Source organism: Nilaparvata lugens, chromosome 2 (genome assembly GCF_014356525.2).
Source record: "Nilaparvata lugens isolate BPH chromosome 2, ASM1435652v1, whole genome shotgun sequence".
Lineage (NCBI taxonomy): Eukaryota > Metazoa > Arthropoda > Insecta > Hemiptera > Delphacidae > Nilaparvata > Nilaparvata lugens.
The window spans coordinates 93,923,062-93,992,745 of NC_052505.1; the positions used below are offsets into that span (position 1 = coordinate 93,923,062).

At 35.1% G+C, this 69,684-nt stretch overlaps 3 protein-coding genes across 3 annotated transcripts; 1 reads left to right on the top strand and 2 right to left on the bottom strand.

Moving 5' to 3' along the window:
• Nucleotides 1-1,342: 1,342 nt before the first annotated feature.
• On the bottom strand, nucleotides 1,343-10,721 carry LOC111046790 (60S ribosomal protein L13). The gene is made up of 5 exons (XM_039422137.1): nucleotides 10,565-10,721; nucleotides 8,812-9,064; nucleotides 6,042-6,236; nucleotides 3,264-3,395; nucleotides 1,343-1,499 (listed from the first exon to the last, which is right to left on the bottom strand). The coding sequence occupies exons 2-5, from the start codon at nucleotides 9,055-9,057 to the stop codon at nucleotides 1,383-1,385; spliced, it is 690 nt and encodes a 229-aa protein (XP_039278071.1). The 5' UTR covers nucleotides 9,058-9,064; nucleotides 10,565-10,721; the 3' UTR covers nucleotides 1,343-1,382.
• A 1,288-nt stretch (nucleotides 10,722-12,009) lies between these two features.
• Nucleotides 12,010-23,282, bottom strand: LOC111046785 (peptidyl-alpha-hydroxyglycine alpha-amidating lyase 2). Its single transcript, XM_039422138.1, has 7 exons — nucleotides 23,076-23,282; nucleotides 21,577-21,722; nucleotides 20,175-20,373; nucleotides 17,430-17,631; nucleotides 15,702-15,887; nucleotides 14,321-14,433; nucleotides 12,010-12,715 (listed from the first exon to the last, which is right to left on the bottom strand). The coding sequence occupies exons 1-7, from the start codon at nucleotides 23,265-23,267 to the stop codon at nucleotides 12,575-12,577; spliced, it is 1,179 nt and encodes a 392-aa protein (XP_039278072.1). The 5' UTR covers nucleotides 23,268-23,282; the 3' UTR covers nucleotides 12,010-12,574.
• Nucleotides 23,283-28,613: 5,331 nt separating this feature from the next.
• On the top strand, nucleotides 28,614-58,880 carry LOC111046778 (TBC1 domain family member 31). The gene is made up of 10 exons (XM_039422139.1): nucleotides 28,614-28,839; nucleotides 37,818-37,910; nucleotides 38,914-39,066; nucleotides 46,466-46,578; nucleotides 49,546-49,724; nucleotides 51,599-51,747; nucleotides 52,637-52,795; nucleotides 54,866-54,964; nucleotides 56,540-56,784; nucleotides 58,660-58,880. Exons 2-8 carry the CDS (start codon nucleotides 37,819-37,821, stop codon nucleotides 54,912-54,914), a joined length of 894 nt encoding a protein of 297 aa, XP_039278073.1. The 5' UTR covers nucleotides 28,614-28,839; nucleotide 37,818; the 3' UTR covers nucleotides 54,915-54,964; nucleotides 56,540-56,784; nucleotides 58,660-58,880.
• Nucleotides 58,881-69,684: the final 10,804 nt, after the last annotated feature.

The following is a 69,684-nucleotide window of genomic DNA, read 5'->3' on the forward strand; positions in this document are numbered from 1 at the left end:
TTTGCGTTGCCATGTTGCAAATCTGGAGTGCAGAAAAATTTTTCCCGCACTAGAGCGAAAAGTGATTCTTTGCGTTCTGTAATCAGTGCAGCAATGGCCACTTTTCAACGTAACTGTAGGAAATAAAATTTCTTCTCTTCAAAATCTATAACGTGGATCCACTCAAGAATACGTGAAAACTTTGTCTCTCTTCGATTTCCCATTGACTACCTAATACACCATTAAATCAATAGGTTTTCAGATTTTATAATAATGTATTAGAAAACGGGCCTGAATTCATTTATGTCGCAAAAGCTCTAAAAAAGGGTACTAGTTTCTGGGACCCTATCAAATCTAATACACCATTGAATCAATAGGTTTTCAGATTTAATAATAGTGTTTTAGAAAACGGGCCTAAATTCAATTGATATATTAAAAGATCCTAAAAAGGATTCCTAGTTTCTGGGACCCTTATCAAATCGAATACACCATTAAATCAATCGGGTTTCAGATTTAATGTTCTAAAAACTGCGCCTGAATGTAATTGATGTCTTAAAGCTGATAGTTGAGTATATGTATAAGAGCATAGAGAAAAGATAGCATAAGAAGATATCCCATGATGAGGGCGTTTATGTTGCAATTTCCACTGTTAACTCAAGCCAATAGTCCTAGTTACACTAGTAGTTTTTGGTGACTATGTGACACTGGTAGTCTCTTATTCTGTGCGGTTCTTACACTCTCACCCCAACAAAACAGTAAAACAGACAATAGTCGACATAATCTGCTCAAGTTCACAGAAATCGGCTTGAAATTTCGAACATAAACGGCCTTATGCTGTGGGATATCTTAAGTGTCCTATAGTGAGGTCCACGTTACAATGACAGTGTTTGATTAGCAATGATAATGCTATCTTTGTCTTTCATTCAACAAAGCGGAGAGCCCAATCTTTCTCGCTTTGCTCTGTTGCCATGCAAGATCTTCTTTCAACAATGTAGAATCAATAATTAATTAACAAAATATTTCATCTTAATTATGCAAATTCATCATGAAATTATTAACAAATATAATTTATTGCTTAATAAAATATAATTAATTCTTTTAGACGAGAATGAACAGTTAATATTACATCAATAAACGTATCTGCTACCGTCTATAGAAGGCATTGACAAGACAGAGGTTCGGCAACGATTTTCTCCACTGCTATTATAACGTGGACCACACTACAGAAGCCGGGCCTGAATTCAATGATTTATAAAACTGATTAGTTTAGTATCTCTGTATAAGATAATACTTATTAAAATCTGATAAGGTTGAGTATATCTGTATAAGAGGAAATGTATGAAATAAGTAGTGATAGGCAGTATTAACTTATCAGAATTTATTAAAAATCGAACCTATACAATCTACTTCTTAGCCTTGGCAGCCTTGGCTGCTTTGACCTTAGTGACGTCTTCTGGGTTCTCAGCGGCTTCCTTCGCCTTCTTCGCTCTCACTCCAACCAATCTCTGGTCGGCACGGGCCTATAAACACAAATCATCATCATTAATCAAAATACAAACAATATTATTACAATCGATAATCAAAATACGGGTTTCATTAAAAAATATGTCTTTAAAGAAGAAAACTCAAATTTCATCATGTGGTGTGAGAACTTCGGGGTAGGTCATACATAATCTGACCTATTATCAATATAAGACAAGCCAATATAACAATTTTTTTTCTTTATCCAACGCTACAGCCCTAGGTAAGCCCTAGTCTCCTTCACAACACGCCTCCATTCTTCTCTGTTCATGGCACTTTCTTTCCATCCTCTCACCCCCATATTTCTCAGGTCATCCATCACTTGGTCCAACCACCTGTTACTTGGCCTACCTTTTTTTCATCTACTGTGCAACTTGCTATTAAATACTATTTTGGGCATTCTAGCTTCACTCATCCTCATCACATGCCCCAACCACCTTATTCTTTGGACCTTAACATATATTATACACATATGGTTCGAGTATAACTCGCAGTATGTACCTATGTGACATAAGTATACCTAGTATACTATACCATAGTATACAGTATATATGGTATACTAGCATAGTATACCATGAGTATACCTATTGTGTATGCCTATTCATACACACAGAATGTCGAGATTTTGAAATAAATTTAGATATTCAGATGGAAAGGAACTCTTGGATACTATAAAATGTTTCATCAATAATTAGAAACTTGATTCTTGAATATTTCAAACTTTCCTGATTTTTCAAGGTATTTGGTAGGTTATTTTATAAATATAAATAAACAAGCTTCATTTTGTCATAAGTGCCATGCCCCATACAAAGAGTTGCACACGAACAATACATAAACCACAATTACAACACAATTGATTTGATTTCAATTACTCTTCGACTTTTGGAGATAACACTGACATTGAAATGAAATAGTTTGATATAAAATCCTTAAAAATAATAGGAACACAGATTTAAAGCTATTAAAAATCATTGATTGTATATGGGGGAGTAATTTTACATGTTAAGCTGCGTACAGATTTACGCGCCGCAAACATGAGCAATTCACTTTTAATCAGCTGCTGCCAAGCTTTTTATACCTGTATATTACCGTTTCTGTAAAAATACAGATATAATCAGCTGATTAAAAGTGAATTGCTCATGTTCGCGGCGCGTATATCTGTACGCACCTTTACAGAGACATGAATAACTTTACTAGTAAAACAATATAAATAGACTCTAGATAAAGGTAAAAACCAAATTTCGAAGCCATTCGTAGCTGTGTGAGACATCTTATATATTTAATAGTGTCCTCATTCGAAGCTGGTCGCACAGAACAAAATTGGGATTTAAAACCTCGTAAGATGGGAAAGAAACCGAATTAAATGCTTCCTGTTTGTCTGCTTCGTACAATGCTAACCATGCTTACTTACTATATCCCCTACCCTAATACCCTACAAATATAGCCAGGCTTTTTCTCAAATAATCTGCTGTTATTGCTTTCTAGGTGATAATCGGGTCTATGTTCGTGTATTGTAATCATGAATATTATTTTTTTTTTATATTGCTCATTTTCACATACAAGATAGTTTCTTGTCATACTAAGTATGACTTGCATTGATGTACGAAGCAGATTAGCGTTTGGTGGGGATGATCGGCTGTTCAGCTCTGTAAAAGTCGCCCCCTTACCACTTATCTCTATCATATATGAGATCGAAAGTTGAGAAACAATGACCCTCGTATATGATTGTAGATGTTTGCTGATAAAATGAATTTCTGTGTTACCTTTCGCAAAGCTGTGTAGGCCGAGAACTTCTTCTCTGCTTCAGTGATAGCCCTGGCCTTCGATCTGATCACTGGCTTCTTGATTGGCATGAGTGGAGTCTTCAGTTGAACAGCCATCTTTCTCTGTTCCTCCTAGGGTAGAAAATAATTACAAATTAATACAACGACCAGAAAAAAAATCAATAGGACGCAAGTCACACACATATAACAACCAAGAGAATGATAAGTTTTCTTGACAGTAAATTATGTGGTCCAGTGTTTTCTGCTTCAAAAAGAAAGAAACATAGCTTTCAATCACAAAAACATTGGAACAGAAGTTAATTTTCGACAGACACCAACTCGGCAGCTCAAAACATACTACCAAGTAACAATCTGTCGATGAAAGAAAGCATTATTGCAATTAATTTTCGAAAATAAATAAGAAACAAATAAACAAACTGAGAGATATAACAATTATTATTGAGTAATAAGGCTCTTATTGTAGCCCACCAAGAATTATGTGTACGAATAACAATAGCTAAGCTAATCCTGAGTAGATTATAGATTACAGCATATTCAAAAGATTTATAATTATTCACTCAAACTTCGGTTTTGCAGGCAACGCCTGTGTCATTTTGATTGGTAAAATTACCTGATTATTAATTTGCTTCACTTTGTATCAAGGAATTTGCCTTATTTTTATTATTATCCTTATTTAAAGAGTTTGACAAATTTACGACAGAACTTGAATTGTGGCCTAGGCCCGACTTGACATTATTTAAACACTGGTGTGCCTTTTAAATGCTTGCTACCATCTGACTCCCCTTTTTATTATTATTATTATAGTGAAATAAAAATTTGATTTGATGACTTTGAAAGATGATTCTCATTCAATGTTGTATTTGACTGAAAACTGCATCCTCCAGTCTAATTATAGCCATGTTTGATAAAAATCTCATTACAGAGTACAGAGAATGTAAAAGATACTAACAATGACTTTGTCATTTCTAACATGGAAAATTAACATTAGATTCGAACAGAAATCACCAGACTGTCAAGAAAGTGGATATCAATTATTATTGGCCTTAGATTTGTCTTCATTTCTTGATTTGTCAACATAAATTTTCTCCATTAAATTTTATCAACATACTTAATTAATGTTTCCTGTCTCACAAAGTCCTGATAATTTATATCAACCCAAATGTAAAACAGAAGTTACTTTCTGACAGACACCATCTCGACAGCTAAATACCACTGAAAAGAAACAATCTGTCAACAGAAACTATAAAAATATGTGAAATGTTGTCATTAAAACATTTATGGCTTATATCATTCAATATTCTGAATCACTGTTTTCTGTTTCACAAAGTCCTGATAATGTATATCAATCCAAATGTAAAACAGAAGTTACTTTCTGACAGACACCATCTCGACAGCTGAATACCACTGACAAGAAACAATCTGTCAACAGAAAAAGGAAAGCGGAAGATAAAACAAACAAGTTTTGAAAAATGAATTTTGATTGTTGATCAATTATTTCAAACTGTAAATTTGTAAGGCACTACTCACACTATCGCAAGTACCAGTCTTTCAGACTTTTCAACTGTTTTAATAATAACATAGGATGAAAAATTTTACAACTTTTTTCAACGTGTTCTTGTTCATATTTACGCTATTCCACTGCAAATCCTAAGCTCACTTTTTGAGCGCATAGGATACTCAAGTCGCATTTATAAATTTATTTTTATAATGGAGTCGTACGATTTGAGTCGCGGTAGAGTAAGTAGATCCAAAGTTTTGAAAGATTGGTGAGCCAAAGATTGTGAACACATTGAATGTGAATATGTACAAGTGCACAACGAATCAAGCCTGGTTTTCACTAGTAAGTTAGTGGACGAGTAACTGGCATACTAACTTTACCGAGCTAACTCTACTCTCCTTACTTGGTCGAGTAATTGTTTCCACTACAATTGAGAATAGTAGGTAAAGAGTGTTGTCTAGTGAACAGAACTAACCTTAAAATGTCAATACTTTTAAATAAATCAACACTCAACACTTTTTAATAAATTAATACTTTTTAATAAATAACAATACTTCTTAAACTTGATAGCCTACGGCACGACTCTACTAGCTTGAGACTGTTTTCGTTAGCATAGTGGTGGTAAAGTAGAGTGAGAAGCGGTGGTGGAGGAAGTGGTAGAGGACTATCCCACGGTGCTATCCCACTCTGCTCTACCAGAAACTAGTATTCTACCATGAACGTTTTCATTGGGAGAGTTTACAAGATAGTTAGTACTTTCCCAGGGAACTCTACCACTAACTATTCTAATGAAAACCAGGCTTTATGCACGAGCCAAAAAAAAACAAAATCTGGAAAGTTCCATTGAAACACGTTGTGATCAGCATGTAGCTGCTCACACTGAACGCAACCTGGTGAGTGTTACTATTGCTCTTTCCAGATTTTATTTCACATCTGCACGTTTGGTCATGCAAAACCAAGCGTGCACTTGCACATGTACGCATCCACTGTGATCACACTAAGTTATTACATTACATTCTACAATAATAAATTAATGATTGGGAGAGAATCAACAAGATAAACCTACAACTGTTTCTCTCCCTAATTTTGATAAAAATAGTCCAAATGAGGTTATGAAAAAACTTTTTTCTACAACTGCGCGTAAAAAAAGAATTTACATACTCAATTCTCCTCGTAAAACAGCTTATTTCTGAGGAGAATCTACTTTTTAAAATTGATTGTAAATTTTCAAGAATTTGAAAGATTGCTGCTGCACTTACGGTTGCTTCGCCCTTCTTGGGGGCCTTGTCCTTCTTCAGCTTCTTGTTGGGGTGTGTGGGGAAGAGGATAAGCTTGGACTGGTACTCCTTGAGCCTCTGCACGTTCTGCTGTAGGGACTCCACCGACTTGTTTCGTCTCCTCACATCCACGGCGATGCCAATTGAACGAGCGAATCCTCTGCTCAGTCCGGCTCCCTATACATATACACACATGCATACTTTACAACTGAATTTAGAACACAGTAATGAAAGTAGACACAAGAGTCTATAGTGAAGTCCACGTTAAAATGGCAGTGTTTGATTAGCAATAGTATTGCTATCCTTGTCTATCATTCAACAAAGCGCATAGCGCTATCTCTTTCTCGCTTTGCTCTGTTGCCAGATCGTCTTTTAGCAATGAAGAATTAATCATAAAGTAACAAAATATATCATCTTAATTATGAAAATGCATTACGAATTTATTGATAAATATAATTTCTTGCTAAATACAATATAACTGATTATTTTAAACGAGAATGGACAGTTGATATTACATCAATAAACCTGTATCACCTATCGTCTATAGAAGGCTTTGACAAGAAAGAGGTTCGGCAACGTTGTTCTCCTAACTTTCTCCGCTGCTAATCATTATAACGTGGACCTCACTATAGTTTTTATTCAATCCATTATCCTAAGGCCCGGTTGCACAAAAGTCATTTAAATTTTAACTGTGATTAATATCACGAAACCAACCAGAGAAGGCTTTATTAAAAAGACATCGTGGAATTAATCAGGATTAAATTTCAACTGGCTTTTGTGCAACCGGCACTAAATACTTTTCAGGTTTGCATTAATTTTCCAATGCTTTTTATTGGTCAGCTGGTCGCAATTCATTAGGCCTAATACATGCCGGCACATAAAAACAAACAGTGAGGTTTTTACATGCCGCCGGTAATCACAAGCCAAAGTAGTGGCAAGTTCACAATTAGACAGGGAATGTGAGCGAACGTAGAACAGGCACGTTCGTGCTGCATGTATTGTGCCTTTAGTGAGGTCCAGGTTATAATGGCAGTGGATGAAGATAGAAGAATAGCGATACCGATTCTCTACATTGATTAATTATATTTCTATACCGTCAAAAACATAATTGATATCGTTGGGGACCTAGAAAGGGATAGTACCACCGGCTTTGTCGGAAGATAGACAAGGAAAGCAAAACCAAAGTTGATAAAATACATACGTCATTATAACGTGGACCTCACTATATATTCTCACGACTCACACCAAACCTTAAGGTTCATGTGAGCGTAGTTTCAATTTCAATAATTGTAAACTTATACTTTTTCTACTATGTATACTGTTTATATGTAGCCTACATAGTATGCTGTATTTTGTTGGAAACAAATTCAATTCAATTCATTCTTCAGTGAGGTCCACGTTATAATGGCAGTGGAGAAAGATAGGAGAACAACGTTGCCGATCCTTGAAGAAGAACTTTCGAACAAACCTGGTTTGTTTTTTTTGAGCGTTTACAAGCGGAGCGTCAAAGCGTCGTGCGAGTGCCCTACTAATGAACATTTCGACTCAGTATTTTTTGTGCAGACATTTCCTCATCACTCCCTATATAGTTTTTCATAAATTTAAACTACTTATGCACTTATGGAACATACTGGATAATATTTTCAATTTACTTCAATTTCTAATTGAAAATTAATTTTTTTACCCTTTTTTACTGCAATTAAAAGTAGCAAGAAAGAAGCACAGCTGACTCAATCACTGTTACCTCCAGTTCTTATTGAGCTCTATGTGAACATGCCTCATACAACGTGCCAGCTCTACATTACCCAACTCTTTATTCAGTGTAAAAACACTCTTCTCCTGAACTCCCGTCTATCTTGAATAGTTTATTTTACTTGAATGAAACAATGCAAAATTTGGCACCAATCTCCAGTTGACAAACATATATGGAATACATTGTGCTATTACATATATGCTACTAATTCTCAAACACTGGATCCGCTAGTGACAATGCACTTACTCAGAACATTTCTGATAAAATACAGAGTGTATCTCGAAACGGGTAACAGCCGAAGGCCATAAACTCTACAAAAAAATTGCAACAAAAAATGTTTAGTCAAATTTTCTTATATGGACCTCGGTTTTTGAGATAAATAGATTCTTCAATATTTTTGAAAAACGCAAATAACTAAAAATCAGTCAAAATCTAATTCTTAATTCTAAGGATATGACTGTATAGAGTAAGAAATTTTAAACTAAGTTGTTCCCTTGTTTTCAAACTTTTTATGAGCGTTCGAAGTGTTTGAAATTTGGCTTTGAACTATGAAAGTAAGAGTTTTTTCCAACTTTGAGCTCTCATAAAACGTCAAAGGAACAAATAATATTGATATTATTCATTTTTTTATTCCTCTTTCCAACCATATCATCAGTATTAGATTTTGATGCATTGTTTTTTTAGTTTTTGACAATAAATTATTCAAAAATAAATTTTTCAATTACGTCTTAGAGACTACAATTTTAAAATATTTATAAGATAAGACAGATTGAAAGAAACTATTGAATAAATATAGATATTTCTTGAAAAGTAAGGTCGATATAAGAAAATTTTACTGAACAAAATTTTTTGTAGCAAATTTCATGTAGAATCTAAGGCCAAGGTCGGCTGTTACACCTTTAATGGGACACTAAATATTTTTTTTTTAATTGACGGAAGAGAGCGCTATAGGGCAGCTAACATTGGTTTTTTTTTCAATTACAATCTAAATTAGTTTACCTTGACTTCGTCCAAGGTGAATCCTCTTCCCATGCGGACCTTGGTGTGGTACCTGATGCTGGGACAGCGCACAATCGGCCTCAGTGGACCTTTGACCGGGCGAGGAGCGATCGCCTTTGCTTTCTTGATGCGGTTTTGTCTCCTCCTGAACTTTCTCGCCGGCTGGTTGAACCACGTTTTTACATACCGCTGCCAATCCTTGTGGAAATGGGCATTTGGTATCATATTATTGCCCTTCGGCGCCATTTTTCAGCTGCAACATATTTTTTTTTCAGTGACCTATAAAGAGCTAAACAAAACTCTAGGCTATATAAGTTTTCCACAATAATAACTGAAAAGAAACTACAGTGGAGTCCAAGTTAAAATGGCAGGGGAGAAAAAAGGCTACGTAAAAAGCGTTGCCAATTCTCTGCCTGCCACTGTCTTTTAAAAACATATCATATCGACATCATAAAGGTAGAGATACAACCTGATATAAATCCAGTTTTATAATAAAAATCAGTTTAAGTTTGGAGCAAACTGACAACTTTCCTCGATGTAGGCTAAGTGTAAGTCCAGTGCCAAAATACCTCTCATCAAATTTTTGGTTGGGATCGTTTTAGTATGTTACTTTGAGCACAAAATCACAAAAATTAAACGGCGGTCACTATTGTTTTTAAATTAAACTAAGGTCAAAGTAGCACAATTTTACATGCATTTAGCCTGTAGCAGCCATTTTGATTACCAAAATCATAAAATTATAATACTTATAATCAAAGTTTTTCCTAACATAAGCTTTCCAAACCAAAACTTTTCTGACCTAAGCTTTCCTAACATTAACTACGTATGGCTCCTACCTATAGGTTAAATGCATGTAAAATTGTGCTACTTTGAACTTAGTTTATTTTAAAAACAATAGTGACAGTCATTTAATTTTTGTGATTTTGTGCTCAAAATAACATATGAATCGATCCCAACCAAAAATTTGATGACAGGTATTTTGGCACTGGACGTACACTTCAGCCCTCTCCTTTCCTAGGATCGTGATGAGGACACCGGAAGTAAGCTCTCTAAACCCTTTCTCATTTTTAATAGTTTGCATGATTAGCAATAACGTTCACTGATACAAAAATCCAGTACATGTTAATGTACATTTTCCAATTCAACGCTATTATAATAATTCAATTATCTATTTACATTATGAGGGCACCAATCACAATTGTATTTTTATGTAGCTTTTACTTGTAGCCCAGTGTTTTAAGAAAATCTAAGATATCGTTTTACATTATAGCCTACTTGATAGGTACTAGGCTAAAACAAATACTGTCAGTCAAAAATCATGACCAGAAAATAGCTTGTAATTCAAGATTTTAATTCAGCTAGTTATGAAAGATTGATAATTTGAAAATAAGATAATAAAAATTATGAAACATTATTATAGGAATTAAGCATGGTAGTTAGGTTATGCTGAAATCAAACCTAACCAACAAACGAAACTTTTCAAATTGAAATAACACAATTTTCTATTCTAAAACAAAGCTTATTAAATTCAGCAAGATGATTTAAATAACAAAATTAGATGATTGAATATTAATTATCTATAAATACATTGATTTTGTGACATAGAAATAAGAAATGTTAATTCCAGCCAAGCTTTGTTGGTAATAGGTTATCAAACAGTCGTCAAATTATCACTTAAATATCAATTGACACGCAAAACAATATTTTGCAGTATTAAAAATTATTATAAATATTATTTTTTATGCAAATTTACCTTTTAGATGCACAGATTCCAATTATAAATTCAGATAAAAATTAACAAACTCCACGTTGAAATCGGTCCAACAAATGGCACCGGAACGAAGACCAAGCAGACCTACCAACTCAACTATCAGTCTTTCATTCAGAAAATTATGTAGTAATCATTTTATTGAATTTATTTTGATAAAATTTAATAAAAACTGAATCAATGACATTTAAGTATATAATAACAACAATAAATTCTAAAGTTTTACGGTTTTATTGTGATGGATAAGTAATAAATTGCTGAACTGCCAGAAAGGCATGGCTTAAAAGGCGGAAAATTCAAAAAACAACTGGATTTTAAACTGCGTCAAAAGTCGCATGACTCTGATATGCAAAAGGAAGATTTTAATTGAAGAATTATTTTGGATGCTACTATAAGTGAGAAACTTTATTTTTATACTGCATTCTATAGGAATGATTTTACAATAATTAAACTTGACTTGATTTACTTCTTCATATTTACTTCTTCGAATATTGGCATATATTTTTTATGTGCCGGTATTTATTATATTTTGCATATTATTGTTTGTCTTTTATTTTGTTTCATCCATTTATTTGTCAATGTTGTACAAATATCATATCGTACCCGTACTGGCAAAACTCACCAAGTCAAAAACTACAGTTTTGAGTTATAAGCACATAACACTTGGTGAGTTTTGCCTGACTACCAAACAGCAAATATTGCTCACCATTTCCTAAAATTAAGGTAATAAATTAATAATGTTATCACTATCCATTAATAATTAGTTTGTTGGGAAGCAAAACTCACGAAATATGTTTAGTGAATTATTATGCTTGATGAAGCTCTGTATTCATGAGAATGAAAACTCATTAAAAATGGTTAGTGAAAATTGCTAGGCGATTCCTTGAAAACTAAAGGACTTTGGTGAGTTTTGCCAGACAAGAAAAATGTGTCTAGCAACTTAGTGAGATCTAATAAAGTGGAAAAATAGAAATAGTAATAAAAGATATGACTTGGTGAGTTCTGCCTACTCAAAGAACTACATTTTTTAAGGCTATTGAAATACATTACTGAAAATGAGCATTTTTGTAGTTAGTGAGTTTTGCCAGAACGGGGACGATATCTTATTATATGTATTTTTATATGAAAAAACAGGCTTAGCCTCTACTATTTAATTCCTGAATATATTGATTCAAGGAATCTAAAAAGAGGTTGTTTTTCTCTAGCACATTTAAACACAGATATTTCTAATCCCAAATTAATGAAAAGAATTATTTTATTATCAGACTTCAACCTCTTGTTAGTAGAAGGTTCCAAAAGTTAAGCTTTTTACATCATTTAATGAGGAAAAGGCCTATACGGTATTCATATATTTAGCTAAATGCCAAGGTGGAGAACCTGTCAGCGTTAATCGCCAATACGATTAAAAGAATATTATTAATAAATTTATAGTTTTCTGAATTGTTTATTTCGAATTTTAGAGTAAGAACTTACCAGAGTCAATTTTTAACAATTATTTTCGCAAAAAGCTAAAAAAGGGTACTATCATTATAGAAAATACACAGCCAACCATATTTTCCAGTTTTCTCTTAAAAGGAAGCAATAAAATAACAACAGTTTCACATTGAAAATATCTTTACATTTTTATTACAGTGATTAATATTATTGTAATTTGGCTTAAATTTTGAAAACAATAACAGTAACAATAATGGAAGAGTTCTATCTAATCTAAAACATGCATATACTTTTTTATTATATTACCGATAAGTGACTCTCTAGTAAGATATATGGTTCAATATAATGATTGCAATTACAATGAACAATCAATTTCATTTGAAAATCATATTATTGATGAAATTTTCCGAATAACGTGGAATGTGAAAATGGATTATTTTATGAGAATGGTAGAACTTTCAATGTTATAAGATATGTATGATACGGTACCGACGTCTGACTAGAAATGAATACTTTTATAATTTTAACTGCTTCTCATCCTTTATTATACGATTAATCTCTTCATTTCACTTCTTCTTCGGCATCTTCTGGTGTGTCTGTACTTTTCAGCAGGAATTTCCAGATTCTATTGGGACCAATTTCTGACACATACAGATATTTACCGTCTGGAGATATTGCTATACTGTGAGGACTGGTGAATGTCTGGAAAAAAATATTGATATTGATTTAAAAAAAAAAATTTAACATATTAGAATTATTATTCAACAGGATACTTCATTAAACGCAACACTCACAAATATGAGTACGGTACAGTATAATATATTTTTGGTCTTTAATAATAGCTCTGAATAATAATGCAATACTATTATGCAATATTGTATAGGGTAGGGTTGGGCAGAGAGGTATGAATGATTTGAAATTACATTTACACACTCATTTTTAAACAAAACTCAAAATTTATTTTTTAATGTTGCCATAATTTACCTTGGATGTTGCCATTATAAAAATTAAAGAGGTAAAAATTAAAACATTGGTTATGCACGAAAAATAACATGTGTTAAATGCTGTCCGTTTTTGTCCATACACTCCTGTAGACGTTGTGAGAAGTTGTCCATACTCCTCTGAAGCATTGCACATCGAATTTCTTGTGTTATTGTTTCACTCATCAGTGCTTCAAGTGTTCGTGGTTTGTTCAAATATACACGTGCTTTTAGGTAGCCCCACAAAAATAGTCACAAGGTGACAGGTCCGGTGACCGAGGAGGCCACTCAGCAACATCTCCATGCAACAAAATGAGGCATCCAGGGAAGGTCTGCCTTAGAAATTCCATAGCTGCTCTCGATGTATGGCATGTTGCCCCATCTTGTTGAAACCATACCGTATTAGTGTTGATACGTCGTCTTATCAATTGTGGCAGAAAAAATTCACGCAGCATCGTTCGGAAACGATCCTTATTGACAGTGACGGTTCGACCGTTTTCTCGTAAAAAGTAAGCGCCAATAATTAGTTTGATGGGGCAATATATCTAAAAGCACGTGTAAACATAAACAAACCACGAACCCTTGAAGCCCTGAGTGAAACAATAACACAAGAAATTCGAGCGGTACCACGTGCATGCAGAGAAGTATAGACAACTTCTCACGTCTACAGGTGTGTATGGACAAAAACGGACAGCCTTTAACAGATGTTAGATTCCGTATAATGTTTTAATTTTTACCTCTTTAATTTTAATAATGGCAACGTACACACTCAAAAAATAAATGTTGAGTTTCGTTTAAAAATGAGTGTGTAACTGTTATTTCAAATAATCCATACCTCCCTGCACAACTCTGTATAATATTATAATATTTATTGTATATAAAGTATTGTACGCCGCACCAAAGAATGTGAGTGTTTTTCACTTGAAAAGTATATAAAATTTTTTTTATACAATAGTAATAATTTTTGTAAGAACAAGATGGATAACCAACAAGGTATAATATTGTATTGTATATTTACGAGTACAATATTGTTTCTGCATTTCGGATTGCAAAAATATTGTACTGAATAATATGAATCATTTTTTGAGTTCTTTTTAATGATATGAAAACGTATAGCTACACTCTTTCAGCATCACATTAACTATATTTGCTATCATTATTCTATTCAAATATAAACTAAGTTCAGTTATTTACAAATAAATTAAATTGAATCAATAATTTGCCAGTCTAGCATATTGATTATTCTCTAGAATATTACAAGAATGAAAATCAATAATTATAAAGAGCGCAATGTTTTAATTTTGAAAGGACGAGAATATATACTCACATTGGTCTTGGGTCCCCAATGATCGATAACATTTTCAGCCATTGGATCTAAAGTGAATCCTTTCACTGGGAGAAGTTGGGATGTCGGACCATTCACAGCATAAACAAAGTCACCTACAATTAAAACATAAAATATACGTACAACGAAACGGTTGAATTAACATTATGTTGTAAGAAATTTGGATATGATTGATAAATTATCAACAAATGAGGGCTTTATAATATGAAGAGTCGGCCAAATATTGGAAAATAACTTTGTTGTAGCCTGGACACTGTGTTTCTACGTAAATATTTAAAAACGTTCGCTTTTTGATGAGAAAAATAAGGAATGCATTTCACTCCTGAAGAAAAGCTTTGATGAAGCTCCTCATCCAATAAGCTCTGAAAGTAAGTGTTTCTTTTAATATTCAGGTATATAGTGTCTAGACTACAACAAAGTTAATGTTTTCATTGAAAAGTGTGAATTATAATAGAATAATAATAAATTGGGAAGTCTGGAACGATTATAAATTTGTAGCTTCCCTAAATTAATAAATTAGTGGAATATAATTTATTACAGGAAGTGAGAAAACCCGCTAGTTCAAAGTCGAGAGCAAAGTCTGTATCGAAATCAACCACAAACTATTGGATAGGTCCAAAATATCAACAGGAAAGTTTGTGTAACAGTATTAGACTTATTGGACTCTCAAAAAATTGACGATAAGTAGCCTAGATCTAGCATATCGATCACAATAGCTCGCTGTGCTATCTTTTGTCTTACAAAAATATAAGGATGTTAGGTATTTTGCTCAATGTTGTACAGCAAATCGAGTTTACGCAAAGGTTCTATACCTATATGTAGGCACATTTCCACAAAATTGTAATTTATTTTTCAATCGTTACACTGTAAATCATTGGGTATAATATAGTATTAATATCTCATTAATTGTATTTTTCAATTATCAAGCACTGTAACATAAAGAACCGGTTTCCGAGCACGGGAATCAAATAAGTTCTTGACTTTAAATAGCTGGAGTCAGAAAATTTGCTTTCTGAAACGGGGTGTAGTCGCATTTTTTTTTTTTTTAATAATATTTATTTTCTCATTTCTATAATTGGAAACGTTTTTCCTTGACGGAATGAAACATTCCTAAATAATTCAAAATAACTGAAACTCTATACTATTTTCTTTTTTAATTTGTTTTCAATTTCCTAGTTTTTCAAAATTGAATTCAAATGTGGACTGCGACTACGCCCGATTTTGGAAAGCCAATTTTCTGACTCAGCTGTTCAAAGTCTAGAACTCAGCTAGATCCAGGAGCTCGGAAACCGGTCCTTAAAATGTTGAAAATATTGGAAATAAACACACTTTTGGCTTTGACTATGATTTAGTTTTGACATACCTCGTGAGGCAATGGCGAAGACCCGGCCCATGTCCGGTTGCTGTATGGTGAACGCAGCTGTTCGCGCCGTGTGGTAGAGGTTGGCCCCAATGCAAGCCACGCGCATGTCATCTCTGTCGGCAATACACAGCAGGTCACGCTGCTCCAACAGGGTCACGCTGTGTGGTACTTGCAGTGACAAGAACTCTGCCAACATATCAATAAACATCAGCTTTTTAAACCTCTGCAGGGATGTATTCTTCTCATTAATACTGAATTATTTATATTCGGCATTTTTTCTTCTCATTGTTACTAAATTATATTATCACTAATTACTGATCAGCTCTGTGGGAGGATTGCATCAGGCATTTTTGCAGTCCTACATACAAATAAGAAGATAAAACGATAGCAAACTGACAATGGCAGTCTACCACTCACTACATCTGCCACGCATCCGCTATGCCATTATCGTGTGGGGTGGGTCCTGCCAGAATTTGAAGAGAGTGTTCAAGCTCCAATTAAAGGTATTATACCTATAGAGTCATGTAGAGATCACTTCATAGAACTAGGCATACTAACTGTACCTTCTATTTCTATAAGGTTATTATGCATGTTGAAAGAAAGAATGATATGAAATGCTGATACACATAGATACAATACAAGAAATGGAGGGGACTATTCTGCGCTGTATCACAGAACAGCTCTTTTTTAAAAAAGCCGATCTATATGGGTCTTAAATTTATTAGAAAGCTCCCTAATAAGTTGAAAAATAGTGATGATGCCCATGTTTTTGAGAAGGAGTTGAATAGCTTATTGATGGTTGGAGTGTTCTATACCACGGCAGAGTTTGTGTGTAGAGTGAATTCCTTTATTGTGTTTTCTTCTCCTTTTTTGTGTTAACGGATGCGTTAAAAATTTTGACAATTCCTATACTCTGATAAGAGTACGGTATCTAGGTAGCTATTGAAAACAAAAAAATATGATCTGCAAATAATTATATTAAACCAATTTGGTATGTACAGTACTGTATTATGAACCTTTTTTTCAAGAATAAATTATTTTGATTTTGATCACAATACAACCACAGTAGAACCTAGATTATTTGGTTCTCTATTAAGTTATTCGTAATCATCTATAATTCGTACTGAAAGTTCGGTCCCTTGAAAAAAACCTCCATAATTTATACTAAAGCAATGTATTTCGGTCCCCTCTTTATACTTTATATATAGGTCTATTATCAATTAAACTTTGAACATTCTCAATGACGGTGTATTGTTGGATGACTTATACGAAATATGTATAGTGAAGTCCACGTTATAATGGCAGTGGAGAAAGATAGGTCTGTCTAAGATTGATCTATCAAATAGATCAAATAGGTATACTGTCTTCAAATCAGTTTGGATTTTGTCTAGGTTTCTCTATAAAAATGATGCTCTCTTCTCTTTTGTTGATGAGGTACTGTCCTCTGTAGATAAGAAACTTAGAGTATATGGTTTGATTGCTGATCTCTCGAAAGCTTTTGACCTTGTAAATGTAGAAATAATGATAAAAAAACTGCAGCTCTATGGATTTGAGGGCGCTGTCCTTGGATGGTTCATTTTATATTTTGACGAAGACGCTGCGGTAATATGTTCACTAATTGAAAATGAATGGTGGAATGAAGTTGTGGTAGGCCCACCTAGACGCTGCGGGAATATGCGCACTAATATTGAAAATGAATGTTGGAATGAAGTGTTGTGGTAGGCCCACCTTGACGCTGCGGGAATATGCGCACAAGTCGTCCGTCACTGTCGAACTTCATGATTCTGGAATTGCAGTATCCGTCGGCCACAAACATTTGTCCATTATTGGCGACTGCCACCGAGGTCGGCTTGCAGAAGTTCAGGTGACCGGAGCCAGGCTCCATACGCTTGCCCAGGGTCAGGCTGGGTCTGGAGGCTTGCGGAGCAAACTGAAACCAAATCAAATCAATTCACACATTGTTGTACACGCTGATATTGTATGACTTTAATTGGTGGGGAGTTACTGACGGAAGTTCCACCTCCCCTGAATGTAAGATTTGAGCCGTCAATGAGCCTCACGACTGTCATACTTCAGCCGGGACCAACAAAGTAACGAGCCCATCCGATAACACGGCAGTGAACTGATCAAAAACTTTTGGCTCTGAGCGGGTTTGAACCACGATCTCTATCGCAAGCACTCTATCCACCAGATAACGGATCACTCCCATATTGTATCAAATAGTGTGTATCGTCAAAATACAAAGGTCTGCGATTTCTATCCTTGATTGTAAATGACAGGTGTTCAAATAGCTTGACCCTCATATAACTCGACTTATAAAAAGCCTTACCCTATGTGGGACAACACACTAATTCCCTTTCCCTCGTGTTATATTGGTGTACCTGTGAGTTTGTTGTGATAGCTGTGATAATTATATATTATCATATTCACAGAAGTATGTAGATGATGGAAAATATAAATACAAGCATAGTCAGAACACCCTGAGTGACAAAAGCTCCTCTACAAGATTGGTCAAATTCAAGTGCAGCAATAAAAGGCAACAGACAGCGTTTTTCTGTCTAAGAAAAATATTTCCTAAATTTGTTTCACAGGCGCTGAGGTAACTTACATAGAGTTTAATTTGGATCGAGGTACTTTACAAATGCGGTTTAAATAGGTACATATAGAACACGAATGTATGCACTTCATTGAGATGCTTTCGCGTCTACGACGAGGTTGAAACGACTAGGGTAGGAACAGCCAGGTTTGGAAGCAAGATATGGTGAGGTACACGTTATAATGGCAGTATTTAACTAGTAGTTCTGAGAACAGTAGACCTCACGCAGTATTCTCATCCACAAGTACCTGATTGAAACTATAGGTAGACCTTATGGAAATACAACAATAGACTGGCTTCTCCACAAATCTGTGTAATCACTTGTCAGCTGATTTATGATGAATCATAGTCTGATTTTTACTCTAATATTGGCGTATGAAGGAGATTTTTCCTTTTATATTATCCTTGAAATGCAAAATTTCCAAAAAACCTTGATACGTCGACGCGCAATTAAAAAAGGAACATACCTGTCAAATTTCATGAAAATCTATTACCGCGTTTCGCCGTAAATGCGCAACATATAAACATTTAAACATTCAAACCACGGTAAATAGAAGAAGATCATCTTCTTTTATTTTCATCTAAATACCGTGATTCAAACATTTAAACATTAAAAGAAATGCCAAACCGTCGACTTGAATCTTAGACCTCTCTTCGCTCGGTCAATTAACGTTTGTGTTGCTATACTTGCCTATCATTTGACAAAGCAGACAGTGCTATCTTTTTCTAGCTCCACAACGTTGCCAGATAGTTTTTTAACAATGTAGAATTATAATTAATTAAAAATATATTCAATCTCAATCATTAAACATTTATTATTCAATCAATGAAAAATGTGTTTTCTTGATGAATAAAATATAATTGATTATTTGATCAGTTGATAATATTACATAAGATATTCCAGTATCAGCTATCCTCTATAGAAGAAAATGGCAAGGCAGAGAATCTATGTTTCAACCTTATTATTCAACACACAATGAAAGTTATCATATACGGTACCCTTCTTTATTTCATACTAGTAGCCCTATAGAGAAAAGTGAGTATCCGCCATTCTAATATTCATCTCCACATAACATGTTTGGAAACTTTTGAGTTATTTTCAAGTGTAATTCACACTTGAAAAATACTCTTTAGAGTTCCAAGTATGCTATATGAATATAAATATTAAAAAAGTGCTCATATATACAATAGTAGCACAATATTTTTTTAATGTATTAAATACTGTAACAATTGATTGGTGGAAAGTAGTATATTTTTTAATATAGTATATACTGAGATATTGAATCAATATTGTTTATTGGAAAGTAGCATATTTTTTTTAATTTAGTAAATATTAAATGCATAAGAAATCATTATTAATTGATTCTATTGTTTTTTCCACCTCAGATAATCTACTCTTTGTGAGGCGAATTTTATGAGGCGAATCTCGTTCATAGAAATGAGGCAACGTGTCATGTAAACGTTACAAAACGATCTGGCAACGTGGCGGCATTAGAAGAAGATAGCGCTACGGTATATGCTTTCTCGAATGATAGACAAGGATAGCAACACAATAGCTTATCAAATACTACCGTACCATTATAACGTGTTCCTCACTATAGTGTGCTATAATAGTAGATATAGTGAAATCACTTCACTTATGGGCTACTTTATTCAAATTAATAAAAACAACATAAAAAAATTGTAGTACCATTATTTATTAAAAACTTTAGAATATTTTAACGACTAGTTTCGACCATTGGTCATCTTCAAGTTAAAATATATTAAAGTTTTTAATAAAGGGCACTACGAGTTTTTATATTGTTTTTATTAATTAGATTAAGTGATTTTGAACAGGATTTTGAACATTTGAACAGTCACTTGAGAAAATGGCTAACCTTGAACACTTGGTGTAGAGCAACATCAGTGAGATAAACACTGCCTTTGCGATCAATAGTGATGCCATGAGGCATGTAGAAGAAATTTGCGCCCCACTTTTGTAAAACGCTGCCATCTTCTGGGTCTAGAACGTAAATTGTTTCCGCTTCTATCGGCCCTTTCTCTTCATGCTTGTATCTATTATCAGAGTCGAATGATCTGCAAAACAAAGTTTTCGCACACAATTAAGTCCAATAGCCAAGTAAGACAAATTTTATTGAGTCATAATCAAGTTCAAGTTTAAATCTGATATAATATTGAACACCGTGATATATATAGGACATTAGTATCGATTGAATGTAAAGGTGCAATAAAAACGATATTGTCAGTTCCCAAAAAAATATTTGAGCCAAACTAAAGTTTCAATGCATCATCATCAGTGATATTTTTTTTGTAGGACAAACCTTAAAAGTAAATTTCATCTCAATATGGGGAAATTCCAAATCTCTGTTCATAGTGTGAATTCTATTAAATGTATTTTTCAAATTACAATTGTCCGTATTATATTTATTTTTTAACATATCAACTATATTAGCCTTCTACTCATGTTTTTATAAAATAGGCTAGAGAATATTCATTAGAATACAAAGAAACACTAGCACCATTATATCATTTCATTTCATGACAAGTTTAGAATTATCATATCATTCTAAAGTGCCAGAAAGATTGACATTTGAGAATGGGATACTAAAAACTAATCGTGCCTGAAATAACAAAATATAGGTGTGCTAGTGATTCTTAAACATTCAAGTAGCTCATCTATTTTCATGCCATTTCATGTCGTGTGGAGTGGGTCCTGCCAGAATTTAGAGAGAGTGTTCAAGCTCCAAAAAAAGGTTGTAAGGGCAATTAAAGGTATTATACCACAGTCCCCTGTAGAGATCACTTTATATAGAACTAGGCATAGTGCTATCCTAGCCTCTATTTACAATAACCTCTATTATATATCTATATTAACCCTCTATTTATATATCTATAAGGTGACTAAAAGAAAGACTATGTCTAAAAAATTCTGATACTAATAGATACAATACAAGAAATAAAGGAGACTGATTTACTATAATTATCACAGAACAGCTCTTTTTGAAAAAATCAACATATATGGGCCTTAAATTTATTAGGAAGCTTCCTACTAATTTGAAAAATTGTGAAGGTTCATGTTTTTGAGAAGGATGAGTTCAAGAGCTTTTTGATGGTTCGAGTATTCTATACCGTACCACATAAGAGTTTGTGTGTAGAGAGAATTCCTTTGTGTGATTTTCCTTCTCCTTTTCTTGTGTTATCATAAGTGTTTTAAATTTTGACAATATTCCTATACTCTGATAAGAGTTTCTAGGAAGCTATTGTAAACAAACAACTCACTCGGAATCCCAAACTCTGTCAGCTCTATGGAAGATAACCGGCTGGCCCACATTGTTGACGGTCACTCCGCTGATTTGGCCGACTTTCAGTTCAGTTTTCGGCCAACCAACCACCTCCTGCGGGTGTAGGGGCGCGTTGTCCAGTACCTATCAACACACATATCACATGGAAAACTGCTTCAGACTTGGGTCGTTTCAATAAAACCTAGCAATTGCTAATTCTAAGACAAATTTTGTTTAAGCAAATGCTAGGATTCGAGCAATACCTACTATTACTTAAGTAATAGTAAATGATTCGAGTCAGAGATGTGTAATGTAATCAGAATAAGTAGAACTACAAGAAATGTAAAAATGAAAAGTTGCTGTAGTGAGGTCTACGTTATAATGACAGTATTTGATTAACATTGGTATTGCTATCCTCACGGTATTTAGATGAAAACGGTAGAGGTCACGGAATGACGTGTGTGCAGTGGTCAGTTAGCTAGATTGCGTCATCGCCACCAACCGAGGCACAGTATACATATACTGTATATCTATTCTGTGACCGAGGTTTTCAACACCTTTTGGCAAAACTTAAAACTTATTTGCTAAAAACAAATGATTGGATATGAAATGACGTCAGCTACACCAGAAATTTAGCACAACATGCGCGTGACATCTACCGTCTTCTTCTATATACCGTGGCTATCCTTGTCTATCATTCAACAACGCAGATAGCGCTATCCTTTTCTACCTCCGCAACTCCCAATTTTTCATGATTTTTTCTTGATGAAGGGAATAACTTTTCTTGAATTTGCGATAGATAACCTGGATAGCCAAGTATTGTAAGATAAGCAATGTAACAGATTTATGAGAAATTGAAAAGAAAATCCGTAAAATCTTTATTACTATCATTTATTGTAGACCACAGGAAATGTTATATCTTATCACCATTATTTTAAATTGCATACAATTCTCAATACTGCAATGTGTGTTTTTTGGAAGTTGTCAATATGCCTACTATAATCATTTTCTAAAAGATTCTTCCAGTTAGTATAAGTTAGTTGCCTAAATGATGATTTTATTTTATTGGTGATATCTTATCTCCATTATTTTGACATTGTCAATACTGCAATGTAGGTTTTTTGGAAGTTATCAATAAGCTTACATATAATTTTTAGAATATAATTCCTGTTAGTTACCTTACTGCATTGTTGAAAGGTATATAGGAGAAGCATAATCCTAGCAACAATATTTTATTAGATAGTCGCTTGATATTTTTTTATCCGGTACTGTTATTACAAGAGGATTTATTCTACATTATTCCTGTTGGTAAAAGTTAGTTACCTTAAGGTTAAAGTTAGGATTGTTGAGGTATATAGATATATTCCTTGCACCAATATTGTATTAGGTAGTCGCTCGATAACGCGGGCACAGTATGGTAAGGGCTTCAGTATTGCTACGATTGTAGAGTGATATTATTCGAAGTTTAGAATGAATATAGAGATTTATTTGATTCACCTGAGTGAGCCGAGGTTGATCGAGAATGCTGTGTATCTCATTGTAGAAAACGTCTCTGAGTGAGGTAGCGTGACTGACAGAAAACCATGATAAGAAGATAAGAGACAAGAGACCAACTCCCGCCATTTTCCAAGCTCCAGCTGATCGATTGGCATTGCTTGCTGCGGCGCAAACCAATGCCAATTGGCGCATGCTTCCTATATATATGACTCCCTATTCGTATATAAGCTACTCATCTCATAACAACCTATATCTCAGGATAATCAGTCCAGTATAAAGGTGCGTACAGATATACGCTCCGCGAACATGATTAATTCACTTTTAATCAGCTGATGCCACGCTTTTTATATCTATATATTACCGTTTCTGTAAAAATACAGATATAGTCAGCTGATTAAAAGTGAATTGCTCATGTTCGCGGCGCGTATATGTGTACGCACCTTTATAGTATAGAAGTTTTCTCTGCCTATCTATATCTATATTCTCTATAAATATATAAAATCGAAATGGCACTCACTCACTGACTGACTGACTCGCAGAACTAAAAATCTACCGGACCAAAAACGTTCAAATTTGGCAGGTATATTTAGTTGACCCTTTAGAGGCGCACTAAGAACGGATTTGGAAAAAATTCCAAAGATACGCCCAAAATCTGCGTTTTTCCAGCGTTTTCTCAGCTTTATCGAAAACAAATGAACATAAATTCTTCAAATTTAGTACAGAAGCTAAGCTATCATGGTGTAATAATGTTGTGCAGTGGCGTAACGTACACCCCCGCTGCCCCCATGGCACGGGGGGGCCCGGTTCACTAGGGGGCCCGGATAATATGTAGGCTAATATAGGTTTTCTGAAAAAATAAAATTACCCGGTCTAGGGGGCTCGGGTAAGTGCCCGAAGTGATAATTATAAATTGCATACTTTAAAAAAAAAATCATGGGAGTAACTTTTGTTAAAAAAGCAGAAGTTTTATTGTGGAAAATGACAGGTTTCATTCATTGTGTAAGAAGAATATGCAATAGAACAATGTTATCAGTCTGGTATAAATTAATATCAAGAGAATACAAGTAGAAATAATGAATAAGGCAATAAAGAAAAACAATCATTGTTCAAATCTACTCGTAATAATAATTATAGTTCCATTGACAGAGCTTCAATGATTGTGTGCTGGTAGTGATCGAGCTCATTGAAAAATTAGGAATGTTATTTGTTTACAAATCATTAAAATTTATACATCGGTGAGACAATCCAGACGAGACTGAAACTATTCAAACCACTTACTTATAGATAAGATTTACTTGTTTTCTCTCTGATTCAAACAAAGATTGTCAGAATGGTTCTAAAGTAGATCGTTATATTTATTTACTATCTTTAAGTAAGCATTGGAGGAAAGAAATTATTTTGAATTTAATTATGAACTTGGAGGCATGTAGGAGACATCAAATCAAATGTTTCTTATAAATAATTATTATCTTTATTATTTTAATAATTCATGAATCTTAAGACTAGATACTACTTTACTAACTCTAAAGGTTGGATTCTATATATTTGTAGCTTAAAACATAATTCTTGACTTGAATTGTAGAATTCAATCAACACAAGTTTTATTTTTTCAACGAAGCTATGTAAGCTATGAAAGATGTACGTTCACATTAGAGTTTAATGCTTGGGATTAAGGGAGAAGGGGGCTGGAGACAGGTGATACGATTCTAGAAGAGAAGCCCGGAATTTTTTTTGCGGGGGGGCCCGGTTTGGAAACGTTACGCCACTGATGTAAGTTGTGTTGGAAGAAATTTAAATAACGCCAAAGATATGCCCAAAATCTGCGTTTTTCCAGCGGTTTTTTGCGCTTTCTCAGCTTTATCGAGAACAAATTAACAGAAAATGTTCAAATTTACTACAGAAGCTCAGCTGGGGTGTAGGATAATAATTGTGTTAAAAGGAATTTAAGATAACGCAAAGATACGCCCAAACTTAGCGTTTTTTTGCGTTTTCTCAGTTCTTTCATCATGTAATAGACATGTGTAGACCCTCCGGTCCGGTAAACCTCACCTGAGCCCTTGTGTACCTGATTTACATCATACCACAAACACGGCTCAGGGTCCGTAGCACCACTGCCAATCGTCAGGTGGGCATCATTGAGGAGTTTAGCCTGGACGCCAATGGAGAGACAACTGCCCCACCACAGAAAATGACAGAATAGACAGAAAATGTTCAAATTTGGTACAGAGGTTTAGCTAGGGTCTAAAAATTTTGTGATGAGGTGACTTTAATATTTCATCAAAGATACGCCCAAAATCCGCGTTTTTCTAACGTTTTTCTTAGCTTTTCTGCGTTTTCTCAGTACTTTGACTTTCTGATGGAATGAAGCATGCTCAAATGAAAAATGAAGCGAGCCCGCTGATCTCATTTTTAGACGATCCTGTCGGGGGTCCAGGAGGCTCCGCCCCCCTGGTTAGATGAATATGGCAAGCGAAGCGAGCCTGACGGCTAGTAGCCTAATAGTAATAATAAAATATCGAGTGACCTTGCTGACTTAGGTCTGGTGGTGTCAGAGTTTTCAGGTCACAACTGATCATTTTCAGGGCCTCTGACATGACCTATCAACGACTGCTTTTTAGCCATCCGGGACCAACGACTTATGAATATGTTATTGATTAAAATTGTTATTGATCAGTGTACATTTCAAAAATATCCGGTAGACGATTTTTTTATTGATGAACATTTTTGTTGTCGAAAACATTTATGAATAGAATAAGATAAAAATGTTTTCAAGTTCTACTCTACTGGTTAAAAGTCTCATTTGTGTTTTTATCAAATTATCAATGTAATGTATTACTTTTCAATCTAATTCTTGTGTATTTTTTAAATTGTTGACTCTAAAATTGCTTGTTTCGAGAATTGAACTATTGATGCTTATAAATGTTGATTATTGCTTGTGAACACATTTTATTATTGAAACCGTTGAATCTTTGCTTACCTGTATGCAATTGTTGTATTTTGTGGCCAAATACAGCTGCAGATCCACGTTATAACGTAAGAATGAGAGATTATGGTTTAGTAGCCTACTGGGCTAATTTCCAATTTACCCTACATTTTCCTCAAATTTCCTACATTTTGATTGTATCAAAAGTGATGTGTTATTAAATTTCTTCATAACAAATCAATACAAAGAAATGTTTTAAACTGAAAATAGTTAAAGTACCGTAAATAATAATACGGTAGTTAATTACATAAAAATAAAAATTTACAGAACAATAAAAAATAGTGATTGCCAAGCCAATACTTTGAAATGAATACAAGGCATATTATAAAAGAGCTATCTCATGTTAGACCTACATCCTTCAAAGTCAACATTCGAATTAATTTTTCTATCATCCATAATAATTACATACCTCGAAAGATTATACTGATTAAAACGAGTTTATCTATCAATGAGTTTGAGACTATCTACACATTAGTTTCATTTGTAAAGAATTGATTTACTAAACAATAATTTCTATGAATTGAAATACAGAGTGAGCATAAAGTCTTGCCCTGATTTTAAAAATGTATTATAGAATAACCGTTTGACATGATAATTTAAATCTGGCGCTGTTACATAGTAGTTAGTAGTTTTTTTGACCAATAGATGGCGCTAGTGGTCCTAAACAATGACGCTGTATGTTAGTTCACGTTAGTTGCGGTCAAAATGGAGTCAAAGCAGGAAAAAGTGACATTTGACCTAACATTTACTTAGACGTGTTGCAACAGTTAGAAGATTATCAACCATGGATAATTTTCCAGCAAGATGGAGCACCCCCCCACCACTGGGCTTTGATAGTGCATAATTTCCTATATGAAACATTTCCGGATTGGTGGGTTGGAAGGGATGGTCCAACACCCTGGCCACCCCACTCTCCAGACATTACTCCCCTTGACCCACCTTGACTCCCCTTACTCCCCACGTAAGTGATATTAAAAAAAAATTGCATGGTTGCCTGTAAAGTTGGTATACGGGCAAAAGTTTTACGTGACAACGACTTTGAGTGGTAAAATAATTTTAATGTGAATATTCATTCCTATAGTAGGAAGAAGGATGAAATAATAGTAACAATTTAAAACATTTATTTATACAAAACTATATTTAAAACATTAATTTATACAAAGACTTGCACTGAATTCATATTAACAAAATTTTATTTTTACCTTCACACATCCTCAACAAAATCACTCTGTCTCTCTTGCTCTTAGGCAGGCTAACTGTGCTCGATTCAATTTTTTACATAGCAAATCGCGCTCATTTTTTCAAGTTAAACAAATTATTATTGGCTGAGAAACGATTTATACTACTTTTGTGATTGAAAACTACCACAACATTGGTATTATTACAACATAACCTATTCACTTATACCTATTATACTTACACTTATACCTATTCACTTATACGTATTCACATAACCTATTCACTAAGTAGTGGCGCAGTCGCAGGAGATTGCTCTGTTTCACTCTCTCTCCAGGTGAATGCTTCGGGTCGCTGCTGGTTGCTCGCCACTGCTCCTATTTGTGCTCTTTCCAGACGACCGTGAACCGAAACGAAGGCTCTCACTCGCTCTCATTGTGAGCGCATAACGTGGGAACGTAACACAGTTTCTTGAAGTGTCACCCGGCAAACCAATTTATAAGACGTTGTCACGTCAAAAACTACTAACACTAACCTATGTAACAGCGCCAGATATAAATTGATATGTCAAATGGTTATTCTGTAATAAATTTTTAAAATCAGGGCATATCCGGTTTATTTAAAATTGATAGGTATCTAGTACAATACAATGACCATCACTACAACATGAGAAGTTAATAAAATACAATACTGGTAATATTAGTGCATATAATTCCATATAATTTTGCATATAATTTTACAAATTACTAGTAAAATTGGCATTATTTAGTCAACTCACTAAATTCTCACTAAAGTTGAATATGTTTTTGAGACATTTGAATAATTGACATGCACTTAACTCTTAACATTACACATTGATAATTACAAATTTTTGATAGATAGATTAGCCTACACAGAATTCAGCTCACTAGAAAACAAAATAATTGAAAATAATTTCCTACTTTATACTCATAATGTCATAATTTGACAAATCGTTAAAACTATTCACAACAAACAACATGGAAAGGAAAAATTCAACAATAACGAACCTCCTTGAAATGAGTAGAAACAGCGCTGCCAAAGGGCCAACCCTAAAAAACGAATTAAAGGACGTTTTAAAATCGATAGGAAGAAGTGAAAATCAAACATTTCGATACATCGATAAAAAACGACCCACTCTGTCGCTGACTGCATTTTTTATGAGAGTCGCAGGAATGAAAATCGACCACATTTGTCGCCTCTGCTTAGGAATGTGACTCACTCTGTCGCTGACCGCATTTGTCGTTAGTCCAGCTTGTCGTCAGTGTGAAATAAGGATCGACCCAGTTTGTCGTCGACCCACTTTTAAAGCCCGCAGTTGGGAGTTTGAAGTTTCATCGGTTTTTGTTTGAGATTCAAAAATTTAAAACCATGATACATAACCTCCACAACCACAATGAAAAATCGCAACAAACTGTGCATACTCCGTAAACTTTGCTTTATAAAAGATGAAAATGTGGTAGAAAATTATATAACTTATGCTGTTTAGTTCTTCAGTATATAGTATTTATTTGGTTTACAGAATTGGAGCTTTTTATACAACTTCTTTGGTCATTATCATAGCTAAACAAGAAGAACTATTTTTGGGTGAGTAAGAGTGAATTTTACCTAGGTTCTCATCATTACTTAGTTTATATGTTTATTTTAATGTTTCATATGAGGACTAACACTCAGCAAAGTACTCATTCAATGTGTTTACACCCTTGAGAAAAACAAAACTGGAAAATACCATTGAAACACAACACGTTCAGTGGCATAGCCAGAAAAAAAAATTTCGGGGGGGGATCATAACATTAGAGTTAGATCTATCCCAGAATCAGCTGGGATGGACGAAGTTTAAACCCAGAAGGTTCTAAAATCGTGGCTGAACAACTTGCAAGTGCACTGGAGTGTCAGGGTAGGAATTCAGGATAGCAGCTAACAAAACAGAAAGATGACCGAAACCGCAATAGACCAAATAATACAACCAATAAAACAATAGAAAATGCACATCCACACAAAAAATCGTTGACTGTTCTCCACCTAAATATTCAAAGAGGTCTTCAAAATAAACTTGATGGACTAGTAGTAGAGCTCGAAAAATTTCACCCTGATATTCTAATTATCTCAGAACATGGCTTAGGCACGGACCAATTAAATCTCACAAATATCGAAGGTTTTAGACTGACCTCCAGTTATTGCCGAACTGAGCATATGTGGGGGGGCATAGCTATTTTTGTAAAAAATCATTTTTCTGTTGACATGGACGAGCTTCAGTTACCAGAACAATGCAAATCAAAGGAACAAGTGTTTGAAACTGTTGGATTGATACTCAAATATCAATCAAGAAAATTGATTCTAATAGGAACATACAGATCTCCTAGCACTGATACAGCAGAATTTTTAGGAAAATTGGGACAGTTACTGGGACAACACACTAAGAAGTCAAATGATATAGTAATACTGGGAGACGCAAACTTTGACATACTCAGACCAGATGAGCGTAGTGTAAAGGACCTTCGAAATGTGTTATCCGAGTTTGGATGCAGAATACATCACATCCCTGTAACAAGGAAAACCCCCACTACTGTATCCAGCATTGATGGGTGTTACACAACTATCAAACAAGAGGAGATCGAGGTAAAAGCACACTATACACCACTTTCAGACCACCATTTGTTGCTATGCAAAATAAAAAATAGAAGTAAAAGTTGTCACACCACTTACAGATACTCTAGGAATGTCTCAAAAAACAAATTAACTGAACTAAAGCAAATGTTAAATACAACAAATTGGGAGTCTGTCTATATACCAAAGTCTGTCGAAGTAAAATATAATAACTTTCTGCAAATAATGCGCCAGAGCATTGACCACATTATGCCTCTAGGACCGAAAAAAATGAATGTACCAAATAAAATTATTTTTTTGGATTGTGAGTTGCAGAAGATGAAAGTCTCCCTTCAAAGTTTGCATGACAGATACCTGCTGACAGGATCAATCGAAGACAAAGACAGGTTTCAAGAGTCAAAGAAAACCTATGACATTGAAATGAAGAGGAAGAGAACGGATCACACAATGAACAAAATAAAAAACTCAAAAGACAAAACCAAAGAGCTGTGGAAAACTGTGAATAGTGATAGAAATAAGCAAGATGGAAGGCAGAACAGCATAAGGCTTCTTCTGGATGATAAGCTGACAGCAGATCCACTTGAAATCAGCAATATCTTCAATAGCATCTTCACCTTACTCAAGCATCAAACCACACAAATCAATCACAAACCAGTACCACATCTGAAACTGAGCCCGACAATAGTATACCAATTTTCTCAGACTTCAAAAGTGTCACTCATCACGGAATGGATGAACTTCTTAATAATTTAAAGTCCAACAATTCGGCAGGCTTTGATGAAATCTCTGGGAAGATGCTGAAATTCTGCAAAGAAGAAGTCATAAAACCATTGACCCACATCATCAACACCTCATTGAGTCAATCTACTTTGCCTAGTAAGATGAAAATTTCCAAGGTGTATCCAGTCTTCAAGAAAGGAGACAAGCTTAATCCAAACAACTACAGACCAATATCAAATTTGCCTGGAACTTCAAAGCTGACTGAGCGGGTGGTGTACAATCAGTTAATAGCACACCTGGAAAAAATGAACTGATTTCATCATTTCAACATGGTTTTAGGAAGGGGCGGAGTACAAACACAGCAATAGCATATCTCTGCAGGGTGATTAATGAGATCTGGGAGGAAAAAAGGATAGCATCTGGCCTGTTCCTAGACTTGCAGAAGGCATTCGACAACTTAGACCAAGAAATCCTAATCACAAAACTGAAACAGCTAAACATTCAGGGCCAAGTAATAGAATGGATCCAAAATTATTTCACTGAAAGGTATCAGTATGTTGAAATCAGTTATCAGCAGCACACTGCCTTGACTAGTGCCAATCATCTCTTTGCAAAATGTCCAAGGGTGTTCCTCAAGGGTCAATTCTAGGACCCTTGTTCTTTCTCATTTACATAAATGACTTCCCAAATAATCTCAAGAAGGACCAAAAATGTGTACTATTTGCAGACGATACCACCATAATAATCCCATCAGACAGAGTATCCGAAAGCAACGATGTAAGCTCGACACTTGAAATGGCCACAAATATATGTAGGAAACTGAAACTATCAATCAATAAAGACAAGACAGTAAATATAAACTTCACTCCAAAGGGACAGATATTCAATATGGACAACAATGTAACCAATGAACCAACAAATACAAAGGATTGTACAAGATTTCTTGGTATCATGATGGACAAGCACCTGAACTGGAATGAACATATTGATCTTCTGTGTAAGAAATTAGCTTCAGCCACATATGTACTTCGTAGAATAAGATGTACCACTGATGTCAGTACCACATTTATCGCGTATCATGCCCTATTTGCCTCACAGCTGCGATATGGCATTGTTGCCTGGGGAGCATCAGCGCAGGTGCACATGGACAGAGTTCTACGAAGCCAAAAAAAAGCCTTACGAACCATCCTAAGAAGAGATGCACTGGAGCACTGTAGACCATTATTTGTCGAAAACAAACTACTTACTGTGGTCTCTATCTACATATTTGAAACCATAACTCTTGCCATAGACTCAAGCCTGAATCTCAGAAATAGCCAACACACTCATAACACAAGAGGCAAGCTGAACATTGACCTTCCGCAACACAGTCTGAGCAAATTCAAGAACATACCTACCTATGCAGGCTCACATTTCTTCAACTATCTACCGGACAGCCTAAAGACTTTGAGGGATTCACGGACAACATTCCACAGAAAGCTGAAAAAATACCTCATTGCAAGACCGTACTATGCAGTGACCGAATTTATTGAGGAGCATACGTACCACCACCTTAGAGTATAGTGCAGGATACTCTATACACCTTGACGACTCTGACAGAGGAGACCAAATCCATTGACCGATGACCCCGATCCCAGGACCGTGAGGAAGACATCAGAAAAAAAAAGAGTAGAAAACACCTAAACTTTGAGGGTGTCGCCGGGGGGGGGGGTGTGGGGGTATGGAATACCTCCCACCGAAGGGGGGTCCAAAATTTTGAAAATATACCTTCAATTTGGTGGGATTTTACGCAATTTCCACTTTGAAACAAACATTCCATTTAAGTTTTTTTGGTGATCAGTAAGCCACTTATTATTTAAATTTTCCCTTAAAAATTTCATAGGCTTTTGGGCTTTTGACTAAATAACAAATAGAATGGATTGTAGTAGAATTTCATTAGTCATTCAAATGTTTGTCAAATGTTTTATCTACATACACAGGAGATAATCCTTAAAATATGACGACTCCTACAGCTACAGGACTGCTGGGAAGACGGATAAAGTAAAGTAAGTAAAGTAAAGTTTAAAAAAATAACGATTTTGCAGAAGGCCTGCTCAATATTAAGATAACAAGCCAGAATGCTTAAATTTTGGCTCCAATAAAGCACTATATCAACCAACTTTATAGGCTTAGTTTAACTTGATTAACAATTTTAGTGTGTTCAAACTTACCTACATTGTTTTTTTGGGGGGATAAAACTTTTTTCAAATATTATGGGGATGTGTCCCTCCTGTCCATGGTAGAAACTACGCCCGTTCAACATAACTGTGAAACTTTCGGGGGTACTCTAGAAGAAGCTGCTGGATCTTTGTTTAAGGATATGCATGAAACTGAGTAAACTATAATCAGCTAGAGCAATATAAGCTATATTGATTTTTTTCATAATAATAGATGGTGAAAAGTGAACTAACTTTGAAGTGCTATCTGTATTTCCTCTATCCCCTTCTATCTAGTCCCTACGCAAAAAATCAGGTTTCATTTCAGGGGGGATACATCCCCATAACCCCCACCCTGAATACGCCACTGAACACGTTCTAACTTGCATGTAGCTGCTCACACTTATCGCAAGCACCAGCAAGTGCCCGCGTTTAGGGTGAGTGTTCCTATTGCTCTTCCAGATTTTGTTTTATTTGATTCCAGAGTTTGTTTCTCATCTGCACATATATTTATCCAATGTGATCACACCCTAAAGTAAAGAAAACGCGTTCTTTTTTTCTGTGGTAGGATCCGACAATTTTGTCCAACTACGTTGCGACACCACGAAGGATCTTTCACTATTTACGCTCCGGCTGGTTAGTGTTCTTGGGTATAGGTCATGTTAAATTAAATTGACGAATTTATAATTATAACTTGAATTTATTAGAGAAATAATTACAGGCTCCAAACTCTGGAGTCATTTCGAACCGACAAAATAAAGCGAGCATAGAGGTTATTTAACAATGATGTAGTAGCACACTAGAATGCTCTCATGAACAGTTAGTCAAACACTCCCACTTACGTTTCAAATCGAACCTGACTAGCCGGCTGACCATGCGTGGTCGGACAAGTCAGTTGAACGGTTTATCAGACTACCCGACAGCATTCCCCCCGCCCACAACAACCCTGTTCATGCTCCGACGTTGAAGACATCAATAAGTTGGTCAACATATCGGATAGTGAATGACCCATTGATATAGAGAATATATATATCAATAGAATGACCTGCTTTACTAACAACTTCTTGCTCTGTAAACATGAATCTAACCTCTCACGATGAAGAATACCTAATGTACCTTCATACCTTCTGATTACCCACACTTTGGGATCGATGGCGTCATAAAATGCAATGAGTGTACAAGAGTGATTCATTTATTTATTTTATTTAATCAGACAGAATTACACAACTTTTAGAAGAGTACGATACCACAGGCTTACTCCCAAAACGGTTCCAATTCTAATTTATACAACAGTCCAAAAGTAGCTATAGTGAGTCCACGTTATAATGGGAGTGTTTGATTAGCAATTGTAGTGTATATTTATGGCGTTCAAGGTATGGCCCTTGGGTTGCTGAGGGATTATCTGGCTAATCGTAGACAGGTGGTGTAAATTGGCGGTGCTGTGTCGAATGCTCGTGATGTGTGCTGTGGCGTGCCTCAGGGATCGATCCTGGGACCTCTCCTCTTCCTCATCTACATCAATGACCTCGGGCTGGATGGAAGTGCTCTGCTATTTGCTGATGACACAACCCTAGTTGCCAGGGATGAGGATGTCAACTTGGCGATACACAGGTCTGCCCAACTATTGGAGGTTGCCAGTGATTGGTTCCTGGTTAACAGACTTGCACTGAACGAGAGGAAGACGCAAAATCTACTCTGCACTCTGAGGCGGAACCCTCCAATCTTCGGGGATTGCGTTGTTAGGCTGCTCGGATGGATGATGATTCATGATGGATGCCACTTTGACTTGGGAGCAGCATGTTGACATGATCTGCAATAGACTGTCAATATAATTTCTTGCTTGATAAAATATAATTGATTATTTTAAACTAGAATGAACAGTTAATATTACATTAATTAACCGGTATCAGTTACCCTCCATTGACAAGACAGAGGATCGGCAACGTTGTTCTTCTATATTTCTGCAATGCCCTTATAACGTTGATCTCACTATAGGTTATGTGTCACTTCAACAAGTAATGCCAAGATATACTGTTCATAGACTGTGTGGAGGCGATGGAAGATGAGCTTACAGTGGGCAACAAAATCACTGTATATTTATTTAAATCATTTATTTTATTTCGCCATTTAAAAAAACAATCACAAATAAATAGCAAATCAAATATGATGAACAATAAATTTAAACAAAATACAAGTGTTAACTTAAAAATAAGAAAATAATAATACAAAATCATAAATATCTCTTTACGTATGTATATAATAATTTACGTATTATTATATGGCATCACCAGCAAAAGAATAAACTCTGCCCGCTGGTGACCGTTGCAAATCGAAACTATTATAATATTAAAAAAAAATCCTCATCATTGAGTCCTTTCTGAGAATTCATTGTTCGCAGAGCCTTCTTCTGTGGAGGCGAGATGCTCCTCACTCTGAATGTCCTCAGAGTTGCAATGTCCTCAGGATGGGTTGCTTCAAGAGTTTATAATCAATTTTCACATTATCATTTATCATGCCCCGGGCTATAAATGGCAAACTAATAAATAAATACATTTTTATTGTCATTAAGCAACATTGGCAATAGACAGGCACTTGCCCAAATTTTTGAGGGCGCAAGTTAGAGATGATGAAATAATTTAGAGAATCAAAATACCCTAATGACATTAGAAATCTGCCCTTCAAAATGCATGGAGAACAGGAAGAACTTGGAATCCATGACTTGTTTTAATAAATTATAGAACATGAATTGAAGTTTAATTTCTCAAATCTTGAAGTAGCTGTTGAAACATTTTTCTAAGTACCATAGTCTATTTTTCTAAGCAGAACAGTCACCAACTGCTCATCAGAGAGAGGATTTTCTGCGTTGAATAGTCTGAAGAATGTTAAGAGGTTTACAGTTTTGTGTTTGGAAGATCACGTCTTGTTATTAATTTCATAATATATAAGTGACATCGATTATTTGCTTTTTCATTACAGTAATAGGGGGCGCCAGTAGGACATTTGCCCGGCGCCTGTCATTATCGAGATATCCGTCAATTTCGGTATGGATGGAAATGAATTGTTGACATGACAGCATGAACAATACAAGGCAACCTAATATTCCGTGTTTACTTAACACTTTAGTGAGGCCCACGTTATACTTAATGGTAGTGGAGCCTTTTCTCTGTTTTGCCACTTCTATAGAGGATGGCTGATACTTCATACTTCTGTCCTTCGTCATGGACCAGCTTCCTAGATGGACGGCGTCTCTTTGTATTCAGACCTAATTTGGTCGTCGTTGATTATACATTTTTTTACACAAACTTGAGACAAACATTACCTTTATACCTAAATCTACATCTTTTACCCATAATATGGGATCGATGGCGTCAAAAACATATAATACACAAAACAAAAACAAAAAACATACATGAGGCATGTTTAGCAAGACAGCATTTCCGACAAATCATCACTCATATCCACTAACACTGTAGTACGCCTAGATTTTCAAGTGCTTGAATACAACTCTCTCGAACGCTCTTAAATCCTACGGTTTCACTCCTGTAGGCAGCCTACAGGAAAACATTAATGTTTTCAAAGCTTAACAAGAGATACCGGTATCTCTGATGTAATATTAACTGTTCATTCTTGTTTAAAATAATCAATTATAATTATGTTATTTGTCAAGAAGGTTCAAATTGGCTCTCATTGTGTTCTGTGAAGCCGCCAAATGGTTGATTCGAATACTGGAAATGCCAAATAGTAGATACCCTAGGAAGTGCTACGATATTATGGTATCAGAATTAGCGCGGGGAGGAATATTGATAATTCAAAGCTCAGATTCAATTGGGTACATTCACTAAGAAGCTAGTTTTTCAATGCCTCAGCAGAAAATTTGTGGACGAATTATAGTAATGATGTGAATGCTTTGAAACAACGCTATGAAGAGCTTATAGAAGCATATTGTGGTAATCTGTACAACTTAGATGTAGGTAGAACCATCGATTGCCAATCCTCTCCAAGATACAAGCAGTTGAATCCAAATATCATTTTAGGTGAGCAGTTCAGATTTAGATTGGCCTTTTCGAAGATTCGTTGTTTATCCCAACAAAGATTGGCTAACGACCTGAGTATTTACCTGTATGTTGAAGGGAAGGGTATTTGGATAAATTGCAAAGAGCACTGTCCAATCGGCAACTTTAGAACTGATGAGACGGTAGAACATTTTTTATTAGTATGTCCCATGTATTGCCACATCAGGAGGCAATTCACTGCCAAATTTACTCATAATATTTATTGTAAATGACGCAGATAAAATAATGGTACTGCTATCCAACTTCACTGTAGAAAAAATAAATTCTGTGTACAATTTTACAGTAGAGGCGCTCAAAATAAGATCAGAGATACCAAGCGTAACAGGTTGAGCCGGCAGTGAGCCTTTTTTAAGGTGCGTACAGACTTTCGCTCTGCTCCACAATCGAACGTCACTCGAGCAGATCGATTGATGATCGACCGTGGAGCAAGAGTGGAACGCGAGAAGAGCTAACATCTCCCGTAACGTTCATGATTGGAGCGATGGCGGAGCGAAGGCGGAGTGTGTTGGAGGCGCGTATATCTGTACGCACCTTAACAATTGCAGCAGTTCAATCATGACGTTTCACTCAATTGAATGAATTGTGTTATCCTGTTTGTAATTATAATCAATGTTTTCATATTGTTTGTGTATTTTGTATGTTTGTATAATGATGACATTGTGACTTTGTATGGGGCGTGGCCCCGATTGCAAATAAAGATAATTTATTCGTCAAGAATCTATATTTTCAAAAGATCGATTTTCATAATCGAGGTGTGATATTTTTCAATCAATTATAATTCTACATTGTTAAGCACCGATCTGGCAACGTTGCGGAGGTAGAAAAGGATAGAGCTACCTGCTGTGTCGAATGATAGAAAGTAGCCTATAGCAACACCAGTGTTAATAAAATATTGCCATTATAACGTGGACCTCACTATATCCAATGAAAAATCACTTTCTTGATAATAAAACGTGTTTTACTTTTGCAGTATGACTGATCCAACCAAAAATTGGTGTTCAGAAAACCCTACAGGAGCCATATCCAAGCGATCGTTTCGCATAGATACTTCACGAAAAGATGGGTAAGTGAATTGTTCAAATACTGTTCCAGCATAGAAAACTGGAGTGATCCGTGGTCTAGTGGATAGAGTGCCTGCGTAGCAGCATAGAGATCCCGGGTTCAAACCCTCTCAATACCAAACGTTTTTTAACCAGATCACTCCCGTGTTATCGGATGGGCACGTTAAACTGTCGGTCCCGGCTGAAGTATGACAGTCGTAAGGCCCATTGACGGCTTAAATTATATATTCAGGCGGTGGGACCTTCCCTTGCGGGAACTCCCCACCAACAAAAGCCATACGAATTTACTTTTAGCATAGAAAACTATATCATGAGTAGGATGTTGAACCTAGATACTTTTATATTAATATTACTGTTAATTAGTCCTCAATGAGAGGAAAGATGGTCGAGTCTAGAAATAGATCAAGTCCCAATACATGAATAAGTTTTGACATGAAATAGGACTTCACATTTTGATGGTTTTCCCTAGGCCTAGACTGAGTTGGAAATCGGCATGCCATCTTGGAATGAAAATTTAAATAAGCCTTAGATCTCAATCATGAAACACTAGAATATTATCTAATAATATCACACATTTATCAAAAAGTTGCATACATTTTTCAACACTCATGGTTTTATCTTCAATGTCAACGCCATAAGTGTTGAAACAGGTATGTAATTTTTCAATGAATACGTGATATTATTAGGTAATATTGTAGTACCTCATTATGGATAAAAATATTACTATATCTCACCAAAAACAGTATCAGAAGTCAAATCTCAATCAGTTTGTTATATATTTAATGAGGATTTGAGGTATTAATTGTGTTACATGAGTTAGCCTATAGACTAGACAATATATAGGCTAGCTGTTCAAGGCGGTTGTAAAATGCATGCTATGATAGACCATATTCCATGTTAACTTCACTGATTCTCTTTTCTTCTAGAATGACTAATAAATATTTGTTTTAGTACATTATACAATGAAATACATAATATAATCTATTCTACCTTTTTATTCAATAGATTACTGCTGCAAATACATCATACAATCACTGCGCGGAATAAAAAGAGCAAACATTTCAAATTTGATGAGACAACTTTTGATGACACTGGAGAGCAGTTAGCAGCCATTGATCATGTTGGAAACATTGTAGTCATTGATTTTTCCTGCCTCAGGTAATTTATTTCGTCATACTTTAATCTATAATATAATTAAGATGAATAAATAATATAATAGAATATTTTCCATCATCGATATTATGTTCACAGAAGGAAACGGGAAGAACTCGAACCAGCGTTGACACCAATTTACTGTAATACAGAAATATTTATTAATGAATAATATACATAAAATAATATATACTATGATAAAGGAAAGAACTGGCTTATACGTACGAGATTGAGAGGAAATTCACGAATGATGCTTCATCACGCTCAACTACTCAACTGATAAACTTGAAATTTTGCATAATAGATTCTGCATAATAGTATTTATCTTGTTTCATTTTTATAGGCTCCCTTTTTTATATATTTCTTTGCTTATGTGAGTTAATATTCTGCTGCAGGTGAGTGGTTTATCAGTCAGTTTGATTTCATGCATTAATGATTATTTTGAATGAAAGTTCTCATTATTTATCAGTTTTTATATATCTTATATATTAAGCCTATTTTATGCACATATTTAGTGATCCCCTCATTAATTTTTTTTTCTATGCTTATGAGAGTGAACATGCAGTTGGAGGTGAATGGTTTTAACAATCGGTTTGATTCGTGCATTGAGTGAATTATTTTGAATGATTATTCTTATTGTTCAGCAGTTTTTATATCTCGTTATTCATATTATGTGCATATTTAGTGGATCTCTTCATTAATTTTCTTCCATGCTAATGAGAGTGAATATGCAGTTGCAGGTGAACGATTTTTTAATTAGTTTGTCTCGTGCATTGAATGAATTAACACCACTATTATGCACTTGTTGAATAGCTGAACTCGTAATTGCGTACAATCACTATCTCTATCATTTCATTCAGTGTTATCTTGACTGGCTTGTTTTGACTCCTATAAGTTTTCTCTCGTTTCTCGCTTTACAATTTTGTTTATACTATTGCCTCTTCCTTCATCTTCTGCATTAACAATGAATAATTAAATACCGTACTGAAATTTTTGTCTTTTTTATTTTTTTGAATTCTGCATGATTTAAATATTTTTCTATTGAGCGCTAGCTATGTCTGGTTGTGATTTGTGTTGTGTGTGTGTGTGTTGGTGCGTGTGTGTGTGTGTGTGTGTGTGTGTGTGTGTGTGTGTGTGTGTTTGTGTGTGTGTGTGTGTGTGTGTGTGGTGTGTTGGTGTGTGTGTGTGTGTGTGTGTGTGTGTGTGTGTGTGTGGTGTGTGTGTGTGTGTGTGTGTGTGAGTGAGCGAGGAAAGGAGTATGAGAGAGTGTACATGGTTTGGGGTACTTAGTTATCACTGAGTTTCTATCTATCAAGCTATTTATTTTTGGGTCAGCAAACCCTTGCTTTATTTTGTTTTTTTTCTCATCCATTCCTTCTGTTTATTTTGGAATTCATTTTTGGTTGTTTGTCTAGATTTAGTTTAGTTTTGTTTACTAATTATCGGTGATGAGTGCGGAATGGGTTTATCCGTTCATCTTATTCCATCTTTAACTGTTTTTTCCTATTTTAATTTGTACTTTCAATTTTAATAGTACTATTCCATCCAATCATTCTATTTGTTTTTTTCTTTCTATTATTAAAATTGTTACTGTCATGGAGAGAGTGAATGAGCAGCATAAATATTTATCAATATACTATCAAAATGTTAGAGGTTTGAGGACAAAGACACACTCATTTCTGACTTCACTCCTGGCTTCTGATTATGATGTTATTGTTATCACTGAGACGTGGTTGTGTAATGGAATCATGGACAGTGAGTTGTTCACCGACTCCTATATTATTTATCGGAGAGATAGGCCACAAGGTATGGGGTGGGGTCCTGATTGCTGTTAATCGTAGGGTTCGCTCTAATCTATGTCCCTGTTTAACTCTTGATCCGTACGAGAGTCTTGGTGTCAATATCAACTTTGAGGGTGTTAGCCATACAGTAATCGCTGTTTACATTCCTTGCTCTTCTAGCTTTCAGTACTTCGATACCTATTGAGTCACCTGGAATCTTGTTATGCAGCTATTGGTGATAAGTTGATCTTTTTGGGGGATTTTAACTTACCTGAAATTACCAATGATAGGTATTGTTTGGAGCTGGGCTCTCCTTCTGCCAGAAGATTGGCCTCTTTCGTTAACTTTTATGAGCTGGCTCTCTGTAATACAGTTCTTAATTGTAATAATCGTATCTTGGACTTGGTCTTTTCCAGCATTGACATTAATGTCGAGCGTTGTGATTATTTCCTGGTTCCAGAGGATGCTCACCATCCATCGCTTGTCATTACAGTTCAGATGTTGTCCACATTTCCTAATTCCCGTTCGAATTGTATTGAACTGTATGACTTCAGGAGGGCGGACTATCTCATGCTTTATACTCAGTTGAGAGATTGTCATTGGGAACTCATTTATAATTCTTCTGGTGTGGATGAAGCTGTTGATATATTTTACAACTTCATCTATGAGTGCTTTGATAATTGTGTGCCAAAGAGGAGGGTCAGGCCGGGAGGCACTAAATATCCACCATGGTTTAATGCTGAAATAATAGGATTAATGAAAAGGAAGGATAGGTGTGCTAAAAAGAAGAGTTTCTCTTTATACCACTTGGAACAATTTAAAAGCTTGAGAACTCGGGTCAAGCAGTTGATTGCTCGGCAATATAGTAACTATATATCCAGGGTGGAGTCGGGTATCAAAAGTGATGTCAAGAGCTTTTGGGGTTTTGTCAACTCAAGGAGAACTAATGGCTCTACTCATGAAGGTATGCATTTGGGTGACCAGGTTTTTGGTTTGCATGATTTGCCGGATGGCTTTGCTCAATATTTTTCTTCAGTTTTTTCTGATGACACACACTTGGCTGATGTCGACGATGGCAACATCAATCCTGGAATTAATATCCCTTCCCTTTCAATTGGTTCTATTGACCTGAGTACAATATTGGCAGCAATTGGTAATCTGAGACCTAGTTCTGGCTGTGGCCCTGACAATGTTCCTCCATTTATTGTAAAGGGTTGTGCTGAAATACTGGGTCCTCCCATGAAGTTCATCTTTGATCTGTCCTTGAGGTCTTCAGTGTTCCCCACCAGATGGAAAATTGGTAAGGTTATTCCCATATTTAAGTCTGGAAGAAGGAATGACATATCCAACTTCCGCCCAATAACTCAATTGTCACCTTTTGCTAAGGTATTTGAGAGAGTGCTTTATGATTGTGTGATTTGTCATATTAGTCCCTTTTTATCTAATAGTCAGCATGGTTTCCTGAGGGGTCGCTCAACCACAACTAACTTGCTTGAGTTCACAGCTGATGTTTCAGAGGCGCTTGATGTTGGGGGTAGAGTGGATGTAGTATACACTGACTTTTCCAAGGCTTTTGATAGAATCAGTCATAAGCGGCTTGTTTGCAAATTATCTAGTTTTGGTTTGGTGCCTCAGCTTGTTAGTTTCTTTTCTGACTACCTGAGTGATCGTCTTAATTATGTTTCTGTCTTGAATTTGAAATCTAGCACTTATGTCAGTTCTTCTGGTGTGCCTCAGGGTAGTAATTTGGGTCCTTTGTTGTTCTTAATGTTTATTAATGACCTACCTGGCTGCCTGTTGCAATCCAATTGTTTGATGTTTGCTGATGACTTGAAGATCTACAGGAGGATTGATTGCCATAATGACTCTGTTCTGCTGCAAAGTGACCTGGATTCTGTCTCGGGGTGGTGCACGGATAACGGCCTCGATCTCAATGTTGGCAAATGTAAATTTATGGTCTTCACTCGTAAGCTGAATTATCCTATTTTCAATTATAGAATTAACGGCTTTCAACTCTCTAGAGTCGATATTTTCAAAGATCTGGGTGTATTGTTTGATTCTTCTCTGAGTTTTGCTCCCCATGTCCATTCTTTGGTTGGTAGGGCTAATAGGATGCTGGGTTTCATCATGAGATCTACGGCTGGGTTCAGAGATGTTGAAGGCTTGATGGCTCTCTTTCCTAGCCTTGTTCGGAGCTTGCTTGAATATTGCGCGGTGGTCTGGGATCCCCATCTGGTGGGTCTGATACATGAGATTGAAATTGTTCAGAATAAATTTTTGAGATTGTTATTTTGTAGAAAACAGAATCGTCCTTGTCCTTTGGGGTTTCCAACTGGTGTGTTGCGCAGCATGTTCGGCTTTGAGACTTTGGCATCCAGACGGAAGGTACTTTCTTGTTTATTCCTCTATGGTCTTGTGAACGGTTCCGTGAGCAGTCCTAATCTGTTGGCAAGGCTGAATTTTAAGGTTCCTGTCTTCAATAATCGTAATCGGCAAGAGTTCTCAATCTGTAGATGTAACACGGTTGGTCATTATTACTCACCAATGAATCGTATTCCTCGTATATTCCTCTGCTGTGATGGTCAGGTGGATCTCTTTTGCTTGTCTAAATGGAGCTTCAAGAGAAAAATGTCGCCATTCTTCAATTGAAGAGTAATATAGACCTGTTGTTCTTAATTTACTCTGGTTCACAATGGCCTTTTTTTTTTGTTCTCTCCATGGTCACCCTTTTTCCACTAACTAACTTTTAATATTTTTTCCACTTCCCTTTTGATCCCTTTTTGTCTAGTTATTTTATCACTTCTCTTAGAACCATATGTAATACGTAGGTTATATGTTGTTATTTTTTGTGGTTATGATTGACCTTATTGAATAATCAAAATTCAAATTTTATCATTTACCTTTAACATTGTTCTTTTCTTTTCAGAGTAGCTATTATACTATTTTTCTTTTCTGTTTTTCACATGTACCATTTAACATTCTCTTTTATTATTTGTAGTATTTATATATATCTATTTTTTTGTAATAATTTTTTATAATGTATTTCCTGTATTCATGAGTGCGTTTTGGGCTGTTATGCCTGTTGCACTCCTAGATTTTTGTAAGAATAAATAAATAAATAATAAAAATAAATAATAAAAATTCTTATTTACCGAGGATGGTTATAGGCCTGTTTTCAATACTTCAAGATTTTATTATGTCAAGTTTTCAATTGGACCCTTGCGGAGCACGGGTAACCTGTTAGTCTATAATATAATAAGGGAAAGAATCGGTTTATACATGTAGGGGATAGGAAATTCACGAATGACGCATCATCACGCCGAACGACTGACCTAATCAACTTGAAACACTTTATATAGACTCTTAATTTATCGGATGTTTATATGTCTATTTTGAATTTTTCAATATTTCAGTAGGCTACCTACGTCAAGTTCTCAGTTAGTCTTTTTTTTTTAATTAGACCGTTGCGGAGCATGTCAATAACCTCCTTGTCAATAATAATCGAGTAGGTAATTGAGTTTTAACTATTTATCTATTTATTCAGTTACTAATTGATGTTGTACTTCTATTGTCTTGTAAAATAACAGCGTTGTGTAGATAATGAGATCACTATTGCCAGTAAATGTGTGTGAATACTGGTAGATGGTGACAAATATTCATGAAACTAAGTATTTTTATAGGGATACTTGAATTTTTAATAACAGAAAATCACTATTACTCTTATTATACAAGGTGGTGCATGCTTTTCGAACCGCTAGTACTCGGCGACGGGAGGAGGTATTGCCCTTGAACGAATGTTGGCAGACGGCCCATAGTATGCCGTTTCAGTCGCCATGGAGCGTTGAAACGTTCAAAATCGTGTGTTTGCTGTCGAGCAGTTTTTTTCAGAAACAATGAATCTGTAGTCACAGTGCAACGTCTTTTCCGTCAATATTTTAGAGTTGGACGTCGAGGTGCAGTGCCTGATCGAAATACTGTACTCCGATGGGTTGCAGCGTTTAGAAGTAGTGGTTATGTGATGAAATATAAACCACCTGATCTTCCCCGTTCAGTTCGTACTCCGGAAAATGTAGACCGTGTTAGAGTCGTCTAGTCCTGAGACCATGTCGTCTAGTCGATAGTCTAGGACTAGTAACACCTGCCGTTCTAACTCGGTCTACAATTTCCGGAGTACGAACTGAACGGGGAAGACCAGATGGTTTCTTTTTCCAGTACTTCTAAACGCTGCAACCCATCGGAGTACAGTATTTCGATCAGGCACTGCACCTCGACGTCCAACTCTGAAATATGAACAGAAAAGCGTTGCACTGTGACTACAGATTCGTTGTTTCTATGAAACTGCTCGACAGCAAACACACGATGTTGTACGTTCCAATGCTCATAGTGACTGAAACGGCAAAGTATGGACCGTCTGCTAACATTCGTTTAAGGGCAATACCCCGTCGCCGAGTAATATCGGTTCGAAAAAACAAATTCGAAACTAGCAGGTTTAAAACATTGTTCTTTCTTTAAATACTTATAATCACAGAGAAAAGATAGCATAAGAAGATATCCCATAATATTGGACGTTGATGTTCCAATTTTCAAGCTGAATTTTTGTCAACTCAAGCCGATTACTTTCGACTACTGTCTATCTTTACTGTTTTGTTAGGGTGAGAGTGTGAGAATGGCTATCAGCGTCACATAGCTTCACGGAAAATGAAAATAAACTATCAGCTGGAGTTTTAAAATTAGAACATAAACACACCCTATACCATGGGATATCTTCTTGTGCTATCCTTCTCTATAGTTTCATCCATAGTAACATTTTTTACTACGTTTTTGATCCATGATGAACATACAATAGTTATTTGTGCAACTAGTGCGCAAAGTGACAGTTTGCTGCACCGAAAGAAACGTTTACGCCCGAGCCGTAGGCGAGGGCGGAATGGTTTCTTGAGTGCAGCAGAGGAACTTTGCGCACGTATTTCACATTAAGTTTTTCCTACAGTTACCATTGAATATGAAAAGTGGGTAATTATGGGTAAAATTGCCAGAAATGCATCAAATGTTTTTCTGTGTAATTTTATTATTGATAAAAACCTTAATTTATTGTCAAATTGAATAAAAATGTTGTCCTTGGTTATAATATCTAACTAATAAGGTGCGCGTTGTGCTTCGTTGCACCTCTGCTCACTATAGCAGCCCACTCACTGTTACCAACTTCATTTTGATTTTGCTGCACTGTTGCTCCATATAACCTACTAAGTATTTTGCGTTGCCATGTTGCAAATCTGGAGTGCAGAAAAATTTTTCCCGCACTAGAGCGGAAAAGTGATTCTTTGCGTTCTGTAATCAGTGTAGCAATGGCCACTTTTGAACGTAACTGTAGGAAAACATATTTACATTCTTACACAGCACAGTGACTACCAGTGTCACATAGCTTCATCTAAACAACTACTAGGACTATCGGCTTTAGTTAACAGTGAAACATAAACGCCCTATTCCATGGGATATTTTATTATGCTATCTTTTCTCTATGATAGTATTTTGCAAACAAATCAATCATTTGATTGTAATTACGTTGGCAAATGAATGAATGTTCAAAACACACAGAATAATTCAACGGGATATATATTTTTCAGGTTTTGGTTGTTACCACTAAGACTGGAATGCTCATTCATAAAATTCTCATCTTACCGGAAAAACGAACTTCTGATAGGTAAACTTGATGGGAGCGTGTTACTGATTGACACAGGTAATATTGTCAGCTTTTCGTTATAAATTACAGTGCAACCTCGATATAGTACATCCCCGTTATAATACATTTTTACTTTCATTGCCTTATACCATAGGTAAGGAAAGTATTGCTTTCCAAAAAAAATTAAGGTACACTAATTTCAAGTTTTCTATACGTTTCAAGGTCCCCTGAGTACAAAAACATGATTTTTGGGGGTTGGTCTGTGTGTGTGTGTGTATGTCTGTGAACACCATAACTCCATTCCTAATTAACAGATTGACTTGAAATTTTAAACTTAAGGTCCTTATACCATGAGGATCCGACAATAAGAAATTCAATAAAATTCAATTCAAGATGGCGGATAATTACTAAAAAACCATGTTTTTCACGTTTTTCTCGAAAACGGCTCTAATGATTTTCTTCAAATTTATACCATGGATAGCTATTTATGAGACCTATCAACTGACATGAGTCTCATTTCTGGGAAAATTTTAGGAGCTCCGTAATATTCTTGAGAAAAATGGCGGATAATGACTAAAAAACCATGTTTTTCACGGTTTTCTCGAAACGGCTTCAACGATTTTCTTCAAATTTATACCATAGATATTCATAAGCCCTATCAACTGACATGAGTCTCATTTCTGGGAAAATTGCAGGAGCTCTGTAATATTCTTGAGAAAAATGGCGGCAGATAATTATTAAAAAACCATGTTTTTCACGATTTTCTCAAAAATGACTTGACCGATTTTTTTCAAATTCATACCGTGTATAGTTATTTATCAGCTCTATCAACTGGCATGAGTCTTTTTCCTGGGAAACTAATGGGGGTTCCACCCCATCCTTGAGAAATTGACTGTCCGACTGTGTAACCTATTTCTCGTGCATGAGGTAGGTAGGTAGAGCAGTTTATAAAAAGAACACAGTCATAGTCGAGATATTTCATCTGTAGAACAGCTGTTTTGACGACTTTTGAAAAAATCATCGAATTTCACAATTTACACAAAGGAAAAAGTACTCTGAAAACAATTATATATATACACATAAACAGTAGTCTGATCGTAGTTTCAAATATTTGGCGCCAATCGTCATTATATTATTCCCTTAATTTATTCTCGTTTAAGAATGGGGCTTACAGTTCAATGAGCAAGGACAGTTGTGTGAGTGTACCACACCAGATTTTTGCTTTAGTCTCTTGAAACGTCCATATGGCTTTCAACATTCATTTGGGTGGCTCGTTGGAATAAGTGATAACGCGCCGGTCTAATAATCCAAAAAAACCTAAGTTCGAATCTCGACCGGGGCAAAAGTTGTTGACCACAGCACAATCACATAGATACGGCCAACCTGTCTTTCGGAGGAGACGATAAACCGTCGATCCCGTCTACATAAAAAGTAGTCGTCATCCCTCTCACTCATTACCCAAGCACAAGCCTAAGCGCTTATGTGGGCATCACCCTCAGTATAAATAAAAATTAATCAATCCAACAAACTCTTTATTTACACATTGTTGTAGAGAAAGTTAATTGTATCAAATATTGTATCGTGAAAATCCATAATATAATAAAGGGAAGAACTGGCTTACACCATTGCTGTCTCTATACTATAGAGACGGCAATGCTTATACACGTACGGGATAGGAAATTCACGAATGACGCATCGTCACGTCTGAACTACTCGACTGATTAACTTGAAATTTTGCATATAGATTCTTAATTTAAATGAATGGTTATAGGCCTGTTTTAAGTTCTTCAGATTTCAGTACGTCAAGTTTTTAATTAGACCGATGCGGAGCACGGGTTATAAAATAGATCGAAACATAAAACATTTATTGATATAGAACACCCCGATTGAAAACAGACCTCTAAATAGTAGATTTTTTGACCGGTCCCTTAAGATTTACTATACTGTAGTTTCCACTGTATCATTGTCATCAGTTGATATACAATAGTCTTATTACTGGACTATATTTTTCAAAATTATGATAGAAATAAAACCTGGTTTTCATTAGTAGAGTTAGTGGTAGAGCTCCCTGGGCAAGTACTAACTATCTTGTGAACTCTCCCAATGAAAGTAGAGTAGAGTCATGGTAGAGTACTAGATTTTAGTAGAGTAGAGTGTGATAGCACCGTGGGATACTATAGTCTGTGTAAAATAAGTTGAGGCTTGGGCCTACATCTGAAGAAATTATAAAATTGTATGTTCATGGTAGAGTAGTCATGTTAGAGTACTAGAATAAATAAAAATATACATAACCCTCTTTCAATTAAAAAGGGTACTCAGATTTATATCGTTATTTATATTCAAAAGTACCCCTAAAGAAAAAGGCAATTAGAGTACTAGTTTTTAGTAAAGTAGTGTGGGATAGCATCGTGGTATAGTACTCTACCACTTGCCTTCCCCCACCACCGCTTCTCATTTTACTCTACCACTACTATTTTCATGAAAACAGTCTCGAGCAAATAGAGTAGAGTCGTGCCGTAGGCTATCAAGTTTAAGAAGAAGCCTACTGTTATTTATTAAAAATTGAAATTGAAATTTATTTGTCAAATAATTTTACAGACATATCTGCAATCAAAAAATAATAACAGTAATAAAGTTATCAAAAGTACAAAATTTTAGAAGTATACAGAACAATAAAATTGACAAGATTATGCAATAATATTAAGCAAAGTGATAATAACTATTTTTAATAGTAAAAAAGTATTAATTTACTAAAAAGTATTGATATTTTAAGGTTAGTTCTGTTCACTAGACAACACATTTTACCTACTATTCTCAAATTGTAGTGAAAACAGTTATTCGACCAAGTAAGTAGAGTAGAGTTATCTCGGTAGTGTTGGTATACCAGATACTCGTCTACTAACTCTACTGGTGAAAACCAGACTCAAGGACTGGGTAAAACCTCTCCCACTATGTATTTTTGGCATAAAATTAAATGAATAAAATAAAATATTCAACAAATCATATACTTTTTGACTGTCACAGGTTCAGGAGCTAGCAATGGTAATCTACTTGGTCATACAGAGCCAGTTTCTCAAGCAAGTTTCGCAACGGGAGAACCGTACTGCTTGACTGTCTCGAAAACTGAGGCCATAATTTGGAATCTATTATCGGCAAGCAAACACCACAGGTTGGCGCTTCATTCAGATGTGGGCTATAGACAGGTTTGTGAAAATTCTACTAAATAATCCCGGGGGTTCCAAAAAGAATGACCCAATTTTAGACAGTTATATTATTTTTTTAAAATTGTGCACAAAAACCAATTATACATCAAATTACTCACTGACGTATCAAGTTTATGATGATTTATTATAAGTGTTCTCTGTGTCCTCGTTTTGAAGCTCGGACAACATCTAGACGGTAGCCAAATTCATAAATTCTATTTCTGCTCTTTTTTTTAAAAAAAAAGTTAACATGAATATTGAGAGTGGCTATTTTGTTTTCCATTTAAGAGTGTTTACCACGTCCAAAATTTTAAATCCTTTTTCCTGAAGTTTTCCTTTTATCTCCTGTGGATTGCAAGTGCTGTGTAACTCCTGCACAATTACTCTAATGGGTCTCGTTTGCTTGTTTTCAAAGGAAGACCAATTCATTTTTTGTCATTCAGCAATGGTGCAGCTAGTCTATAATAATCCTCAGATTCAACGTTGAGTTTTAAGCTATCATTATTCAATAGGGTAATAGAGTTTTTTGTTCATTCAAAATCTTATACACTACATGATAGTTTTGTATTTGTAGAGTATAATTGGAGGAGGTCTCTTTAGTTGTTTGATACTAGGAGTTTTTTTCAGCATTCTCTTTTAGTTCAGTTTCTCTACGTGAACTTACTTTCTGCTTATTGGATGATTGTATTGGAGGTGAGTCAGAAAGCTCTCTCTTCCTCTTTCTTTGCTTTTGACGAATCCATTCTGTTTCAGTAGATAATTCTTCTTCATCGGTATGATAATTGTCCGTATTTTTTCTTCATTCTTAGGTTTAGTCTCTAACAATGATAATCTATTTTGAAGCTGCTCAAGTTGAATTTTAAGTTCAGAACTTATTTTTTCTGATTGCTGGAATTTTGTATTAGCTTCGTTCCAAGCTTTAAATAAAAGTTTTTCGCATTCTGATTGAATTTTGTCAGTTCGAACCTTGTAGGAGACAGGTTTATTTCTTCAGTTATTATAATAATAGTCGTATTTTCATCACCGTTCATAGTTACGATAGTTCAGTTCCCACAATAGAATTACCGATTAGCACTCACCGAAGCAGCAATATCCGAACTCGGCTATAGAAATAGATGCTAACAACGCACACACACACACACACACACACACACACACATACATACATTCACTCACTCACAATTATTCGGCAATGCCGTTTTCACTGACACAACAGTTTGATGGTATACTCTTAGAATAATTACATGAATTCCACAAAACACGTCTACTCGCTTCGGCTTTTAAAAGCTGACTAAGAAAACTGATGCTGATAAAAATTTTAATATTCATCTGTAGTTCCATAATATATTTCAATGAGCTCTAGTATACTTTGAGTATTACAGTAATAACCCAAGTCAGTTGCTTGTTATTATCGTAATAATTATATCTGGAATTTGTCCCAGTGATTACAAAAAGTAAAATCCTCAATAATCATAGGCTATAGTGAGGTCCACGTTATAATGGTAGTGGAGAAAGAAGGAGAATAGCTTTGCCGATTCTCTGCCTTCCTTACAGGAAAGCTAATACCGATATATCTAATGTAATATTAACTGTTCATTCTTGTTTAAAATAATCAATTATATTTTTTCGTAAATAAAAAATATTTTGCAATTATCAAATAGTAACTAAAATATTCTGTTAATTATATTTCTTCATTGTTGAAAAAAACCTGTCATGTGCAAGAAAAGGATAGCGCTATCTGCTTTGTCGAATGATAGATAAGGATAGCAACACCATCGTTGATCAAATACTGCCATTATAACGTGGATCTAACCATAGCTCTGATTCCATTATATTGTATCATATTGTCAATGAATAAATATATTTTATTACAGATTTTTTTCATCCCGGTCTCGAACAAAATTTTTGCCTGCTTCGAAGACAACACTGTTCACGTTTGGAAATTCAAATCATTCGAATGTGCCAAATGTTCTCTCCCTTATCAGTGGAACAACAAACCTGTTTCATCTTTCTCCGTTACAAGGTAATGTATAACTTAAAATTATATTTTGCCTCCATTCGCTAATTGAAATGACATGAAAAAGATTTTATTTATCCAAAGAATAGTGCAATAAGAGAAAATCAGTATTTTATCATCGAAACAAAGAATCTTTACAGTAATATAGTGGTTTGGTATAATGATAAGGTTCTTTTATATGAATGAAGAAAAAACAAAAAAACATCCCGAGGCCTAGCCTGTGTGAGGTATTTGTATTTAGTATTCAGTCAAGTCTTGTCTTCAGGAATATTGCCTGGTTTTCATTAGTAGAGTTAGTGGTAGAGTTCCCTAGGCAAGTACTAACAATCTTGTGAACTCTCCGAATAAAAACGTTCATGGTAGAGTAGAGTCATGGTAGAGTACTAGTTTTCAGTATAGTAGAGTGTGATAGCACCGTGGGATACAACTCTACCACTCGCCTTCCCCCACCACCGCTTCTCACTCTACTCTACCACTACTATGCTAATGAAAACAGTCTCGAGCTAGTAGAGTAGAGTCTCGCCGTAGGCTATCAACTTTAAGAAGTATTGTTATTTATTAAAAAGTATCAATTTATTAAAGTGTTAATTTATTAAATGTACTGACATTTTAATGTTAGTTCTGTTCACTAGACAACACACTTTACTTACTATTCTCAAATTTCAGTGAAAATAGTTACTGGACCAAGTAAGTAGAGTAGATTTAGCTCGGTAGAGTTAGTATGCCGGTTATTTTTTTTAATCAATAATGTGTAATACAATATCGTTATCAATTTAGAATAGCTTAAAGTCAAAATAGAATAGCTTATTAGTCTCTAACTAGGTGCTACAAATCTCTTGAAAAATGTGTATTACTTCTAATTCCAGGGTCATAACTTGATTGTCTATTTTTCCAGGGATGGACAAACTATAGCTATTGGAGGATCTTCATCAGTGGTTATCCTAATGTCAGTAGAAACATGTCGGTTGAGAAAACGTTTGCAGTTAACAAAGTATATCAATTCAATAGCGCGGCTGGAGTTTGTTCCTCAACCATTGACGGTGGCTCAAACAAGGTGATTTTCTCTTTCTCACATTTGCTCGCATAGTAAGAAACGATGGTGATTTTCTCTTCTTTTTTAATTTCCCAGTCTAAAATTTTATTTGAGTTGAAAACTATTTAATTATTTCATTCCATTATGTGTATATGTATTATAGTATACCGGTGCGGCACCAAAACTTCTTTTTTAATGTAAACGTTATTCGGTCAGCTGATGTCGTTGTACAGCAAATTTGGTATCTTTTGAGAGTTCAGAACATAAAGTTTTCTTCCCGATATGCTCAGTCGCCATCATGCATTGGAACAATGCGAAGCGTACATTTGCCATTGAGACTTATTTTTCGGTGCTCTATGATCACAACCCAGCGTGCATTTCGAAATCGCTTTAATGTAGCCCCTTTGGCTACTGTCCCGGACCGGAAATCGATTGTTACGTGGGTCACTACGTTCAGACAAACTTCAAGTGCGACAAGACGAAGAACTGGAGTCCCTCGGCCCATTAGGTCACCTGAGAACATTGAAGCAGTGAGAGTTTCAATGTTGCGATCACCACAGCGTTCTGCGCGCAAACATGCGTCTGCTCTGGACGTTCCGATCGTTCCCTTCTGTTAGACGAATTCTTCTGATGATTTTTATTTCCCTCACACAAGGTTACAATTGTGCAGAACTTTTTGAACGTGACTTCAATTGAGGGACACTTTCCAGGACGCCTTATCTAAATTAGGAGCGGCCCGCCCGATCTCCCGATTGAACCCTTGTGATCCATACAAAGTGTTTTATTTACTTTTAAACGAGGAAGTTTCGCTGCCGCACTCTGTATATTCGAAACTGATTCCTAGGATTCTAGGAAAATGAAGAATCCAGATTTAAAGTTTATGAGTGAGCAATATCATTTGAATATAATCAAATCAATTGTGTTGTATTTTATGATGTGGTGTTTCCACATTCATATAAATAAGAATGTAAGTATGTTTGTATGTTCATCATGGATTCAAAAAATAGGTGATAAAAACCTTACGATCTGGATGAAACCATAGTGAAAGGATAGCATAAGAAGATATCCCATGGTATAGGGCGTTTATGTTCCAATTTTCAATGTTAACTCAAGCTGATAGTCCTAGTACCCCTTTTTCGTGAAGCTATGTGACGCTGGTAGTCTCTCATAGTGTGCCGTTGTTTACACTCTCACCCCAACAAAACAGTAATAAAACACAGTACTCGACAGTAATCGGCTTAAGTTGACAACAATTCGGCTTGAAACTTGAAACATAAACTACCTATACCATGGAATATCTTCTCTATGCTATCTTTCCTCTATGATGAAACTTTGTGAATTTGTTATTTAAACATTGGGGAAGGGTTTTGAGCAGAAATTTCGGGGCTATTTGAAATTAAAATGTTCAAAGTTATATAGGACACACACAAATTAAGGTTATTCAAATATACGCTTCCATTTTGAAGTTGTCTTTGACTCTTCCTTGTTAGAGTCTTACTTAAATGAATAAAAAAACACTATTTTTACTGGAAATTGAATGATTTCAATGCCTCATGACTCCTTTTATCTTAGCTGTGAGGATACTTCATAGCTCTTATGCTGTGAGGATAATAGTGGGGGCCATTTTCAGGGAACATTGTATACCGTTATTTGTCTCTCTTGGTACATAAACGGTTTACAACAAATATATTTATGTTGTTGTCCAGTATTTACACAAAAATGAGCACAAGAGGTATGGTTCATTCATACAAACAACGCCAAAGACAACAACTGGATACCCAACGTACACGATTAACCAAGTACAGAAGTCCCATCACGTCTTAGGAACAAAGGTCTACAATAGGTTGCCAGAGTCAATAAAAAATTATCCAGTCTCTTTGTTCAGCAAATCACTATTTGAGCTTCTGCGTCAAACCACTTTTATTCTTTGGAGGAGTTTTCACACATTCTTTTTAATTAAGTGTTAAGTGTTATGAATATTCTACTGACGTTGCTGATGAATATCTATCTTATTTCCCATATGTTTTTCAAAATGAAATACTGTATTTCGAAATGCAAAAGTTACAATATTATATGTTTCTTTTATTCCAGATTATTTCTATTTTATCAAACTCTGGTAATGTTCTGCTGTTCGTACTGAATCATCCAATCTGATAGCTGCTGTGGAAAAAACCACTAATAAACAAATCAGTAAGTTTCCCAAAATTTTCAATTCTCTGTTAACTAGCTTTTATTATGTTTTTGCTTCAGCAAATGCTTCTATAGTGAGGTGCGAAAACGACTAATGGCTGTTGGAGTTGGTGTATCAGAAATGCTAACATCAAAAGCTAATCTACTTCAAGACAATAGGTCAGCTCGAGTTGAGAGCAGAGAAAGGTCGAGAGAAAATACCATGTTACTTTCAGTTATAAATTGCATGCGTCATTGCATGCAATTAATAGTCCACCGGACAGCTGATTTCTACTAGGTTAAATTGAGATATTGTGTACGTTCTGTGTACAGTAAATTATTCCAGTTCCAATCGTAAATTGTTCCATCACGTGACTAGTGCAAATGTTCCCATGAAACGCCATAAAAAATCGTTGGTTCAAGCTCTTGGCGCGCACTAATAAAGTTGATTTACACGAAAATGTGTCGTTCACTAGCTGCGTGAATGAAGAAAGTTTTACAAACTTAGCGTCTAGAAAAGTCTCTCAAATTTTTTATAAAGAAAAATTCATTAACGATTAATTGTTATTAAACATAATTTTGTTGGTTATGTATTCTATGGCTATGCTATGGTGAACAATCAGCGCATACGCAGCTGCAGAGAAGCAAGCAGACTACAAATTCAATCGACCAATGAGAGCTCGGATAGTTGGAACTGTACCTCGTTGGAACAATTTACCACGCTGATAATTTCTTTCAAATATTTTCTTATTTAAAACAAAATAAATCAGCTGTTTTGGAACAACTGTTATTCAAATCCATGTTTTATTTGCTATCACCTACAACCTATGAGTTATTAGTTCTCTCCTCATAAAACAGCAAATTTTTGTGGTGTAATGTACTACATAAGAATACATTTTATTCAACTTTTATTCAAATTTAGTTTTCACAGCTTACATAATTCTTTTCGGAATTAAATTCTCTACAATTTTTATTGCAAAAAAATATTTGTTTACTGGTCATTAAAGAAAGTTATTGGGCATCAAACGTAGAAGTCTGTATTTTTCTACTTGACTTTTTTGCATATTTCAACTTTTTTCTCAAAAACTTCTCACACTACAGCTCCCAGGCTAGTTTTATTTAATTGTTCAGATATTTTTCCATATGAATCCAGCATAAGTTTCTCAAAAACTAGTCCCCTAACAATTCAGCATCGGTGTAACATTTCACCAGAGTAACTGAATCGGGGCGAAATCTTTCACCCTGTATAGCTCGCTAATAAAGCGTTTATGGATATATGTATAAGTTTTTTTTTATTTTAACCTCTACTATCACGTAATAAATTATTTTACCATAATTAAGAATCACCCTGTATACGTCTGTCAAATTTCATGAAAATCTATTGCCGCGTTTCGCCTTATATTGCGGAGCATAAATATAAATATAAGCATAAAGAGAAATGCACAATAGTCGACTTGAATCTTAGACCTCACTTCGCTCGGTCAATTAATATTAGTTCTAATATTATTTTTATAGATGTGTTTGTAGTTTTAAGTTTAATACAAGCTACATTCAACAACTACAATCTAATTCAACTCTGTTCTTATCATTTTCCAGAGAACTTCACTTGCAGTATAAATGGAAAATATTTGGTTACATTATCAACTGCTGGTGAACTGAATGTATACAATACTTTTGCCTTGAAAGTCGCTACAAGTTCTCCATCTGATTTTGTGGCAAATGAACAAAAAAGTGATATGAAGTGTGGTGGCAAGCTACTAGGAAAAGCTGAATCGAAAAGAAAACCAAAGACTATGGAAGCAAGTAATCGAGAAATTCGTCTGGAAAAACTGAACATGAAAGTAAGTGACTGGTTTTTCTTGTATTGTTCTATATTCTCGTCTTAAATACATTTAGGGCCGGCTTCCGAGCTCGGGATTTAGGAAAGATGTAGACTTTAACAGCTAGAGTCAGAAAATTGGCTTTCCGAAACGGGCGTAGTCGCAGTCATAGTCACGTTTGAATTAAATTTCAAAAACTATAAAATTAAACATAAAATAAAGAGAAAATAGTGTAATGTTTCAGCTATTTTGAATTATTTAGGAATGTTTAATTTTGCCAAGGAACATTTTTCCAATTATAGAAATGAGAAATTAAAGATTGACATAAAAACTACGAATAGGTCCCGTTTCTGAAAGCCAATTTTCTGACTCCAGCTGTTTAAAGTCTAGAATTTAGCTAAATCTCGAGCTCGGAAACCTGCCCTATAATGAAAGTCCAGCTTGAACAGAGCACTCGATATAATGAATAAATGTATAAACTAATAATAAGGAAGGAAAGAATCTTCTTATGCATGTATGTACGGGATAGGAAATTCATGAATGACGCATCATCACGTCTGAACTACTGGACTGATTCTTAGCATGAAATTTTGCATATTGATTCTTAACTCACTGAGATGGTTATAGGCCTATTTTAAATTCTTCAAGATTTCAGTAAGTCAAGTTTTCAGTTTTTAATTGGACCCTTGCGGAGCACGGGTTAGCTGCTAGTATAAAATACACAGAATTAGGGCGAGACCATATTAAGCGTTTATCAGGTGTTTTCAGACGAGTCATCAGGGCAGGAAGCTCTCCCATTGGCTGAGTGGGTTGGCGTAACCCGCTGATAATCTCTACGCTGTCTACTCGCCTGAATAGACGCCTAATATGGTCTCGCCTTTAAACACGAAATTCTTTTGCAATCTCATTCTCAATACCAAATCATTAGAAACTTTATCAGCAAAGGGAATTTAAATCAATCAAAATCAATGGTACTTCATCAGCGAATAAAATCAATTTCTTGATTTGCTTCTTGTTATGTGTGGTGAAAGAATAGTATTAACTTCCAATACATTTCAATACGCTTGTATTGAATTAGTATGACAATCTGCAACAAAGTTTTTGTATGAATTATTGATAAACTAGTAGTAGTTTTTCATTTCATTTCATAGCATGTTTGCTTTGTCGATTGATAAACAAGGATAGCACACCAATGTTAATCAAATACTGTCATAAAGTGGACCTCACTGAAGAGAGAAAGCGAAGATCACGACGTAAAGAGAGAAGAATACATTTTAAATTACAAGATTGAAGTGTGATTAAGAAAAATAGTTTGATAATTTTTTTATTTATTTATTATTTTACAAAGGCGACTTTCTAGAAGTTTTTAAGCCTAGGTGATGATGATGGGATGAATGATAATACAATGAAAGTAGATTTATGAATGAATAGAAATTATAGTAAATAAATAAATGAACTTTGCAAGAGAATCCCAACATTAAGAGAATAATTATTTCTCGAAATACTTACATTTAGTGAGACGCAATCACATTCATTAATATGTTATTAATTTAGGCTGCTCAAGCACAGCTTGCTTTTCTGGAAGGGCCTACATTACTGTTATGATTATTATATTCATATACTGTATTATATATACTACTGCATTATACTATTAATTGTATTATAAAAGTGAGTCATAGTATGGGAACCCTTCAATGAGTTGGAGACTATTGTAGATATAATACTGTCACTTTGGATACTCAGTTGTACGTCAAAAGGTAGAGTATTTGACCAATAACTCATCCTTAAAGTTACAGTATTGTATCTACAATAGTCTCCATCTTATTGAAGGGTTCCCATACATATGACTCACTATGTATAATGTATTTCAATAAATAATTTATCTTCATTTTTAAGATGGGAGCTTTACTAGATATGGATCGTCTCAAGCAAATTCTGGATGAATACCTGGAATACCCTGAAAGTTATCGGCCTCTAATTTGGAAATCTATCCTGAGATTACCTCAGAACCATCTGGCATACAATTCTCTACAGAAAAAGGGAATACATCCAATTTGTGAGCAGTTTAACGAGAAAATTTCTTCAACGTCTGTGCACTTCTCCAACTCTTTGAAAAGGTATTGCGAATTATCTTCAATATAATATAGGGAAATAATTTGCTTATTCACGTACGGGATAGAAAATTCACGCATCATCATGCATGAACTACTCAACTGATTAAGTTGAAATTTTGCATATAGATTCTCAATTTACCGAGGATGGTTTTAAAGCTATTATAAATTCTTCAGGATTTCAGTAGGTCAAGTTTTTAATTAGACCCTTGCGAAGCACGGTTGCCTGCTTGTATAGAACTAGTGATCCCCTGGGTTGGAGAACTCGCTCATGAACTGTTCTATGGTAATCTTTGAAACCAGCAGCTTTCAATTATAGAGAGTTGATGAAATTGCAAAATATTGCAGTTAAAACTGCTAATTGTGAAATTGCTAAATATTTTTTCTACAAGAATAATTTGACAGTAGTTTAATTGGGAATTCTATTTGAAATGAAAAATTACTCTGTCGCTTCAACATCTTTGGCCCTCATATAAATCCTAATTTCCTTAAAATGTATGAATTCAGGGCTACTTTCTTTTATTTATAAAATAGAATTATAGTACCATTTAAAACTAATAAAATAATAGATTAAGAATACAAATTCTAACAACTAGAGATGGAATTAATGATTGAGTACTTAATTTATGTAGATTACAATATATACTGGCTTATACACTTATATACAATAGCTTACAATACAGCAAAATTATAGTGTAATAATTATAATTGAATTTACAATATATTATTTTTTATTTAATTTGTTATATATAACAAAAGTATATTGAAATTACTGAGATATTGCAATTATTCAAATGCTAATTTGGATTTTCTTGTAATAATAATTATAACAACTAGTTTCAGTGTTCACACCATCGTTTAAAAACGTTATTTGAAATTCATTTTATAACCTGACGATGGTGTTAACACTGAAACTAGTGTTATATTGTATTCTTAATCTATATTTTATTAATTTCATAGGGTACTATAATTCTATTTTATAAATCCTAATTTATTTTTTCAAATGAGAAGGATTTTTTTACATGATTTCGGTACATAGGTAGTTCCAAGAGAAAATGAATGGCAAAAACCTCACATTGATATCTCAACCCGTATCAGTTTGTTGAAGTAAAAGTTGTTAATTATGTTGTATATATTAACCAGCTGAAATCATGTGTCAGCGCACGAAGGACTGTCTGTGTGATAGCTTCTAAATAGCCTGATCTGATGTTATGAATGGAAAAACTGTAGTAATTGCTTTCAATGAATTCTTCAGCTGACTAAATGGTAAATCACAACAAATGTTCTTTTTATGCACTTACAATGTTATTTTTATATCATGAAAAAGGACGAACGAGTGAGTCAATGTTGTTGTCCAACGAACTTGTCCCGTAATAAGGTTCGAAGAATAGGTGTTCAAATTTGAAGCTGATTGTTCAATTCTTTGTTGAACAACATGTTTAAATCTTTTTAACCAATCATGTATTAGATTCTAGGCCTACACTGCGACGTTGCAATATGTAGGCCAGGGCTTGTATTAGCGGGGGCTATCTTCAGTAAATCAAAAGTGAGAATTCGCTAACGCTCGTTCAATAATTTCATCTTTTGTTACTTCTTTCTAAATTATCTATCAAATATCTTCATATATTTATCAGCCATTATTAAATTGGGAAAGTCTGGTTAGAAACTCTCAATATAGACTCAACTAATCAATCATGCTTTTGTGTCATTTGCAATAAATATTGTTTTCTTTCTTTCTCGACTGCATATAACTTGGACCTCACTATAATTGTAATAAAATAGTAAAGGCAGTATCATACATGGTAAATATTCCTTACACTCCCATCTATAATATAGGGTCCAACGCAATGCGATTCTCAAAACTTATAAATTATAAATAAATAAATGTGTTTTTTTCTCTAAAACTAAAAACTACTACATCAATTACAGAAAATATTAGATAGTTTACAATTAAAAAACAATAGTTACTTTTAGAAATTTCTTATAATTTGTCTTCTACATGTTTAGTATGAGGAATGTTATGCCAAATCGAAAAGTTTGTGTAATTTTCGGTCGACAATTCTCACTCAACCAGTTCAACAGTTGAGAGACTCATTGAAAAGACAGGTCCGCTTTTGGATATTATACCCTCAAGGACGCTCATGTCTTAGGGTACAAACACACTGAAGGCGAAGCGGAGAGGAACGTGCCGTGGCGTTCTAGAGTGGGGCGTGGCGTGGCGTGGTCAGAGCGTTCATGATACACACTGGAGGCGTCTGAGCATCAAGCGTCAAGGGCCTAGAAGAGTAGAGTAGAAGAGTAGACCAGACTGGCACTCGCACTGTGACGCTCCGCTTGTAGACGCTCCAAAAAAACAAACTAACTTGTTCCAAAGTTTGACGCCATGCTCCGCTCCGCGAGTAGACGCTTCCAGTGTGTTGCAGCTCATTACTTAACATGATATTGTTCACGACGCTTCTCAACGCCACGCTCAGCTCCGCTTTCAGTGTGTTTGTACCCCAAGCCGATTCTTTCCTTATATATTATAGACTAACAGGTTACCCGTGCTCCGCCAGGGTCCAATTGAAAACTTGACATAATAAAATCCTGAAGAATCGGAAATAGGCCTTAAACATCCTCAGTAAATTAAGAATCTATATGCAGAATTCAGGTTGATCAGTTCAGTAGCTTAGATGTGATAATAATAATACTATCGTGTGACCTGGCTGCTCAGGCTGGTGTCAGAGTTTTCAGGTCGCAACTGATCAATTTCAGGGCCTCTGACATGACCTAACGACTGCTTTTTAGGCAGCCGGACCGACGGCTTAACGTGTCCATCCAAACACGGGAGTGGCCCGAAAAATATCTTGCCCGGCTGGGATTCGAACCCGGACCTTTGGATTACAAAGCCAGCTTCTAATCCACTCGCTACGGCCACTCCAACGTGATGATGCGTCATTCGTGAATTTCCTATCCCGTTCGTGTGTTGTAAACCAATTCTTTTCTTTATTATATATAGATAAGTCTATTCAACTTGTGCTAACCTAATAATGTGAGAACTCAAATATTTTGGATACCTTCCTCAACTCAATGCCAACCTGATTATAGTTCTATATAATATAATATGGTATGTATTCATGTCCCATGAATGAAATTTGAACATTAATTCTGAAAAATCTTGAAGGAAAATTGAAATTTGGGCTTCAAGGTGCACGAGATTGATATTTTGAGAATTTATGTGCAAAATTTGGAGATGAATAATTCCTTTTTTCCGGTATGCAATCCACAAGTTGTCATGCTTTGATGCGAGCATGCACAACCCTACGCTCTCTTATTATCCTACTAGCAGGTAACCCGTGCTTCGCAGGGGTCTATTTAAAACTTGACGTAATGAAATCCAGAAGAATTGAAAATAGGCTATAAGAATCCTCGGTGATTAGAATTTATAAGCAGCATTTCAAGTAAATCAGTCCAGTAGTTCAGACGTGATGATGCGTCAAACATAATTTCCCTATCCTCTACACGTGTGTATACGTCTTTAAGCCAGTTCTTTCCTCTATTATAGTATAGAATATATAGATAGATGGATATTATCATCATTTATCTATCATCTATACTAAAATAAAGGAATGAATGAGAATAAATTTTGAAAGGTTTGAGATATCGATGTGCGGTTTTCACCATACCTTTTCTCTGTAAATCCTGTATCGGAATCATGTATCATATGACCACCTTTCAATTAAAAAAAAGAAGTTGTATTCAAAATAGTGGTTCCAAAATGGCGGAAAAAATTTGTTTGCGACGGAAAACCTGTTTTTATCATTCGAAAAGGTTCCCCAATCATACCTATCTTCTAATTTCCCTTTTAAGAGAAATGTTCTGCTGCTTCATTACAACAACTGAAAGCATGACAAATAATTGAAAAATTGGACAAACTGAAAACTTGATGTAATCAATACTGAAGAATTTAAAATAGGTTTATAACTATCCTCGGTTAAGCAAGAATCTATATGCAAAATTCAAGTAATCAGTCCAGTAGTTCAGACGTGTGATGCGTCAAACATAATTTCCTATACTACTTAACACCTTTATACGTGTATAATCCAGTTCTTTAATACCGTACCTATAATAATTTTTTAATTCCGACCATATGATTTGGGTAACTTTTTGAAATCGTATATGTACTATTAATGAAGTTTGAACATTAATTCTGAAAAATCTAGAAGGAAAATTGAAATTTGGGCTTCCAGGTGCACGAGATTGATATTTTTAGAATCTATGCAAAATTAGAGATCTAAATCTTCCCGTTTTTCCGGTATGAAATCCACAAGTTGGCATGTTTGATGCGAACAAACGAACACACGAACAAACACAACCCTACTCTCTCTTATTATATAGATACTATTAACGAGCATTTCTGTTTATATGTTATATATCTGTATTGTGACCGGATCTCGAAAACAGCTCCAACGATTATCACGAAATTTGGAACAAAGTAGGTTTATGATATGAAGATTCGATTGCACTAGTTCTCATCCTGGGATAACTCTGAAGGACATTAAAAGGATAAATACGTCCTTGGAAATGAACAGCTGGAAATTTTGTCGTCTGAGTGAACGAGTGCATGTGTGGGATCATTCAGCTGATCTCACGAGAAGAAAAATTCAGCAAGAAAAACTTATTTTCGTTTATTTCTCTTTTTTTAGAAAACATGTTCACTTCAGAAAGTCCCAAATAGTAAATAGATGCTGTTAATGTAGAATAGTACATAGTATATTAACAAATATGTAGCAAACGTGTAGTAATCATTCTAAATCGAATTCATAGTATATCTATTGTAATTGATGATGTGTTTGTTTTTTGAAGTATGAATAAATTGTTATTTTGATGAGTGATAGTAGCTTAACCTAGATTTTGATTTGGACTGTAGTATAAATTTGAAAAGGGACAGTCTGGGCAAAGCCTGATGTTGGTAAAAATAATTTAAGACTAAGAAAATGAATAAATAAATATATACTATGATTCAATCTTTCGTTACAATTTTCTATGCTTTTAGAGCGAAGCTCGGTCCTCACTATAATTGTAATAAATAGTAAAGGCAGTATCATACATTGGTATAATATTCCTTACACTCCCATCTATAATATAGGGTCTCAACGCATGCGATTCTCAAAACTTATAAATTATAAATAAATAAAGGTTTTTTTCTCTAAAACTAAAAACTACTACATCAATTACAGAAAATATTAGATAGTTTACAATAAAAAAAACATAGTTACTTTTAGAAATTCTTATAATTTGTCTTCTACATGTTTAGTATGAGGAATGTTATGCAAAATCGAAAAGTTTGTGTAATTTTCGGTCGACAATTCTCACTCAACCAGTTCAACAGTTGAGAGACTCATTGAAAAGAAGGTCCGCTTTTGATATTATACCTCAAGGGACGCTCATGTCTTAGGGTACAAACACACTGAAGGCGAAGCGGAGAGGAACGTGCCGTGGCGTTCTAGAGTGGGGCGTGGGTCGTGGCGTGGTCAGAGCGTTCATGATACACACTGGCGCGTCTGAGCATCAAGCGTCAAGGGCCTAGAAGAGTAGAGTAGAAGAGTAGACCAGACTGGCACTCGCACTGTGACGCTCCGCTTGTAGACGCTCCAAAAAAACAAACTAACTTGTTCCAAAGTTTGACGCCATGCTCCGCTCCGCGAGTAGACGCTTCCAGTGTGTTGCAGCTCATTACTTAACATGATATTGTTCACGACGCTTCTCAACGCCACGCTCAGCTCCGCTTTCAGTGTGTTTGTACCCCAAGCCGATTCTTTCCTTTAATATATTATAGACTAACAGGTTACCCGTGCTCCGCCAGGGTCCAATTGAAAACTTGACATAATAAAATCCTGAAGAATCGGAAATAGGCCTATAACCATCCTCAGTAAATTAAGAATCTATATGCAGAATTTCAGGTTGATCAGTTCAGTAGCTTAGATGTGATAATAATAATAATATCGTGTGACCTGGCTGCTCAGGCTGGTGTCAGAGTTTTCAGGTCGCAACTGATCAATTTCAGGGCCTCTGACATGACCTAACGACTGCTTTTTAGGCAGCCGGACCGACGGCTTAACGTGTCCATCCGAAACACGGGAGTGGCCCGAGAAAAAATCTCTTGCCCGGGCTGGGATTCGAACCCGGACCTTTGGATTACAAAGCCAGCTTCTAATCCACTCGAAGGCCACTCCAACGTGATGATGCGTCATTCGTGAATTTCCTATCCCGTTGTGTGTAAACCAATTCTTTTCTTTATTATATTTATAGATAAGTCTATTCAACTTGTGCTAACCTAATAATGTGAGAACTCAAACTTGTTTGGATACCTTCCTCAACTCAATGCCAACCTGATTATAGTTCTATATTAATATATATGGTATGTATTCATGTCCCATGAATGAAATTTGAACATTAATTCTGAAAAATCTTGAAGGAAAATTGAAATTTGGGCTTCAAGGTGCACGAGATTGATATTTTGAGAATTTATGTGCAAAATTTGGAGATGAATAATTCCTGTTTTCCGGTATGCAATCCACAAGTTGTCATGCTTTGATGCGAGCATGCACAACCCTACGCTCTCTTATTATCCTACTAGCAGGTAACCCGTGCTTCGCAAGGGTCTATTTAAAACTTGACGTAATGAAATCCAGAAGAATTGAAAATAGCCTATAAGAATCCTCGGTTGATTAAGGAATTTATAAGCAGCATTTCAAGTAAATCAGTCCAGTAGTTCAGACGTGATGATGCGTCAAACATAATTTCCATCCTCTACACGTGTGTATACGTCTTTAAGCCAGTTCTTTCCTCTATTATAGTATAGAATATATAGATAGATGGATTATCATCCATTTATCTATCATCTATACTAAAATAAAGGAATGAATGAGAATAAATTTTGAAAGGTTTGAGATATCGATGTGCGGTTTTCACCATACCTTTCTCTGTAAATCCTGTATCGGATCATGTTCATTGACCACCTTTCAATTAAAAAAAAGAAGTTGTATTCAAAATAGTGGTTCCAAAATGGCGGAAAAAATTTGTTTGCGACGGAAAACCTGTTTTTATCATTCGAAAGGTTCCCCAATCATACCTATCTTCTAATTTCCTTTTAAGAGAAATGTTCTGCTGCTTCATTACAACAACTGAAAGCATGACAAATAATTGAAAAATTGGACAAACTGAAAACTTGATGTAATCAATACTGAAGAATTTAAAATAGGTTTATAAACTATCCTCGGTTAAGCAAGAATCTATATGCAAAATTCAAGTAATCAGTCCAGTAGTTCAGACGTGTGATGCGTCAAACATAATTTCCTATACTACTTAACACCTTTATACGTGTATAATCCAGTTCTTTAATACCGTACCTATAATAATTTTTTAATTCCGACCATATGATTTGGGTAACTTTTTGAAATCGTATATGTACTATTAATGAAGTTTGAACATTAATTCTGAAAAATCTAGAAGGAAAATTGAAATTTGGGCTTCCAGGTGCACGAGATTGATATTTTTAGAATCTATGCAAAATTAGAGATCTAAATCTTCCCGTTTTTCCGGTATGAAATCCACAAGTTGGCATGTTTGATGCGAACAAACGAACACACGAACAAACACAACCCTACTCTCTCTTATTATATAGATACTATTAACGAGCATTTCTGTTTATATGTTATATATCTGTATTGTGACCGGATCTCGAAAACAGCTCCAACGATTATCACGAAATTTGGAACAAAGTAGGTTTATGATATGAAGATTCGATTGCACTAGTTTCTCATCCTGGGATAACTCTGAAGGACATTAAAAGGATAAATACGTCCTGGAAATGAACAGCTGGAAATTTTGTCGTCTGAGTGAACGAGTGCATGTGTGGGATCATTCAGCTGATCTCACGAGAAGAAAAATTCAGCAAGAAAAAACTTATTTTCGTTTATTTCTCTTTTTTTAGAAAACATGTTCACTTCAGAAAGTCCCAAATAGTAAATAGATGCTGTTAATGTAGAATAGTACATAGTATATTAACAAATATGTAGCAAACGTGTAGTAATCATTCTAAATCGAATTCATAGTATATCTATTGTAATTGATGATGTGTTTGTTTTTTGAAGTATGAATAAATTGTTATTTTGATGAGTGATAGTAGCTTAACCTAGATTTTGATTTGGACTGTAGTATAAATTTGAAAAGGGACAGTTCTGGGCATAAGCCTGATGTGTAAAATAATTTTAAGACTAAGAAAATGAATAAAAAATATATACTATGAATTCAATCTTTCGTTACAAATTTTCTATGCTTTTAGAGCGAAGCTCGGTCCTCCGATATTATATAATATATTATGTTATGTACCGTATTCATTAATAAATATTCTTGTATTACAGTAAATTGGTGTCAACGCTGGTTCGAGTTCTTCCCGTTTCCTCCGGAACATAATGTCGATGATGGAAAATATTCTGGTGGAATGGGACGAACAGCTGTTCAACTGGTTAGTGGAGCATCAGGGGACCTGCCACCTGTACGGCTGGTCAATACTGCAAACTATGGTTCTCCCGAGTTCTCGGCCAGAAAGAGTGGCTGCAACTGTTCGATCACATCCTCTCTAACGAGCCGGCATTCTGTCTTTGCGGTTGTAGCCTACCTCATTGTGTGTCGATCCACGCTGCTAAGCATCGACAACTCCAAGGATTTCGAGTTTTTCTTCCACAACCAAACCGCTATCGACATGCGGTGTCTCCTCAAGAAGACTTACCATATTTATGGTAGAACTAGGATGACGATTTGCATCCGAGAGAATTTTCTGATGCCTTTTGCGCCGCTGCGGCAAGGGGAAACTTATCAGATATTCAATGAATATCCGAAGTTTATTGTTGATAAACAGGTTAGTATTTCACAGAGAAATCTAAAGCTGCATTACCCTGACACTAGACCTGAGCCAGCCAGGTCAATCAATATTATTACTATAGTGAGGTCCATGTTATAACAGCATTGGAGAAAGATAGGAGAACTACGTTGCCGAACCTCTGTCTTGTCAATGCCCTCTATAGACGGTAGCTGATATAGGTTTATTGATGTAATATAACCTGTTCATTCACGTTTAAAATAATCTATCATATTTTATCAAGCAAGAAATTATATTTTACAATAATATCATAATGAATTCTCATAATTAAGAAGAAATATTTTGTTAATTAATTATAATGCACATTGTTGAAAGACGATCTGGCAACAGAGCGAAGCGAGAATGAGATAGGCTATCCGCTTTTTTTAATGATAGACAAGGATAAAGCTGCGTTTACACCAAAGTTATTAACAAAATGTTAATAACTTAATCCTTATAGATTGAATATAACTTGTCATACACATGATGAACATATGTGTTTGTCAAGTTCCGTTCATTTTAATAGAATCTATAAGGACGGAAAAATAAACATTTTGTTAATAACTTTGGTGTAAACGCAGCTTTAGTTATCACAGAAACCAACGGTTGCATACGTGTTATAACATAATGTCATTGAGGAACCAAAGATTAAAACATTGTGTATTCTCACACAAAAAGTTGTTCTTATATCTTTCACCACTGCCATTATAACGTGGACCTCACTATAGATTGTATAGTCTATTTGACAAGTCACCAGTGAAATAAATTACTAAGAAATGTGATGTAATGTCACAGTTATCAAAATATATGATTATAACGTAGAAACTTACACGTACTTAATTCAGAGTCCTGAACGGTTGATAACTGTTTTTATAGCATTTACAATAATGATTCCACGCATAAGTAACGGTATTTTGTAGTAATCATTCAAGTATTTCATATATCAGTAAATACGTCATATAGCATAAGAAGATATCTCATGGTATAGGTCGTTATTGTAAGCTGATTTTTGTCAACTGTCTATATTACGTTTTGTTGGGGTGATAGTGTGAGAACGGCACAGTATGAGAGACTACCAGCCTCACATAACTTTACAAAAAATAACTACTAGGACTATTGGCTTGAGTTAACATTGAAAATTTGGAACATAAACGCCCTATTCCATGGGATATTTTCTTATGCTATCTTTCTCTATGGTATCGTTTATTTTACTCTATCATTCTCTATTTGCAGGCGGATCATATAAATGAAATGAGAGAGGAGCTGACTGACCTATTAGAGCAGCAGAGCAGATGGCAAGAGCGCGAGCTGAACAAGAAAAGAAACACGCTTTAGAAATCAATAGACAAGCTCAGAAAAGCAACTTCTGGTAAGATATTTCAACTGTATTAATTGAATTCGTCCAGAATACTGATGCATTATGAAGAGTCATAAGCCCTGAAAAAGCAAAAATTGCTTATAAATGCACACCTTCAAGAGCGAATTTCGGGAACTGTTGGTTATGTAGCATCATCATAGAATTAAATTAAAAAATCTACTTTGTGAAAATAATTAAAGATGAAAATTTGTGAAGTGAATAACTACAAGACAACTCATTTCGGACAAGTTAAACTTATCTAAATTTGGGAGAGGAATAGCACAAGGTTACCTTATTTTTTTCTTCTTATCATTTGATGGTGTACTTGTTGTATGAATCAATAAATTATGCATCAAAATGACGTCTTGCAGACCATTAATAATTGTGATAAATCTATAAGATAATAAAGGGGAAAATTGCTTATATACATATACGGGATAGGAAATTTATTTATTTATTTTACAATATCTCTTCGGAGACAACAGGTCGAAACCCACAACTGCCTCCTTAACTCATATCATAATGTCTAAATACATAAATTATAATATTAT

Bases quoted from the DNA above. Each gene is read 5' to 3' on its own strand.
- LOC111046785 (XM_039422138.1), bottom strand. From the start codon at position 23,267: ATGCGCCAATTGGCATTGGTTTGCGCCGCAGCAAGCAATGCCAATCGA. The intron at 20,374-21,576 runs GTGAGTTGTTTG...TTTGTTTTGCAG, and splicing joins GACAGAGTTTGGGATTCCGA to ATCATTCGACTCTGATAATA. The intron at 14,434-15,701 runs GTATGTCAAAAC...TTTTAATTGTAG, and splicing joins CTTCGCCATTGCCTCACGAG to GTGACTTTGTTTATGCTGTG.
- LOC111046778 (XM_039422139.1), top strand. From the start codon at position 37,819: ATGACTGATCCAACCAAAAATTGGTGTTCAGAAAACCCTACAGGAGCC. The intron at 51,748-52,636 runs GTAATGTATAAC...CTATTTTTCCAG, and splicing joins TCATCTTTCTCCGTTACAAG to GGATGGACAAACTATAGCTA. The intron at 52,796-54,865 runs GTGATTTTCTCT...CTTTTATTCCAG, and splicing joins TTGACGGTGGCTCAAACAAG to ATTATTTCTATTTTATCAAA.
- LOC111046790 (XM_039422137.1), bottom strand. From the start codon at position 9,057: ATGGCGCCGAAGGGCAATAATATGATACCAAATGCCCATTTCCACAAG. The intron at 6,237-8,811 runs GTAAACTAATTT...GTATATGTATAG, and splicing joins TCACCTTGGACGAAGTCAAG to GGAGCCGGACTGAGCAGAGG. The intron at 1,500-3,263 runs GTAACACAGAAA...TTGTGTTTATAG, and splicing joins CCTACACAGCTTTGCGAAAG to GCCCGTGCCGACCAGAGATT.